The 61,383-nt window shown below is 38.4% G+C and overlaps 1 protein-coding gene across 1 annotated transcript; it reads left to right on the plus strand.

Moving 5' to 3' along the window:
- Positions 1-27,060: 27,060 nt before the first annotated feature.
- On the plus strand, positions 27,061-60,619 carry LOC139132034 (sushi domain-containing protein 2-like). The gene is made up of 21 exons (XM_070698413.1): positions 27,061-27,295; positions 38,800-39,071; positions 39,954-40,170; positions 41,837-41,932; positions 42,600-42,727; positions 43,145-43,444; positions 44,617-44,754; positions 45,174-45,336; positions 45,851-46,102; positions 46,848-47,139; positions 48,626-48,901; positions 50,245-50,519; positions 51,638-51,781; positions 52,252-52,431; positions 53,474-53,740; positions 55,450-55,689; positions 56,119-56,292; positions 56,701-56,874; positions 58,016-58,133; positions 58,519-58,613; positions 59,138-60,619. Exons 1-20 carry the CDS (start codon positions 27,223-27,225, stop codon positions 58,604-58,606), a joined length of 3,867 nt encoding a protein of 1,288 aa, XP_070554514.1. The 5' UTR covers positions 27,061-27,222; the 3' UTR covers positions 58,607-58,613; positions 59,138-60,619.
- The last annotated feature ends 764 nt before the right edge of the window (positions 60,620-61,383 follow it).

Genomic DNA, 61,383 nt, shown 5'->3' on the forward strand with positions numbered 1-61,383 from the left:
CTCCACACACCCTCCAATTTCGCTTCAGTTTCTAGGCGAGACCGTGTCAGAGCATAATTATAAACTGGCAAATACTCGCAATATGTCAACAGGATTAGCAGAGGTGACAGACGGTTGCGATAAATTGTGTAACTACCGTTAGGGCAAATTTAACATTGCAGTTAACCCAGTGTTTGCCTGGGAGGAGAACTCATTAATGCGAGAACCAGGGATTGAAAATTGTCTCTTTAGGAACTGGTCAGTTTCTTCGGTCTGGTTGGAGGGGGCGGTCGATTATTTTTGCCGACGTCAAAAAGTGGCTGACCCCATTCCAACTTCCGAAAACAGGGTGACCCCCATTCCAACTTTCGAAGACAGGGTTGTCCCCCACGTGTAACAAAGTAACACGAGATAGGAACTAATTTTGGATAACTTGATGGTGAAGTAATATCTATTTGATCTGCAGCTGTAAGCTTGTCTGCCTTACTTTTCAAGTTACACACTTGTTTTTCTGAGTAACTTGCAATATCGCAACATTCAGCTATAGGGCACCTAAATTTTTGAGAAATTTGCAGTTAATGTATTCCACACTTTTTATGAATAACCAGATGTCCAGAACTTTTGTAAGAAAAATGTTATTGTGAAATATTAGTGCATGTTGCTTTCAATTACTGAATTCTCATAGATCAGGAACTTGTCATGCTTTTCATATGAAGTGCAGATCTCATAATTATTAGTACACTTTGCAAAACAGACTTTCAATTTACAGACATCAAGATATTTCTGACATATATCTCTGATATATTAAAATACTGCGCCCGGAGGGCGCGCCTAAAACGCTGCACACCAGCTATCATAGGAGGCAGCGAACACTACAGAACGAGGCTAACAAAGGACACAAGGCAACCAATCACAGTGCCGTGAGGTGATAACTACATGATAATGAGACCTAAGAGAAAGGGTCCAGCCAATCAGTGAGCTGTAAGCGGACCTTATAGGACCGCAAACACCAATCACTGTGACCGGTACATATGTCTCGGACCTTACTTATGAAACAGGACGATTGAGATAACCCGGACTGGGAAAAGACCTATAAAGACAATTATATCTGACAACAGATACACCACCCAAATTTATGGTTTGCCGAAAATCCATGAATAGGGATTACATCTGAGACCCATGGTTAGTTGCATTGGTTGCATTACGTATATATAATTGCGCTAAGTATGTGGCGGATGTGTTGGTACCACTAGTTGGTACTTTTATCCGTTACGTGAATAATTGCAAACAGTTTTGTGATATCGTCAGGCCATGTTATGTCGGACTGGGTGACGTGGAGAAATGCGATCGTATGATGTCAGCGCGTTATTTACCTGTGTACTGGTGTACGGGCCTTGTGTATTACAAGTTAACCCCTGCTTGGTGATAAACTTTGCGTGAAAATGCATCTATGACCTCTGCTGAAATTACAATGTACCATACAACTGGATCTGTGTGTAAAAGGTACAAATAGTTTCGCCCGAGAAAAATGTTAAGCAGGTTGGCATAATCTACGGTTTATTTAATGCATACTCTTGGTCGACAAATGGAAAGGGTCGCATGCGATCGCAGTTCAGGCCCTGTTGGTTTAGGTCGAACATAAGGCCGAGAGGATTTGGGGTGGAATTGTTTTACAGCTGAGTTAGTTATTGGCAGAGTGGGCGTTCTTGCTTGAGTGGGGGTTGGGTGGGGGTCAGAGTGAATTAACTTTTAGCCGAGTTGGTTTGCATTTATTATCTTTATGTTTAAACCAAATTTAGGCCGAGTTGACGTGACATTTTGATGGTGCTTAAGGTACCTTTCCACCTTTATCGGGGTATTTTATGTCGGAAACACGAAAATTTTTTTTTTCCATGAAAAGTACTCCTGTAATATTGATCTTCAAGTATGAAGAATATCTTGGTCTCGAAGTTTTCGTTTCTGGCTGACATTTTGCGATGAAAATTTACAAGAGGAACAGGTGCACGTTTGTGTTTTGAGACTACCGTTAAGCCTTGATTGACAAGGGATTAAGCTAAGCTGCAGCATCACAATATTGTAGCATGCACTTGGACAATGTTCGCTATGAAAATCCTACTGACAACTAACGTTCACTGTGTTGAGGAGGGACCATCAAGACCATCTTGTATGCGTAGCGATCAGGTGTAGGTGAATCGTGCCGTTTTCTCATAGGGTTGGCCGCTCGCAAAAGATGGCAACTTACAAGCATTACCGACACATGGCCAGAGACTTGTGAAATTTTGACAATCCAAATTCAGGTTAGTACGAAACACAAAAAGTAGCATGTATCGAGTGCTACAATCTACAGCTTGAGTAACAGCAGGTCCTTTAGTTGTTATCAAATAAAAGTGATAAAAAGCCACGGTCAAGTTCGCTTGTAGAGATCGCCCATTGCTGATCCTCTGGGCAGACAGTAGTTGTGATCAGAACCCGAAGGGTACATTTGACAGCATAATCCGAGTTAGGCGATCCATGTATTTGTAGTTGATTTTGCCACATACCGAATGTTCTATTTCAGACATTTTTGTGCATTCGAAAAAGCACCCGGGGCAGTGGGAGATGTCTTAATGTTCAACATCTTCTGGAGAAGCTCCGGCCGTCCCGCATACATAAATGGTACGTTCCACTAGAGGCCTCCGTGAAAAAGGGGTCCTCGAAAGTCCACAACAACCACATCGATGTCCACAAGTGTAAAAGATAGCCTGTGAATGTAAGACAAAGGATCATACTACAACCAAACTTTAACGCCGATGGTCGATGATTTGTCGTCCGATGAGAGCATTTGTAACGATACCGATGACACGCCATTTTGGGACACCCCTCGACCAGTGTGCGAAATTAACGTCGGTCCGACGGTCCGAGACCGACAGATTTCTCGTCGGGCCGAAAGTTTTTTAGCAACATGTCGGTCCTTATGACCGACTGGAATTTGGAATAGATGATGGAAATTTCTCCGTCAAGACCTGTAATAGATGCAGATAATGACTAACTTTGAATCATATTGATTCAGACTTAAATGTCATGCACCTATCAATGTTTTCCACCGTGGGAGTGCGGGGCAACAGGGGATATTGATCGCACTTCGTGTCCTGGTAGACGCGTTCAAAACATAAACGGTTCATAGAAGAGTTTAATACAAAAACCTTCTACGAGTACGTGCTATTGCCTAAACATATTTGGTTTTGAACATGGAGGTATTTTTTACCTCCATGGTTTTGAACTACGCCCAATACAAGGATAAGATGTTACACGACAGCCCAATAGTGCTACCTGCAGTCGACAGTCAAGTTCACGTTTCGCTACGTTTGTTTCTGGACCACTAGAACATCTTGCTTGCTCGTTGGTCTTCAACCAAAGTTCACAAAACCGACTGTTAGCACGATATATATCGACATGATAACAAGTGTACATTTTATAAAACATAGCGGCCTTATCATAACAGTTTTGTCGAGTTGCACGATCCGTCGTGTATACTCTCAGAGGCCGAGAGTAGGGCTTCAAATTGTTTTAATGTATACCGTTTTACGACAGGCATGCAAAACTCACCGTCATCCTGGGCTGTACGCCTAAATATCGCAAAAAATTACGTCTTTTAAGATTTTACGGTATCATTAACTGATCGTGTCGCGATCGTTTTCAGCAGTATAGAGTGTCTGTCAAACTTTTCAGAATCATTTTAAAAGGCGATGAGACCCAGCAATCGCTCAGTCAAAACTTTTCAATCAGAAAATATGCATTCATTTCCGCGAGTGGCGACGTGTGCCATTCATGTTGTCTAGCATGCAATTTCTATAATCGAGAAAAAAGTTACGATACTTGGCCTTTTAATTAAAAGTATAACTTCACCTGTTTCTTCATGAATGCAACAGAGGCCACATTTAAGCACATTTATTTTTTGAAAGTAAGCCATACGTCATATCAAAATACATACCAAGTATTTTCTTCCTTCTGCTTTACATTATAATTAAAAAAGACGTAGTGATCAATGTTTGCATAAAAAATTATTCATACACTCCCCTTACTCATGACCGTTTTCAGGGTACTAAGTTATTCACTCACTTCTCTACCACTCACGTTGGCTAATTTCAGAAATGATTTTCAGCTCGCCAACCATATTCAAATCACAATATCACATGCCCTGGTGTAGTGTACAATTTTACACAGCCATGTAGAGAACATCATCTCCCATAGACTGTCATGAGAGACAAACTGTCTCGCTTTCATATCCCCCACACGTAGTCAGTGCATGAGCCTGTATTCGCCGGCCCCTGGGTGTTTGACATCATTTTATGGTCCGAAAGTGGGGGATTTGACATGGCTAGAAAAAAAAGTCAAATTCTCTGTTAGTCCCATAGCCACCCCCCCCCCAACCCCGTGGTCGAAAACATTGATAAATGTGTGCGCATGACAGTGAGGAAGATGAGGGCTGTGATCTTTTTCAGATTCCAGATCATGTAGCTGAATGATGCATTCACTTACACTATTCTGCAATCTATGTGAGCAATAGTCCTTTTGTATTGAAAAAAGGACATGAAAAATTAAATATTACAACATTCAAAAGTATAGTATTAGTCGAGAGAGTGTTTACTTTAATGGTCGTTAACAACTGCATTTATTGAGGACCGGCAGTTTTCTGTAAGGACCTGAAGCTTTGCCCTGGTGCAGGCCCTTATGACCTGAAGCCATTTTCTCTTAATTTCGCACACTCCACTCGACGACAACAGCGGCTCAGATGTTATGATGTTCTTGTCCTTGTGTTCAAGTTTCTCAAATTCTCTCCCCTAACTTTGTTGCCGCTGACTGGCTCTTGGCTATGTCAGCCGAAATGACTCCAGAAACGATCTTCACCACGGAAATGTTGTAAAGAGCGAAGGCAAACTTTTGTCTGAGAAACGCTCGTATAGTTGAGCGGTGTTAATCGGTTTTCAAGGTGCGTGGAATTTGAAAAAAAATAGCACCTCACAGAATCACAGCATGGAGGTCTTTTTTTACTTCCATGATCACAGACACTCTCATTCTAGATCTACATACAAATGCAGGGAAGTTTTGTTGTGTTGTCAATCAATATTCTATTCGCTATGTCACTCATTATCGGGATCGCTTGATCAAAACCTTCCGCGGCTATGAACCCTTTCCCAGGTAATGGAGCTACCAAAAGATCGAATGCTGACACAAAATTACATTCTTACGCTTGTGTAGACGGTATCGAGATGCTGTAGTAGTCCCGACAGATAGGTCAAACAGTCTTACAGTTAATCTGTCAACTTATTATGCATAATCCCTTCCCGGGCACTCCCCGAGTTTATTTAGTCATCGGCCACCGTGTACATTGTGCTTTGAAAGGAAACATCGCTCCCGAAAATCGCCCTTTTAGCCTTATTTCAACCGTTGACACTGATTTCAATCAGTGAATATACTGTTTGGGTTGACTATTGATTGTACTACCTTGTTTTGGTTTTATATCTGTGGAGTAAATTGCATATGACCATTTACAGGGAAAAACCGAACTAATTTACTAAATCGCTCTTTTCTCAGTTCGGCATTTTGTCATATTGCAGTATGCTCAAAAGAGAACTCAAGAACGCGTGAACGAAGTTCACCAGATTTCACAGATGTTTGTCGAATAAGTTTCTCTAACAGATCTCTGAGTTTTTTAATAAGATCTTTAGGGTCGAGTTATTTCTGCTTAATTAGACGGCATTGTGAGACTAAGCGGTTGGTGAACTTTGATTCAACACTGTGAAAAACTAAGGGAGCCATCATTATTTGTGGCCTGGGGTTTGGAGGAATTTTATCGGTAACTCCGAAATTTTGAGTAACCCCCTGCTAACCATGATTAATTTGAGTGACCCGCCTCTCTAACCAAGAAGTTTTGACTGACCCCCCCCCCCCCATTAGAAAAGTTAAATTCAATACAATAATTTGTAGTATTTACAAAAGTGCAACAATAGTACAGACCTTTCAAATCCTGGTGTTGACATACGCTGCTAGATTATCATCGGTTATCTCATGGAAGTTTAAAATGGTGAAACCAAAAGGAAGATATAAAAGCTCACGCTTTAACCAGACTCCAACCATAATTTGGATGGGTATCATGACAGGGTTTTCACTAGGATATCTGACAGGGCAGAATTTGAAAGTACAGGGGAGAACACGCGAGAGGCTGGAGGAAAAGTGTCGGAGGGGTTGTGCCCTATCTTGCATGGGAAATTTTGAGAAATTGATGTGTGCAATGGTGCGGCCAGGTGCAATCTGAGAGGTGTTAGGTCACCCTATGGGGAAGAGCACGAGAGGGGGTATCCCCCCTCTCGCATCGAAAATTTTGAGAAATTGATGTATGAAATGGTGGTAGTAGTTACCTTATGAGCTGTTAACGAGTTATTTGGTCAGGGCGATAAGCACCAACGTTGGTAATCGGCAGAACAAATTAATGAAGGGGATTAGGGAGGGCAATTAACAGGTGCAGCCAACGGCTCGGAACAATGCACTTTTAAAGGGGTCCTTACTATGATAAGATATATCGTACATGACAAGTAATGTGAACTGACTAATTTTAAGTCAAGAGGGCAATTGATTAGCTGTTCATAATTTGCCCTCCCACTGAAAATTTTTCGACTTACCCTGCCGCACTCAAACTTCATTTTTACCCGCTCCCCACATATTTTTGCCTGTTTCCCCTCCCCACTGTGAATGTTTGAAGCTCCCCTGCCCTGTGGCGAAAAAAACTTGCCGATTTCCCCTGCCGTGGAAAAAATTGCCCTCAAAATTTTGTCATTCCATTTCCCCTGCAGACATGAAGCTACCCTACCCTGTGATGAAAAAAACTGTCGATTTTCCCCTGCCCTGAGAAAAAATTCCCCTGAAAATTAACATTCCCATGCAGACACATACTGCAGTGGCCTTGTATTTGGTTTCCATCTCGCAGTACATAGAGTGAGATGTGGGGTCAATCGATAGGCTAAGTAGTCTGGGTAACCTGTAAAAGGTATAAGTACTTGCACTGTCCCCATCCCCGGAAACACCATGGCTGAAATTCCCCTGTCCCCGTTTTAAAAGTAGCTTCCCCTCTCCTCGTTTTTCGCCAAGCCCTGTCCCCAGGGTCGGACAATCAACCAATATCTGCCCTGCCCGACAAAAAAAACTAAAATTTGCTCCCCTGCCCTAGCAAAATTAAAATTTCCCCTGCCCTCAAAAACTGCTTCCGGAATAGCTTTTTCGATGAATAGCTCCGTTGGCTGCACCTGAATTAATAGGTATGAACTGTTTTCTTGGAAATACTATAAAGAGATAGCTAGGGTAAGAAGTAATAGGCACACACTAGACACAGGTAAGACTTGTATAATGAAAAAAATTAACTTACACTAGACACAGGTAAGACTTGTATAATGAAAAAAAGTTTACTTGAATACATGACATTTATTAATCATATTTATAACTTCTAGACGAATATTGTTCGCGATACCCTGTGGTTAGGCATAAGGCACAGTCTTGGGTTTCCTAGGAAGCATAAGTTTCGGAACGTTATCATTATACAATGATGTTTCTTAAGTTGTGCAGAAGCTGTTACCATCTCATCTGTTTTTAGATTGGGTATTTCATCAATATATTGTGCTGTTTCATTTTGAGAGAGGCTAGATAGTGTTTTTCCCCGTAAGTTTTGAAGACATGACAAACAAGCTGCAGAATTTGGGAAATTGTCTCCGATGTGCACTTTGCCACAGTGTCAGCATGATTCTTAAGAAGTTTCTCCGGGCTCTCTTCAATATACCCCGACTACTTATGAGGAGACAGCAGACATCACTCACATCACCTAACCTAAGCTACGATGAAAAACACTAGGCTAAAATACCAAGTCTAGAGTTCACTTAATTACATACTCATTAAGTTTTGAGTACACAGTCTGTGTTGACAGGTTGAAACATAATGAGGTAAACGTGATAATATACCAATGACGTAGTGTTTTAATTGCAAATTCATACAAGTTGCCACATGCCACTTTGTTGACCAGCTCATTGTTCATGTGTGACAAAATAGTTAACCACCATATTTATTATTTGCCCAATAATTAACGATGGACAATGAAATCATATTCATGGAAAACTCAAACCTTTATCATTTCAGCGTGACAGCTCTGTGTACATGTTTTGCCAATGAAAATCGCGGGAAAAGTCTAAATCACTGTGAAGATACATAGTGTCATTATTGGGAAGATTGTGAAGGGATATCGAGATAAAATTTCCAAAGAGTCAGATTAAAAAGTGGCTGTTGGCCATAAAAAACCTTGGTAATGCCAAATTTGGTCCATTTTTTAACACTTTTGTTTGAAAAGACTTCTTAAGCTTATAAAAGTATATAGTAATTCAGTATAAAGGAAGTATATAGGATATAAGGATTCAAGCTTTGTTGACTCACAAATCGCAACGTAATAAGACGCCGCGCGTGCTCTATAACATTCACGCAAGTTTTGCTATGGCGTGCATAGCAACCAATGCCGTTCACAGTGATCTGATCACCACCAATCTGGCGACTTAGCAAAGAAACACGATAAGTTTAAATAATCGGTGAAATGCCGGAAAGGTAATTTATTATACATCTACCATCGAGAACAATAGAATTTTGCATGGGCTAAAAAAGCCGTAGGGAACGCCTGTTCCGTAACAAGAACGGCTTCCAGGCACCCCATCCCCTGCAGCTGTATCTGGTCGTTCACTGGTGAACGGTTTCAAGGGACACATCTGACGAATGCCAAAACGTGTCTCGCGCGCGCTCTGTGCGTACGTGTGTAATGCACAGACTCCCTAAGAGGACTCCAGAACTTGCAGAAGCGCGTCCGACATAGTGTTCCACACTGGCGAAATAAAGTGGAAAGAAAAATTGTCGACATTGCACGAAAACGGTCACATCTCTGAAAATTTGATGCCCGGATCAGAAATGTAGGATGTATAATAATAAGGTTATAAGGTTATTACGAAAATACCGCAAAGTATGCACTCGGACATTGGCGCCGCGCATCCCCTTCCGCTTCGCGTCGGACGCAAAAGTTGTGATATTCAGATAGTGAGTATTCCGACTTTGCTGGCTACACCTATGGCTTGTGTAGCCTGGTTCAACGATGTAATGAGCTAGTGCAGCCCAAAGGTGCTTGCAGCGTTGCTTGGATAGTCGATCAAAGGCCCGTGATCGAAATGTGAGGCCGAAGGCCGAACCTCGGCAGAAGTGTTAAGAAGGTAAGATACGACAAAATGGCGAAAAGTCTGAAACCTACACAATAAAAGTCTGTCTTCAAAAAATCTAACAGCGGACGGTTAAAAATACAATCAAAACTCTAAATCTTTACTCTGGTAACAACATTTTACTGATATATGCCAAACTTCTCCGCATTCGCATTGCATGTCTACCATTGCACCGCATTGGGAATCATTCGAGTACAGAGGATTATGGGAGTGAAGGTACACATCTCAATGGTCAACTGGCAACGTGAATGCTGAGAATTGTCCGATAGAGAATTTTCGCCTGAATTTGGCATGTATCAGTAAAATGCAGTTAAGTAAGGACGATTACTCCAAGATCAAATTGATATCACTGGAAAATAGGGAGAGGGGAATTATAAACCGTCATGATTGAAAGAGTTTTTTTTAACTCACAAAATTTCTGTTCGATTCGTTGTTCAGCTAACGCATATTTTAACCGAATGACGCCTCAAAGAACTAAACAAACAGATGACGATGTCCTTCAAGACGGCAGTTTTTATATCTTTCAAACCCCATTGACGGAATGAAAAAGTGCATCTTACGGTATGAACACTAAAACCATGCGTTCTGAGTACCCTAATTGATGAAAAGATTTTATCTTTACCATCAAAATCATTATTCATTAAGTCGTTAATGTAGTAGATGGGTAAATCTTGCAGCATAACATCTTGAACTTTGACAAAAGCTTGTACTGTTCTAATCTACGGGACGCTCATTTTTCATCTCATTTGCCTCCATGTAGAGATAATCAGGACGGGGTCCAATCTAGGGTAGGGTGCTGAGCTGGAGATAACAGTATGCTGAGATAAGGTTTCAAGTAAAATGGACTTCTAAGACCATTTTTCTCATTCAGTTACTGTCGACTGCGTTTCGCGAAGTCTTTTTACATAATTTTAAGAATGCCTCTACCAAAAGTATAAAAGAAAGAAAATTTAACAAAGCATGCTCAAAATGTTGCTATCAAATCTGTAGACATCATGTAACAGAATTGTAAGGAGTATCAGAACGAAAAATGCGGCACGTACAGGGGGCCTTAACATTACAACAGCTTTAGATCACTTTGCATCATATTCAATAAAATTGCTGAAATAAAACATTGAGTTGAACGAAAGTTTTGTTCGTGTGAGATAATGGTCACATTTTATCTGAGCTGTATTTGCTTTAATTGATGGCTTTTGTTCAAACGTATGTGTCCCTTTAGTAAAATAGCCAAAACGAAAATAATATTTCTGATTATATGATCAACCAAATAAGGGTAAGGCCTATTGAACACCATAGACCACAGAAATTTAGCTACGGCGTATTCGTAAACTTACCTGAATTTCAAAATGGAAATGCTCTGTAACCCACGGTCACTAAACCCACTTCAATATGGACCAATGTTATTTTGGAAAGAAAATTCGGAGTTTTAATCAACACGTTATCAATACTTGAAAACTAAAGAGCGTAACCACGCTATTTATTCCAACACACTGACCAATCCCGTGCAATATGGACGAATGTTAATTGAAAAATTGGAGTTTTAATCTTCACATGTTATCGATACTCGGAAACTTATAATGAGCGTAACCAAGCTATCTGTTCCAAAACATCTGACCAATACCGTATGCTGAACAATCATCGTTTGGTTGCCTCAAAAATGTTGATTAATATTAAAGTTAGCTGAGTACTCGTAGATTCTTGGTCTGTATTCTGAAATGTTGGCTGATTGGCCAGAAGCAGTTGTCTTAATAGAGGCTGTCTGAAACGACGCACACTTTGCTTGTTTTACACTCTTTATGAAAGCGTCGTTGTTTCCACGCGTGCGATCGAGTGCATGAGTCTACGTATCGCGGTGACGGATAGGAGAACTATCAGCTGGTGTATTCTGCACACATGTCCGCGAATTTTATGAGAAAATTAATGCACATGAGTAGAAAACATAGGTATCATGACTACGGTAGGCGTCCACTCGTACAGAGTCCATGACCAACATCGCATTAATACAGTCAGTTATTAATCATAGATCCAGACAAGGTGCAAGGGTGAAAGCCCCGGTAATACTAATTTTTAACCATTTTCACCTTCGAAATTACCCATTGTCCCCATACATTCATTACTGAATGTTGTTCAGTGTAGAAAAAGGCCGCGACCTACAAACGCTAAATATTACCTGATGGAGTTGAAATGCTGCACGATTTGGTGATGAACTCTATGATGTTCTGAGAATGTTAATACTGATGACATCATCGAACTCGCTTATGTCCGGTACCACGCCGCCCGAACCCGGGCGATCAAAACATGTCTACGCCTCTTGCTATCGCTGACTGAATGAAATGCGAATGAATGTATTCCCCAACTCAAACGTGTACTGCTATGTTTGAGTGCAGAGGACACAAAACTTTGGCAGTAGATGCTAATATTCTATTTTTTTTAAAAATCTGTGCGTTACATACAGCTCACAAATAGTACTCATCATTGCCAGTTAACCAGGTTGGAGGTAGTGCGAAATTTTGGTAGTGATGTAAAATCAACGGCAAGGTCTAGACTTTCCCCAGTTCAGTAGTAAGTGATGAGGCGATTGCAAAATTGAAGCAGCATACCTTTACAGGCTGTCATCAAGATATAGGAGTGTGAACGCGATGACCTTGGCCAGTCACTGATAAATTTCGTCACTTTTACAAAATCATCACAAAACACATTTGAAGGTTGATATACTTTTTTCACATACTTTTGACCTAAAAATATGGAGGAAAATGAAGCTGTCTGTAACTGCCGTCCACCTGGCATATGCGGAAAATATGCCCTCCCACTGAATTATGATGTCCACTGCCCTCCAGTATATATAGGTGTCCGCTCCCTGCCCCTACAATAAATAAAGCCCCCAACTGCCTCTCCCTACCATTGAAATTCCCCATTGCCCATTAGATGTACATTACCGCATGTAAATTTTATTTACGTAACTATTTAGAGCATCTATCACCCGGTGTGAGTTCGTTCAGAGCATGAATGCAATATACATAACAAGATAAACGCAAAACTATGCAAGAAAAATCTGATAGTTTCAATCATCGGACATTACTTCCCTCTAAGTTAGACGCTAACCATGGCATACCCCTCCCTCTACCTTTTTTCGCCAGAAAATTTCTTCCCCGCCAACTGAAAATGGTGATATTTTCTCCCCGCCCGCCGATGACTTTTTAAATTTGCCGGCGTGTTGAAAAATCGCGTACAACCACCTTTTTGTACGAACAGCTTCGTTGACAGCACCTGATTTATTACAAAAAATATTAATCTAAACATTCAGTACTTATCGGAGTGAATAACGGCCTGTCCACACCCCATGTATTTGAGTCAATAATTGTGATGCTAAGGTACAATGTATACCACGTGCATGTGCTGCTCGGGTTGAATTATTTTCTCCTCGGCATTTGGCGGACACGCTGAACGCGTTCCAAGTGTGCTCGTCAGTGCTCGACGGGCACCACCGATGAAAACGCATTTATTTCGACTTTTGCTGGTGAAATTGGACTAAAACTGTGTATAATAATGAGGTCATTCACGAAATACCGAAGGTTATGTGCTCGTACATTGTACCCTTCGGTATTGTCCTCGACGCTACACTTCTCGGACAATATCGCCGTTGCACTATGTACTCAGACATGAATCCCGGTATTTGTGAATAACCTCATATTATATATTATATATAATATATATATATATATATATATATATATATATATATATTATATATATATATATATATATATATATATATATATATATCATATCATATCATATGAACTGGCCCGAATTCCCACATGTGTGACGTAGAACAGGACGGATAAGAAATCCGAATTACCCTGTTGTACGTCATCAACCGGAACTTTTTTCGTGCATAGTAACATTCATACATGCAGGCTTCGCGCGCGACACAAACAGATTTGTTGTGATCGATGCCGTGCTATTTTTACAAAAAGGTGACCCGATAAATCCAGACATGGAAACATAGAAGGCATATTGGTCCAACGAAATTTCAAGTCGCCAAAACTATAGCTTTTCCCGGGAGTCGAATGGAGATACTGACGATCGTTTTATCTTAATGGCTCAGTAAAGTTGCAACTCCAGTCGAGTCGTGGGGGCTGGACGTCGTACCTGGCGATCCTGGTTGGCGATAAAACCGAAACCTTCACCTCAACGTAAGTTAAACTGAGTAAATGAGTACAGTATGGTCTTCGGGAAAGCGACATAGGAGGCAGAAGCATATACCGTAGTCATTCGACTAACAATGACCAATTTCCTTCATCGCACAAAAAAATCCGTAAATTCTCGCTCGGAATCAAACTTGCAGCGCGGCATAAGGCTGTAGCGAAGACATAAGCTGTCGAGCTGTGTGCAGCGCTGTGGAATCCCATGTACTTCGAAAGTTGACTCAGACAACACTCAAAACAGAGTTTCCGTCAAGTAACAAAATTAGGATGTATTCACGGGCGAGATATGTGTCACTGCAAACATCAAAGTCCGTAAGACGAAAACATTGACGACCGAGATCGGGATTGACGAGTTGACACCGGCAGAGACTGGTGACAGGAACGTTGTGGGCACAAACTAGACTCTCCACAGTCGCTGTGCCTTGTTTTGTGCGCGCCCAAAGTGGGCCTGCATTCGAAGGCTACGCCGCGCTGTGCAGCTGTGAGCACGCGTTGCCGCATGCCAGACACAGCGACTGTCGGTTCTTGCAAGGATATGAATATTCATAAGGATAGTGACGTCAAAAGAAAAACCTATCTAACTAGGCTTAGTGAATATTATACTAGTAGCTAGTAGACCTATATACGCGGTATGTTTTTATTTGTCATTTTACATTTTATTTGGCTATGGTACTTGTTCATTTGTTTTTGATTGACGGATGGTAGAGTTCTATAAAGTACCCGGATCAGGCAGAAATCCGACCGGTCGCTTGCAAGAACGTCCAGACCCTGGAATCCGCGTCGCGTCTCTGAAGGGCGCGCACGTGTTCCAACAGGGAAGAAGGCGAATCGCAGGGTCTCTGCCAGACTAGGCACAAACATGCAATTGGGGAGTGTGTCATCGCACGGAATCTTTCTCGCTCGCAAAGGTCGTAAACTTGTGTGATATTTTGAAAGTTACGGCATCTCTGAGAATGAGAATTACTGTTTCGATCGTGTCGTTGCATTTACTTCATATATCTATTTGTAAATATTCTAAGTAGCTCTGAATACTATGGCTATCCGTCGCCAGCAAGGTGAAAGCTATGTCCGCCGATGGCCAACTTGCCTTAGCATCGGTACAGCGCGAGACAATGATTGACACGTTCACGTGACCGAATCCGTATGTTTGGTTATATATATATATATATATATATATATATATATATATATATATATATATATATATATATATATATATATATATATATATGTGTGTGTGTGTGGTGTGTGTGTGTGTGTGTGTGTGTGTGTGTGTGTGTGTGTGTGTGTCCATCCATTTTGGAAATTACAAAGATGCAGCATCTTTGATAAATACAAAGGTCACTACAACACAGCGTTAAAGTCAAGCGGGTTCACAGATCAAATTGAATATGTCACGACCAACAAATCAGCAAGCAGAAACAATAACAGGAAGCGTCACGTCACGTAGGTTCAACCACTTTCGGCAAGAACGTGGAACTAATATTGGCAGGAAATTTCTTAAACTTGTTGACAAACACTTTCCATAGGGGTCTAAACTCCACAAGATCTTTAATAGGAATACAATAAAAGTGAGTTACTGCTGTATGAAGAATATTGCAAATATAATCAAATCGCATAATAAGAGAGTAATCACCGGAGATCAGGGTAAAGATCAACCAGCTGATAGTAATTGCCGGGACAAATCTACATGCCCCTTGAAGGGTAACTGTCAAGTCAAAGGCGTGGTTTTCAAGGCTAAAGTATCAACGGAGGACAACACGAAGGTTTGCATCGGCCTCACTACCTTCAAGACGCGCTTCATTAACTATATGCAATCGTTCCGCAACGAGAAGTATAAAAATAGTACAGAACTGTCAAAATTTGGAACTTAAAAAGCAAGGACCAAGTCTTTGACATTCATGGTCCATTACTGACAAAGCATCGAGTAACTCTAACATAAGCAAGCGATGCAATATTTGCATATCAGAAAACCTGCACATTATCAATGCTGAGAAATCTACGCTGTTAAACAAATGCTCTGAGTTTGTTTCAAAATGTTGCCACCAAAACAAATATTATTTATCGAATTTTAACACCACCTATATATAGAATGGTACATCCCAAAGATATAAAAGAGAGTGTGGGGCTAAGAAGCCTTTCACTTCATCTGTCTGATGATTGCAGGGTGCATGTAACTTGAGTGACAGATATTATTACTTTTTACTTTAAGTAATTTGTAGTACACACACAGACACACAGACACACACACACACACATATATATATATATATATATATATATATATATATATATATATATATAGTCAGAATATATATATATATATATATATATATAGTCAGAATATCTTCGCATTGCTCGCGCAACACTTCTAATAGAAGATTTTCTTCCAAGAGTTGCCAGCCTGTACAACAGGATGTTGTCTCAAGGAGGACAACAACCTAAAATTATCAGACAGTTTCATAAAGCTATGTCAAGACATCCTCAACTTTTTGAAAAATTCAATGTAACACCGAAAGACATCATATATAACATAAGACTCAGAATAACTTAAGGTGTGGTGGTACTGATCAGTACCGCTTGGGGAGCCTAGGCAGTTGACTGTATTGTTTTCAAATCCTCGAAACTGTCGCCTTGGTAAATACTGATGAACACCTAGGAGATTTTGATGATGTTATTTCTTTGCTGTATATTAATTGTTATAAACTAATCCTGCTGATGTCATATCTTCATCATTCATATGACACAATCATAGAGAACCCATAATGATCTATTGCTTGTACTTGCATGACATTACTTTACATCATTACTGTATTTATTTCCATCCGAGTGAATTTAAACTGTTTAACTATACTACAAACCATCGTCCCTCCATAATTAAACACATTCCCGATACAGTTGAAAGCCAATTCCTCCATATCAAGCGATGAGAGTCTGTTCAACAAGGCATGCAGTGATATTTACAGTGAGGCACTTAAGGCCAGTGGGTACGATGACCAGGTAAATTACACACTTGTTGACAAGCCGGCAAAGAAAACAAGAAGCAGAAAGCGTGGAATTACACGGCTCAGTCCACCCTACAGTAAGAGAGAGAAAGCCAATGTGGAAAAGGAAATCTTCCTTCTCCTTGAGAAACACGTCCCGAAAGATTGTAATACACAAAGTTCTCAACAGATATACAGTTCAAGTAAGCTGTAGCTGAATGCAAAACATAAACATTATTATGGAATCACACGACACACGGGTCACTCAGCGCAATGATTAAAAACTCACTGACGTATGTAAATGCCGCACCAAGACCATTAGCCCACTCCAGGGAGCTTGCCAGTCTAAGTCTATAATCTATAAAGGTACTGTTACAAGCGATGCCAATGAGGCGAAACATTACATCGGTCTAACTGACAACACATTTAAAACACGCTATGCAAATCATGTCCAATCTTTCCGAAATAAGGCATACGCACACAGCACAGAATTATCAAAATATGTCTGTCATTTGAAATCTCAGGACAAACCATTTGATATATCGTGGTCAATCCTAAATGTGTCAAAGAAATGCAACCTTTGTCTTACAGAGAAGCTATTCATAATCAATGCAGATAAGTCCAGCCTTTTAAACAAGCGTTCCGAGTTGGTCTCCAAGTGCCGACACGAAAACAAATTTTACTTGCAAAATTTCAATCCAACCACCACACCAAATGGTTTGACCCCAACCTGATACTTATATATAAGCACCTGAAGCAAATTTTCTACAATAAAATCTACCTATCTGACGATCGCGTGTATGCGTGAAACTCGAGTAATAGGTACCAAACATATTGATGTGTTCTCATATTTATTGTAAATATATAATATTTATACCACTCCAGGTCATGTGACATATTGTTCTTGCCATCCATTTATCCCTGAAAACACGACTGACACCTATTGTTCTATGCAAAATAAGTAATCAGTCATACTTTTACTCATATGTAAATAAGTAATCACCACACTTTAATGAAAGACAATCATTATCATATCAATAAAAGTGTAGTGATTACTTATTTAAATATGAAAAAAGTATGACTAATTACTAATTTGCATGAGAACAATAGGTCCAGTCGAGATGTCTAAAGCATTCACACACATTCAATAACAAAATGAAGACAATTTGTTCAACTGATATGTTATAGGATCACATTTTATAATTCAATTTTAACTTTCTTTCGGCCATGCTCAATGTAAGCAACATCATTTGTTAATGAAGACTGTCCATCTTCAGATTCGGCGTCTTCTTGGGTTGGACCGATCTTGTCTGTTTTGTTATATTGCTTTGTCGTAACTTGAGAAACTGATTTACTTACAGATTCCTCTGATTTAACACTAGATGGAGGTGGTAGTAATATATTCGACACATGCTTTTGTTGTGCAGTAGACATACATTTGAGGCGCGTAAACCGTCATCTGATCTGTGACCTGTTTGTTCTTTGATAAGCTGCTCATCGAATCCCTGATGGTACAGAGATGTTGCCATATTCACCTGAAATTATCAAACACAAGACATATGTGACAAATATCATGGAAATAAGTACAGCCTTTTTGTAACGTTTGTGGAATAGTCGAAAGAAATTCTGTGATACTGCCGCACACACAACAAATTGTTTTGGTCAATGAATTTAATTTTATAACTTTACAGAATTCGTTTTGTGTATAAATATTTTAGAAAAGAATAAATTACCTTGCCAGAATATCCAGTGTGCTGGCAGTCTGGCCAAGCTATCTTGCACATTTTCTTTGTGTAAAGACGTATATTTTCTGGCAGGAGAACTTGATTATCCCTTGGCAAGGGTCATCGATAGTACAATCCCGTCCGGTGTTATCATCGCCAAGTACTTTTTTATAAGTTGAAGTACACATCGTGGATTTTATGCGCTCCGTAGTAGCGGCTGCTCTTATAGGGCAGTTTGCCCGTGTAAAATCCACTTTGGTTGTTTTTACATGGCCGTCCATGGAACTCTAGGAAGTCTCTTGGGTCATCAGATCAGACAAGTTGACAAGGTCCATCTTGACCAGTCGAAAACATGAAAATGGTATTGAAAGCCTGATGCATCCACGAGGCAATCACATGCATCTACAGATTAAATTCTTTTCGCTAGCCAATAGCCAACAAGATAGAGTAAGGCAAGCCATTTTATTTAACCAATCAGACTAAAACAGTTTCCTTCTACACAGGTGCATTATACCACTCTGTAGCCCTTATTCAAATGCAGATTTGCAATTGACCAGAGCCCTTGTCCTACTTGTCTGGGACAGGTCATTCTCCCAAACTCGCATGCCAGGTGCAGAATGACCTCTGTGAACCTTTCGACGTACAATACATACATATATATATATATATATATATATATATATATATATATATATATATATATATATATAATATATATATATATATATATATATATATATATATATATGTGGTGTGTGTGTGTGTATGTATGTGTGTGTGTGTAGGTGTGTGTGTGTGTGTGTGTGTGTGTGTGAGATTTCAAGTATTGTGACCTTGACAGTCATATGCATGCGTGTGCCAGTAAGGAAATAAGCACAATAAGCAGGGTAGGGACGGATGAGAAAACATTTCGTCGATTTTTTTCACACTCACTCCCTCCCCACAACATCAACCAATATATTCAAAGGCCCCACAATTGGCACAACAGTTTTTTTGCCCCACATGTTATGTAGGTAATTCTGCCCACCAATGACCTGAGTTTAACTAGTCTAGAACGTGACATTCTGAAGGTCATGTGTTTAAGGTCATTCTCCTCTGTGACCTTTGATTCAATTAGTCATGTTTAGAACTTTCCAGAATGTCATGTTTACTATAAGTGTAGATATTTTTAAAACAGTAATTAACATATCAATAGAAATTCTAGATTGTTCTGATATATTTTGGATAGAATAATTTTAGTGTAAATACGGGACAGTACATATTTTCAGGCAGACTTTCCGAATCACTTCAGTGTTTCAAGACTATTTTGGACTCACGCTGGACTTGATCTCTGAACTCTGCTCGATTCGATCGAATCAAACTCAAGTCTGCAAGCCAAAGAAGGCCTGTCTACACTCAGTTCTCTGGAGACTAAGAATTTTAGTGCCGTCCCAGCTGAGATAAGTAGCCTGTAAACGTTTACAGTTTGTACTTTATCACTTAACTTAGTTATGTTTTAATAAAATTGTTTTTAACAAAATCGTTGATTTCATCGCTGTCTCATTTCTGCCGTAACATATAAAAATAAAAATAAAAATAAAATGTAGAGCAGATCGGCTTGTATAAGCTCTTACCATCACTATGTGAGCATATCTAATTCTCCATTGCTCTATCAATCTATCAATCAATCTATCCATATGTATGTATGTATGTATGTATGTATGTATGTATGTATGTATGTATGTATGTATGTATGTATGTATGTATGTATGTATGTACGTACGTACGTACGTACGTACGTACGTACGTACGTGGTACGTAATCAGAAGGGCATTTGTATGCAAGAAACCTGTAAAAATTGAAGTATGTTTATTTCGCTATAAATGCGTGTCCGTGGTGCTAATTATAAACAATGCTGTCCCAATACAAAACTAGTATATCCCCGCATTGATATATGTTTGATAATTAATAAGAATGCAATTAATTAGAATATGGTATTTAGAAATGTATTTGTGAACAAGAAAATTGATTTTGGAATTTGAACTTAATTATCATTTCACTAAGATACATGCATGTCCATTTAAATAAGAGATTTCCTCCCAAGTCTTCCAATAAATGTAACTTTAACACACATAGGCTACCGGTGCGGTTTACAGATTTTGTCACAGAATGTCTTGATGCTTGGTCCGAGGAAACTGCTACGCAAAATGAAGAAAAAAATCAGATTGTGTGGAACAACAAAAATATACTCTTAGGGGGTAAATCAGTCTATTTCAGAGAATTTGCTTCGAAAGGAATTTTGAGAATCTCTGATCTCTTCGATATGGACAAAGCAAAACCATGGCCAATAATTGAAGGGGCACATTTCTCCTTGTTACACAAACTTAAGTGGATCGGTCTAATCTCCGCCATTCCAGGCGATCTTAAACAAAAAGAAAATGGAGTAGACGATATTCACATTCTGATAAACGAGACACCAAATGTATTAGAGGGCCTATCAAGACACATTATTAAGAATGAATTGACACGCAGGATCTTTACCGCACCGGCGAGCCAAGCAAAACTGGAAGAAGTTTTGAATTCAGGTACTCTGGATTGGAAAAAAAATGTATAAATTAATGCTGAAGATGACCATCGACAGCAAAATGAGGGAATTCCAATTTAAATTACTACATAATATTCTTTATACCAATGAAAAACTTCACAAACTAAATCCCAATAAATTTCCAACCCCTCTGTGTACATTCTGCATGAACGAAGTTGAAAGCTATGAACATTTATTTTATGCATGCTCATTTTCAGTGTCCCTTTGGAGGAATCTATTACTTTATTGGGGAGACGCTCTAGAGTTGAGCTCACCACCAAGCAAACTCTGCTGGTTATTTCAGATCCAAAAGAATCTCTGTTAGTTAACTTTATAGTTTACTTGTGAGAAAACACACCTATTACTGTAAAATGAACGGTGTTAAGCCAAGTTTTGCAGGATTGGTGTCTTTCATACGACGGATATATCAGATAGAGAACTTCATTGCAAAAAAGAATAACAAGATGACAGTGCACTTGGAAAAGTGGTCTCCTATATTATTATTTGTGCGATAATTGATGTATTTACAGAGAAAAACTAGTACACTAGCATAAAGAATTGTAACATTATAAGGAAAATACCCAATAAAATTCCTTAAATATAATAAAAAAAAAGATACATGCATGTCCATTGTGCAAACTATGAGCATTTTTTCCAATACAAACTTGAAAAACCTATGCATTTATATATCTTTGAAAACTGTTGAATTTTATCTTAAAGTTTCATTTCATTATGCATTGCGCTTTATGGCACAAACTATGAATAATGTGTATCCCTCAGTGCATTTGTGTATTGACAATTGATGTATATAAATCCGCTGGTGAGAATAAGGTGAGAAGAAGTACGTAGATGTCCAACAAACATATCTATTTGTTATGCCAGGCAAACAATGAAAATAAATTTTAATACAACCTAGCTATACCTGTTAAAGCACAGATCCCCGAGAACATGTTCTCGAGAGTCTGTGTGGTTAAATTGATAAACCGTCACCACCATTATCTGCCTAGTCAAGTGGTACTGTCATCTCTCATCCTCCACTTTGATAGTCAACATTATAGTGTTCACAATTAAGTCACAGGCCACCCAGACAGTATTAATGAGCTTATTATTGAGTTTTTCTCACTGTTTTCTCTATCAATTCCTCTCCTTTTCTTCGTACAGTCCCTCTATGGATATAGGGGCTGCGTCTTCATGCTCTGACTGATCGGAGTAAATAAAATAAACGGTTATATAATCTAACCTAGCTTCTTAACGATGCGACTCAGGTTCAAAGGTCAATTTTAGCAATTTTTTTTTATTTCAAATTTCGAACCACTGACACATGGTCTTTCTTTTGGGGAAAGGTGTTGGGTCACATCGTACCGGGAAATTCCTGAAATGTTACTAAAATGGCAAACTATCAGCTACAGCGCGTGCCATTATTTCCCTTTTGTCTTAACGGTCGCGGATTACCGACCACGATATCTTTGATAAACACGCAGAGATTATGTATAGGCTTTGCGGTATAGTGCGCATGCGCTAGCTTCAACGTTAGGCTCAGCGTTTTGAACTCCGCATGTACACGTCGAGCAGACCAAAACCGCGCCGGCGCTCGCGCTCCGTACCGTCGAAAAAGCAAGCGAGATCCACAAGAGCGGACCTGAAAAAGACGGGAACGTGCGCAAAGGTCGATTTAAATGTAAAACAGTCCTACTTTGGCTCATACTCCCTGCAATAACGATCAAGAATGCAGTGAAGAGACGTGCTCAGTTCAACAACTATGAAAGTATTTGACACACTGCTTTTCGAACATATTAGGCTATGCTGATTACATACCCGAGTCCAAAAATTAGCCTGAGCGAGATGAAACTTCAGTTAGTTGCGATAATTTTATCACTCTTGCTGTACATGCTTGGTGTTAGTATCGTGTTCTTTTATTTTTAAACTCGAGTTTTCTATCGTGCAGTCTTTTCGTGTCTGCTGAGAAACCTTGAACAACACCGTACCCGACATCACGCGACATTTATGTCAAGGAGTTTCCCAAGCCAGTGCAGGAGTTCATACACACATAATGTAGATTCACAATAGCAAGTTCACCGATCTGCTAATTTTTCGAAACGAAATGCAAATATTTTTTTATTTCATGCTTTTTCTTTCTTTAAATATAAACCAAAAATTAAATTACGTCAAACGTGAATTGCGAGGGTTCACAGATGATTCTTGTGTGCGTCTTGTCTAAACTTATCAATTACCAGCAGACTCCACAGCAGCTAGCTGGACCTCAACACTGAAACGTAAAACAAACCCGGCTCAACTTCTAGAAGTGCTGAAACTAGCAATTTTTACTATATGAGGTCAGTCATCAAAAGTTTGACTTAAAGTGAAAATCTCCGAAATAATTATGTGTGCGCTGATATTGCGCAAGTCGAGTGACTCAACTGTAGACTAGTCGATACTCTGTCTCTCGGAACACGCTGTCGATGACAGCCTGCACTGTTCTAGGCTACGGCGTGATTATTATTAGTTTGATAAAATCGGTACAAGAACACATATAAATAAAGTTTGAAAAAATAACACGAGTCAATTTCTCCCGTCGTAACGAAGGGCGACAAGTTTGCAGTGCTGTGCAAAAGCTAAGAAAATACGACAGACATTTTATGTTGTCAAGAGTTACGTGTGTTCGTCTCATCTTGAGGTAGGAAAACTAGCAAGTGACGTCCCGTTCGCACAGTGTCGGCGCTAACATGAACTTGACAATCATTTTTCACAAAGAACATGCATAAATTGCCGATCTCGAGACAGGAAGTAGACAACTTGAGTCTTAGTGAATGCCCGACGCAATCGCGCGACGACAGCACATAAGTCTCGATCGGATAGACTTTTTTACGCAAGTTTCGACGTCTTCGTCTTGACTGTGAACTCTGGTAACCAGATTGTAACCGTTGAGACAACAGTATACAGTTAATCTACTAGTTAAACGTTCCAAAATGGATTAAATCGCTAAGTATCCTCTGTGTTTGTTGTGTAAATACCACCCACTGCTGGCACTAAGCATTTGCCAGTTCAGTGTATAATTTCTCTCTATTTTCACACGATCTACAATCCTAAACATATTCAAAATTCCCAAAACTTACTCTAAATATTTCAACTGAGTCCTGGTGTAAGAAAATTCGCAGAAAATAGTGCGCGAGTCGGACTTCTTGGTCACAATGTGTGACGCATAGGTCGTTTACACAAATCGTCGATTTTCTCAGTTCCGTTTTTGGCAGTGCGTACATTATTCAAATAAGTATAAGTCGGCGGCGCCTGGACAGACTAGCCTGATTTTTCACCTGTGGACAGTGAATGAATATATCTGAAAGACCGTGTCTCAGATTTCCGATAAAGGGCCTGGAAGTGAAGATATCCTGACAAACGTGAACAAAGGCCGATAATTTATGCAAAAAACGTCAAGTTGACACTTGAAGGTGCATTGTGCGAAAACAAAAGCGAATTTCAAAAATCGGGACACGGTTTTTTGCCCAGTATGCCCAGCCGTCGATTGCCGTAAACAGATTACCAAGGCCGATTGGAGATTTGTACTTACACTTTTTTGAGTAAAAAAACTAAAAAACACATGTTTTTGAGTAAAACAGCCGTATGCGCACTGTTTTTAAAAAACTAACAAATTTTCTGAACTCTTCGGTGACCGAGCAGATAAAAAAAGTACCACCTGTCGGGTGTGTGACCACGTCTTCTTTGTGAAAATGAGGATTGAAAATAAGTGACAATGAAACTGAGTCGCTACCTTAACTCACCCATTACAAGGACGTTTATCTCTCATATACACATCTTGAAATTAATTAGTCAACACAACTAATTATGCTAATCAAGAGTTGGTCAACATTGCAATTCCTATCTTTCGCGATGTTGACCAACCCGTAAAATCCCTGATAAGTCCACGGATTAGCATAATTAGTTGTGTTGACTAATTAATTACAACATGTGTGTATGAGAGAATATACGTCCTTGTAATGGGGTGTAAAATAAATAAAGAGTCACAGAGGCTAGGTTAGGTTATATAACCATTTATTTTATTTACTCCGATCAGTCAGAGCATGAAGAAAAAAAGAGAAAATGATAGAGAAAACTGTGAGAAAAACTCAGTAATTATTTTTGGGCCGCCTGTGGTTAAGTTTGCATTCTTAACACATTACGCCGATCTTTTGAAACCTAAACGTAAATCATTTGATCGACGTCGCGAGATCAACACTAAAGAGTTAAATTTCTTCAGTACACTTTATACACACTTAGTCTATATAGCTGTTCTTAAAAACCGCATTGTATATGCATTGTTTTCTACAGTTGGAGATCGCAGCCAAAATTTAAGTCATGTTTGACATATCTGTGTGATTCTCACCACATACTTTGACGTCTGTCCCTCTTTTTGATGCATTGTTCCTTGTTATTGAAATACACAAAAAACAATACCAGTGTCTACGTGCAACAGAACGATAGAGGACCTGAGACTACAATGCCATTGTGTGTGTTTGATTTTAAAAACGTCCCCTGTATTGTTGAGATAATGACATTCACATAAAACAGCAGACATTTCAAGAACCATTAAATTTATATCAGCTGTCTGTATCTAAGAACTTTATCCTTGTTACTACCAATTTCAACGGCCCGAAGGTCTTTCAACATATTCTTTAAGTCATGGTTTAAACTGAAAAAATCTCCTTCATTATCATAAAACGAAACATATTTTTAAAACAAGAAAGGCACCGTCTATCTCTGCATCTTTGATGTTTCACCTGCTTATGTATATCTCTGTATGTTAATAATTTCCCATTTGATTCACATTCACCTGTTCAACGTTAACAGATCTGATCATTCCATACGGAGCTGAATTCTGAGATAATGTAAATGAGAAGAACGATGATGGCGATTTAGGAGAATAGTTGGTCTCTATTCAATTTCCCTTCTTTGATAAAAATCACTATTCTATCTGGGTACGTGTCGTTTCACTGTCACATCAAATTATATAGTTGAAATAACCGTGTTTTACATGTAAGATCTATTATGAGAGATTTTTGCGATAGCAGTCATACTTTATCATGTCAATTGACGACGTCTTATCAGGAGAAAATTGAAACGTACTTTGAGATTATAGTTGTTTTATTTTCTGAGTGCTGTCGATCATTCTTCCTGCGTAGTATGTTTATATCACTATTTCGGTGTCCCCTTGAGGTCATATTATCAGCCATGCCAGTTAATTGCAAGTGTTGCAGTGATTAGATTGATCGTAGCATAGATAATTGATTACAGTGACCCCACTCGAACTTTTGTTATCGCACTGCGGCAGTCTACTGACAAATTATTCGCATCCATATTGTCGGCTAAATGCAGAGCTATGATAACGACATAATACGAGGGAAATTGTTATGACGTAGTTACCATTTGTTCCTGATGCCCATGCAGATGATCAAAAATGGCGTGATTTCATTCTAACTAACTTCACGATGTTCAACCCTGACTCGTTTGGCCCTTGGCTGACGATCAACGCTTGGTGGCGCCCTCTTGGGGCAGATGTGGATACCAAAAATGGAGGCGAAGTTTACAACAGCGACTGATATCCAGATGACCATCTGTTGAAGCAGACGAAGTAGTTCGACAGTTTGCAGACAATCAGAATTTTGAAGAAACATGGCTTTTCGTTGCAATATGATGATGGGATGACGTTGCGATTTTACGATTGGTCTGCGACTGGAAATTTTAAGGCATACATAGAGCATACAATTTGGACAGAAATTATTAAAATTGAAAAAAGAAGTGAACAAAATCAATAAATAACGTCTTAGCAATGTCACCAGCGGCTATAATTTTAATGTATTTTATGCGTATCAAAAAATACAACTCGAGAAGTGTACCGACGGTATGTTGCCATGTGTTCAGTGCCTTCGCAAGCCTACGCCACCTATAATTTTCGTCGTTCCTAACGAATGCTTGATGCTGTACGCCAAGCAACACGTCCATTGAAGCAAGCGAAACTTAAACGCATGATGCTTTCGGAATTCCCCGTCTTCATCATGAACCAGTACTAAAAGGTGCACGTGTCAAATATGACATAATTAGATGCATTTATGTCTGCGATCACCTAAATGCGGTCACTACGTCGATGCATTTTTGTTTTTTTAAACTCCTACAGAAGGTGGCTCCTTACAAGACATTACTAAACGGTGTTGGAGGAGAAAATTAACAAGTGGAAATTAAAAAAGTAATAAGGTAATCAAAATTTCAGAAGTTTTTCTACTTTTTTTTAATCACTGCTCAAGTAGCGAATGTTAAGGAGATCACGTGACTACATTCTTGGCATAAGTACATATATTACACTTTGTACACCGACTGCTGACAACAGGACAGCTTACGACGCTCACGCAGCATGTCACGTCCGCACATCACGTGACACTCTCCTGATTCCAGCGAGCACGACGGTACTTCCTACTGGCCCTAAAATATCAAGCTACCGTAACGATGACAACAGACAAAGATGCCGGACTCTACATACTCCTTTTTCTACTAGTTTTTCAGAGATATTCGTGCTTAGGTAAGTTGAACCTTTGTAATCAACTTGGTGGATCCGGTGATGCGTTGTCCCCGTGATCAGGGTTACAATATTCGTATTTCCGCTTACTCTCAACAATGGACTTTCCACAATTTTTAGTCTATTTTTTCGAGAAAGAAAGTAATTACTATACTATTTTCCTCTATCTCCGATAAATCATATGCCAATGGTATTAGGCAAGATACTGTGCTGTAATTCGATGCAAACTGTTCTCAGATCAAAATGAAGCTTTCACACTATCTACTCACTTCCGGCAAAGTTAAGGTCCAAAATGTTTCTAACATGAGTTGTGTAGTGGATGGTATTTGTCAATATATATTGCTAGAATTTAGAAAACGTAATTTTCTGTGTTCTCTTAAGTCTTGTCAAGAAGTATGTGTAAGGTAATGAAGTAACATATTGCAGTAATCTGAACGGTTGAAATGTCCCGGAAGTGAGCTTTGCAGTCATTACAATTTAGTGGTCTTGGTATCTCAGCATATATTTGTGCCTGGGTACGTTAATATCGTTTTGGCCCCAGAGCTTATTTGACGGATAACAATGTCGCGTACATCGGAGAGAGAGAGAGAGAGAGAGAGAGAGAGAGAGAGAGAGAGAGAGAGAGAGAGAGAGAGAGAGAGAGAGAGAGAGAGAGAGAGAGAGAGAGAGAGAGTGTGTGTGGTGGTGTGTGTGTGTGTGTGTGGTGTGTGTGTGTGTAAAATATTTCTGTGTGAAACACGTGGACACACACAATACCATCGTAATTTGATCAAAGCATAAGCGAGAAAAGGCCTGTTCAAGAAATCTTGGTTGAGGAATTTCATTATTTTTATTTCAGAAGTATACATCTTCAGCTATCGTAAGTCATTCTTATTTTCTCCATTCCAATGCATCGTAATGCATGATGAAATGGATACATTTTGATTTGTGAGAGCTCCGAATATTCATAACTTCTGGGAGAGGCTTTCCTCGGGTTTAACGGCACCAAACACTCATGTAATGTAGACATGGTTGCGGTAGTTTCAGCATCTAAATAGTCCAGTTGCCAACACCGTTTCTGCCACTGGTTGCAATTTGTTTATCATGTAACGGTCCATCCGGTATGCGCCGTACTATCCATGGCTGTCATTGGCCAAATTTATATTGGCAAAATTAAGGTTAAAGGTGTAACCAGGTATAGTGTTAACCAGCAGTCGCTTGGTGTTGCTCTTGCAGCACGGAAATAACCTAGTGACATTGAATATACCTCTTTTACAAATAAGTTTTGTGTTTCTCCTTGTGAATAGGACTCAAAGGTATTTAAGAGTCCATTCCACTCGCTACCGAGTTACCAATACAGTCAATAGATATTTAATCTTGCCTCGATGGAAATTTCTTTTTAACTGTTATTGTCCTTTATGGCGTGATTTCTTTTGAAAAATTGCATCCGGGATCAAAGTACGATATAGTTCGCAAACATCACTGAAGAAATTAAACAGAGCAATAAAAACAAATGTGGCGCTGAAAATACCATTCTGCGTCTGTTCTTTCTATATACGCGTTGTTAAGGCGTCTCAATCTGGACGACAGTACTGTAAAGTTCTCACAAATACAGAGCTTCAAAAATGAACGTCCAGAGACATCAACTTTGTCTCGTTAACATCAGAGGAATGTAAATATACATGTCTTTCCAGTAAACAAGAGTTAGTTGGAAAAAACTTAGAGTCAACTAAGTGAAACGCTCCGTGTTGGCAAACCTGTCATGAAATTGTCGCATCTCTGTCCATTCTTCACTCTGGGTTCTACTTGAGAATAGCCTCAAGCTGTCTGGTGCGAACAGTAGCCGTGCGTTGTCCAGTCCTTACCAGATATCTTGTGTAATTTAAGACGAACACGCCGGTAGAATTGAGATTGATGGCTCTTTATGTACAGCAGGGGAACTCAGCCTGAGTTACGACTTAAACTCTCTGATAATCGTCTCTCGGACTGAATTTCATTTCTCATTTATTACAATTTAAAGTTTACTTTCTTACGTATTCTACTTTACTCTAAAGGTAATACACATTGTATTCAAATGACACACCATCTCGTGATACCACAAATTGCTTACTCTTCATAATTTGTTGATTCTGCAAACATATTCATTGTCGGTACTTTTATTGCCACCTGCATGGGCGCGTTGTCACGTTAAACATTACGCGGCATCAACTGAGAAACAACGTGTCGTACGGACCAGGCCTGGTCGTACCAGGCCGTGACAGAATCAACGAAGACACTTCGGCAGTGTTAGGTCAAACTTATTTAAAGGGTAAAAGCTACTCATTCGGAGGGCATCACAAGCATGTGAGAAGAAGGCGACTGTAGCTTTATTTGTGGTATTTTTGAAGACAATAAACGAACATTTATGTGGGACAGACGTCTATGCTTGTGAAATGCTGCACGAATTCTATAACGTTTAAGTTTTCGTCGTGTTTTGGATGACGTAAATGAAAACACGCATTGAATACTGCCTATATTTTGAATAACACTTGAATAGAATCGTCCTCTTCACAATTTTAATTCTATGCAACTCGACATAAGAATGGATCACCAATTTGTTCTACCAGTAAATAAGTGCTCTCAGTTAGAATATCAACTAAATTTGTTGCAAAGTTACGTCGAAAGGAGGTCTGAAAACATTGATTATAGTATTAAACATTATTATAACACACCACATGCTCATTCCATGTCGCGATTCGCCAGAATACGTCACGTGACGAGAAAATAGATACGTCTAGTCCCCATCGGATCGACAAAAGTGACGTCAGAGGGTATTTTTTGAAAAGCTATTTCCCTAGGGAAATAGTTCTGACCAAATTTGGAAAAGTGCCCGGTCACGTGACCGTAGTGTCGTCTGCAGCTTTGCAACAATGGCGGGTGACTAGAACGTGATGTGCGTTCGGGATAGGTGACGACACATTCTCTGAAACAGATTTTCCAACGTTTTCCAACATTCCAACAGCGTAGGAACTTGAACAGCTCATCGACGGAAAAGATTAAAGTGCAACTAAGGATGTCGCTAGGTATGCTTAGAATATTTTTGAAAGATAGTGGTACCACGTACGTACAACTGAAACCGCTGTGGAAACATCGCCCGGTAAAAACTTGTCAAAATGGAAATGGATCGTTGCAGTGCAAAATATCAAAACACATTAAAAACTATATAACAATACAACATGAGGATGTGGTGTGTTATAAAACACCTATAGCCTGGTCTTTATTCGGGCTATAGCGCTCGTCTATTACCCCTCGTGGCCGTGTGTTACCAGAAACATTCTACGGCCTCGGGGAATAGCGATGTGTTTCTGGTAACGCACGGCCCCTCGGGGTAATAGACGGGCGCTATAGCCCTCATGACCAGGCAATAGGTGTTTAATATAAAATTGTTATACATCCGTTACTTCCATTAAGCTCCCCTCGAAATGACAGTCGACATGTTCTGAAAGACCACGTGACGAGAAAATCTGAATAAAGTATTCACGGATTAACCCACTTTCAGCGGCAGTGTTAGCGTCTTTACCTGATTTCAACTACGATTTTTGTGATTACTCTCTGATCAGCTGGCCTTGACATCAATATTCACGCTGATGTAACCATGGGGACCATCAAGGTTACCCTAATTTATACATTTCTTTTTGTACAAGTTTTTCTACCAAGTTCTATTGCAGGTAAGTTTAATTTACCGACTTAAAATGTATGATGGAATATGTATAGTCACAAACCTGTTTTCTTGGCAGGTCTATCCCCTTACTTTTTACACACTGACTTAGAAAATGTCTTTTACATTTTGTCCTAGAAAGATATGAGACTACGTTTTAAAGTTAAGTCTTCGTCCTCTTTCATTTATAGATGACTCTAGCGTTTACAAATTGGAATAATGTCAATTTAACGCGTGTTACTTCCGCCTAACTTCCTGCAACGCTATTTTACAATCACATTCTCTCCCTAGTACAGCTAGAATGTCAAACTCCTTTGAAAGCATAAAACAGTTGACGACGAGAAGAAGTTTAAAAAATCGCTGTAATTTTCGCAAGAAGCAGATTCTGCTTGGTTGAGTGTATGCGTACAGTTTATGTGTTTGTTGTTCAGTTCACTGTTTATAACGTGTACTTTCAAAGTTGTAATCTTTGTGACAGGGAAAGAGTTGACAGACAAAGGACTAAATTCCGAAGGCTGGTCAGATATCGTGATCTTAGCATGACCCTGGATTCCTAGTATCTTTTAGTTATGCAATTTAGTACTTGAAGGCAATATGTAGAGTCTCGTCGATTTTGCCTTCATTTGGAATGATAATGCAATCATATGATTGCATTTCTAGCTGTGAACTGAGTAGAGAATCTAAAATGCTTTTCGACTTTTATCATAATTTAGTTTGTATGATCTGTGCATACTGGAGAAGTTTTCTACAAAGCTGTACGTAATGATAGTTTTTCTTCAATGCATGCATCTAATTTCACCACCGTCGCTGATATGTTCAGATTGTTTCGTACATTTCGGCATTACTTTTTGAGGACACATGGCCATGAGGAATTATTGTTTTCGTCTGGCAGAATACCGAATTGTATGCAATCGACCAATTGAATGCCCACTGCCGTAATCTTACTCCACCAACACACTCTATTTACTCTCTGACAATACGTATTGTTGTTCAATTATGTCGTCCCCATTGGCAATAGCCATAGCTACCATGATTTCAAACGTCCAAAAGGAAGGCGAAAGGTCGACTATTTAGTCGTGGTTAAGTTGCATAAATGTTTGTTAATTTATAGTGTCTTACATTGGTATTTCTCATTGGCCTTCCGTAAACGAAATGCTTGAGATCAACTAATCGGATGGATTTCAAGGTGACCATTACAAAACAAAGCATTGCGATAGGACATAAATCAAATCAAAACTATTGCAGAAATTTAAAAATCTTCTTTTCCATCATAAAAAAGCCTGACCATGAAAGTAACCGATAACATATTTTCTCAGTTTAGATGATAGTGTCCGACATTTTCGAAAGTCAAACTTCTTGGCTGTAGTTACCGTCCGTCAATCCCTCCAGTTCGATTTTAAATGTTTATACCACCACCCCACCACAATCATCAGTATTATAACCTTCGCCATAACAAGCACCACCACCATTATCATGATTATCATCGTCACTACCATATCGCCATAATCAATATCATCGTCATCGGCAGCAACAACATTCCTGATTGGCTCCTTAACTTATGATATTGTAGGAGGTAAAACGTTGCATACGACAATTTAGATATTTCAAATTGAACATATTAGTTTATTTGCTATCGATATAGTGAAGTGGTCTTAATGTCGCTAGCATTTAAATACAGTGACTACAAATGATGAATGTTGCGTACAGTGGCTGCCTTTGGAACTGTAAATGACTGTGGTTTCTATGACGTTCCGTGTCTGCGTAATTTGCTTGCTTTTTCGCGACGTTTCTTTCCGGTTGTTGAACGCCAAATACCCGACACAATGGAAATTCCCATGACGAAAGTATGGAAAGTACCGTTGCTTTTGTAGTCACAACTTACAGTACCATTACTCGTTGCCTTGACAACAACAGTGACCAGTCATTCTATCACGAAATCGACAAACTTTGTTCTACATTTAGACAATAGACATGACCTGGACCTTTGCCAACAGTCGACCACACACTGAACTGACTTCAAATAAAGTACGTATTCAGTCAATCGTATAATAGGTAGACAGGAGATCGGCACAACAAATCTAGCCCAAGGAGATCGTTTTCAAATACAGCATATATTACAAGGTTCGTCGGTGGGTTTTCATAATACAATAACATGACGCCAGCTAGTTACCCTTTTCAAATAAGCCAATCAAATGAGATGACTGGCACTGACTTCATGAAGCGAAAACGACATTTGCAAACTAAAGAATATTGCAGCACGTTTTTTGAATATTTACGTCATGTTTGATTATATTGATCTAATGTACTATTAGCAAGTGAAAAAGAGTTGCAATCCAAATAAATTGCTCCTTTTACAGAAAACTGTAATTTAGGAAATATTTAGGTACTTAAGATAAGACTCTGTTACTGCAGTATTTTGTACAGTATAGAAAACGCCTGTTTATTAAGATCGAAGTGATTTATTCGTGACAAACACTTCCCCGTTTACAGCTCGGCACTTTGAAAATGCTACATATTGCTATCGCACAGTTTTTGGAACTCTGTTTTGTTCGTTTTCCTTGTATTGAATACAGAAGACTAATTAGATGAAAATATATGGTAACTGCGAGTAGTGTAAGGGAAAGGTGGTCTGTAAGGTTTGGTGTTTCATGCCCCACTTATAACTCGGTTGGCTAGGTGGGGCTATATGAGAGCATGATAGAGTAGATCCAGGTTAGAGGTGACTTTGGTCAAACAAAATTGGCAATCCATGTATATGAACACTTCTTTGTTTAGAGTCTTTGACTGTTTTCAATGAACGCCTTTGACAACTATGACAATAGGTAGTCCGGAGTCAAAGGACGCACACACGTTCAGCGTATAGTCGGATCTAATATTCCAGTTTCCACATAGCTATAGTGTGTCTTCATTTGAACACTTTCAATGTAGAAAATCATTCCCACCTATGCTGTTTTTCAGTGGCGTAGGGTGACATCATAAATTCTGAATTAAGTGAGTGTTTTTAAACTGGCTTATTATCATTGCAGATGTATTTTATTGGCGTTAGCAGTCAGATCCGGTCCGCAGACACACTTAATGCGCTGCAGGCCAGTTGATCTTAATATCGATGAGTCACTCGGGAAACCCCTGACGAACCCCGGCAAATTCCCCTTGTGTGTATTTTAGTCCACTCTGTATCGATTATTCTTTATTGCTGCTACGACAATGATATAGCGACAAGTTCTAGTCCCATAATTTAAAGACGTTTGCTCATAAATCGTAATGTAACTGATGAAGTTGCATACACACCTCGCAAACATTTTTCAAACGCTTTGGTAACAACACAACATAACCTGAGCTACAGAGGGCGCAGTTGGAATTCACCCTATCCCACGACCACTTGTAGGATATTTAGCATTGTGATAAAATTAAATCAAAAGATAGATGTCATTAATCGTTTAATAGATCAATAAAAAGTGGCAGTTTTGTATTTACACCAGACACCGACATATACAAAATGTTGATAGCCTTCACTACAATACGCAATGGCCCAATTCCTAATCATTCAGAGATTGCTTCGTCCCCTTGCATTTAATCTCTGTGCGCCCCTTTGGTGTCTAGCTTGGAATTTCAGGATGTTTTCCCTTTCACAGCTACAGTGTAATATAACATATGGTAAAATTTATCAATGACAAAGCTAGCAAGTAGCCACCTACTCTCAGCCTACTCTAGGCCTACCCTCAGCCTACATGCACACACATTGTCGCATCATAGTCTTCCGCAACTACAACCGCCTTAGTAGCCATTGCGCTACAGCGACACCAACGCCGTATTATACATAAGGGCAAAATTTTATCGTATATAGTGTGATACGTGTACTACGTTCTGGTTTAGGTTTAATCACAGTCCCTCAGTGGTGGAGGGACTGAGGTTAAATAGACTTAGCGGCCACGGATTCCTGGGTTTATAAAAACCTGAAAGATTGTTTCAGCATAGTATTATAGACTTCAATAATTTAATGACTAGGCTACCTGTTCTCGAATCTGTTGCAAAGAGTACTCCAAGTGACTATTTCGTTGAATATAGTTACTTACACTTCACGCTGAACCCGAGACACCATATCTACGATGGGCTCTTGATCTGAAGGCCTATGATGCCTCCATACATTAAGGTAGAACGCACCTCGGGGACAGAAATTTGGGCCTTGAAATTTTATCAATTTTCTTCTGACCTACCACTTGTGGGGGCTCATTTTGAAGCTCTTGGCGAAAGAAAAGTTTTCACCGTTTTAGTTTTCAAAAATCAAAAATTTTATTTTTTGCCATAAAGTTAACACAGGGATGGCGGCCATTTTGAATTTCAATATCGAGAAATCGCAAGTTATTTGTCTCTCTGGTACCAAAGTTTGCACGGTGACCCCTGATTTTTATTCTTGCTTTGGTAAGAGAATGGTCGAAAGTTTCATTTAGGAAAGTTTGAGCAAAAGTTTAAGTCTTTCACTTTCGAGGTGCATATTACCTTAAGCGGCTGAAGCGTAGCATCATACTTATTTATTACATGCCTCGTATACCGAATGTCGCGTGCTCCATAGTATTCAATGGTAACTCGTCTAACATGGGAATAAAACATATTATTGTAATTTGCAAATAAAACCAAATATTTGTAGAGAAACCTATGTAAGAGAGGTAATGAAATAATTTTACTCTAAACAAGGGACTATGTACCCTCGAGGCAGGAGACCATTTGCTTTCCAGATGTTGGGTAAATTGTCACCTACCCACAGGCATATAGCTCCTTGTTTGAGCTGTAATATATTGTGTTCTGCTCATTTTATCAATTGTTCGCGACATCAACACGATCAATTCACAGCTGTCTTTTATTTTACTATACCATAGAACCTAATATACAACCATTAAAAATCTGTCATGCGGCTCGACAGTTAACCTTAAGGGAACGAGCACAATTAATGGCAGGGGACAGAAGAGAAAATTGGATGGGTTGGGCAGGAAAAATGTGAGTGTGCCGTGTGCAAATCATATGGATATGAATTGGACAGAAAACAGTTATATGTGTTTTTATATAGGTTTTTTTCAGATACCTGTTTTCTGACGTTATCCATTGGAATGAATGTATTTCAGTGACTGACGAGCACAATTATTCAGTCAAGGAGCATCACCTCATCTTCGCATGAGTCAATGTTCTCATTGACAATAGTTTGTGCTTGTACGCACTACTCCTGACTGTCAAATTGTGGGCACGATAAACAACAGCAGTAGTTGACTACGTCTATCACAGGACCACCAGAAGGGCATTACATAACGGTGGGTTGTGGAAAAATATAATTAAGGCAGATTAAGTTTTGTTTAATGCTCATGTAATATTACTCTTTCATAAATAATGAACAGACCAAGCGCATTTTAATACTGTCTTACATGAAATTTGAAAGTTTCAAAGGAAATTCAGCACAAGCATCATGAATACGGACAGCAAAATTTCAGAGGTAATCGTATCAGCTTAGTCCAGACTCCACAGTTCCTGGGATAGTTCAACATACAGTTAAAATACGGTATTTACCACAAAGCACTAGGCGAACATATTATAATGCATATATACTTCCCCATTTTGACTATTATTGCAGTGAATGGTGTACAAGTGCAGCTATAAACAAGTTATTCAAATTACAGAAACGCGCTATGCGTGTAATGATAGGCACTAAGTATAATTATCCTACGATGAACTTTTTAGATCATTGCATATTATGCCTTTACCTGATAGAATTTATACAAAAATAATGTGTTTAGTGTTTAAATCTTCGAAAGGTATAGGCCTACTGTATATGACGGAAATCTTCCAATATGTCAATCAGTGTCATAGCCGTGTGACCATAGCTCCCAAAATAAGCATAATATCCCTAGAGCCAAACTGAATGTTTTTAAAAACACATGGTCAGTACCGGGAGCTAAGGAATGGAATAAGTTGAAAACAGAAGTTCAATATTCTGAGACACTTGTCTCTTTTAAAAGCAGTTATTATTAAAATAACATTGGACAGAATTTTAAATTTTTCTTGCTGTTCCTGTTAAACGTGGTAGTTATTATATGTGGTTGTTTGTATTAGTACTTTTTAAAATTGTCTTTGTGGTTTTTGTATTTTAAATTTATTGTAATGCCGAGATCCCTGAGGGAGATAAACTCTCTCTAGAGTTTACCAGGCTTCCCTCATTAAATAAAACCAAATAAAATATGAATAAAGAATATCAACTCTTTGCTATATCAAACTTGTGGGAATTCATTTTGAAAACTACTATCAAAAAGCAAAGTAGTCTATTTAACATCTCTCGTATTTCTCATGAGGTTATACAGAATAAAATGGCTTGCTTCACTGCGACCTTACTTCAAAGTCATCTATGTCACAGAAATATTTATGATACCCGATATGTTAGATACCCGATATGTTATTAAATGTTTTTGTTATTCATTTACAGCAACTTTACTGATTATAAAATTTAACATTTTTACAATGTATATATTGCAACTTCATAACTTGTATAGCCTTTTAATGATAGCTTCCACCGAGTGTTCACACAATTTTATGTATACATATGAGTGTCTGTGTGTCTGTGTTTGTGCTTTTGTGAATATACATACATATCAATATATGTGCGTGTGTTTATATATATATATATATATATATATATATATATATATATATATATATATATATATATTATATATATATATATATATATATATTATATATATATACACGTACGCTTTTTGAACTTCCGTTTGATTTCCCTTCAGGGGAATTATTATCATTACTTAATGCCATGTCTTTCAGGCAACGAATATCCCGCAATTGAAACATTTTAATGTTTGAAAGGGTATGGTCCACAGTATTTATCTGATTTGTTAACCGTTCAGAGTGATACACATAGTCATCAACAAGGTCTACTTCTCGCCAGGATTTTATGTACCTAGATGCTCCTCAATATGATCAACGTAACTTTCAATACCGTGTTTCCAAAGTGTGGAATGCGTTACCAATTGAAATCAAACTACTGTTCGTTTCACCTTAAGGTAGAACGCACCTCGGGGACAGACATTCGGACTCTCAAACTTTTACAATTCTCTTCTGATATACCACATGTGGGGGTTCATTTTAAAGCTCTTGGTGAAAGGAACTTTTCACCGGCTTAGTTTTTCGAAAATTTTTATTTTTCTCCATAGAGTTAACACAGGGATGGCGGCCATTTTGAATTTCTAATACCGGTAAATCTTTGGTAATTTGTTCTCTAGTACCAGAATTCGCACGGTGACCCCCAATTTTTATTTTTGATTTTGAAAGAGAATGATTGATAGATTCCTTGAGGAAAGTTAGAGCAAAAGTTTAAGTCTTTCACTTTCGAGGTGCATACTACCTTAAATGTGACTTGTAAGATTATGTGAAAATGAATGTTCTATTGTAGATGCAATTATTGTAATTTGGTTGAATCCCGATGAAAATTACTGTACAAGTATCTCTGCTGCTCAATGTGTGTGTATATACAAACACACACATAATATATATATATATATATATATATATATATATATATATATATATATATATATATATATATCTATAAGATAATTTACAGAGGTTGATGAATATATAGATGAATGTACACATTCTTTATCAGTTGAGGCTTCTAGGTTCAGTGAGCATCTTTAAGTGTTGGCCGATGTTTTGGGGCTACGATAGAAGATTAACAAAATATTCTCTCTTCCAGCCTCCCCTCCTGCCGTTAATTGTGCTCGTTCCCTAATGACGCTTTTCAACGATAGTGGTTTGAACTTTTTTGTTCTTCCAGATTATGCTGGTCTACAACAAAGCGAATTTTCGTTCATCAAAAATTACATCTCGGAGAGAGAAACAAAATACTTTAGATCGGAACAAATACAAACAAACCCAAGGGATGACACAGTCAAAGAGCATGTTGTTGGCATACGTTTTCGTTTCCACAACAGGCAAAATATTAATGCCCGTGACATATTTTCATCGGCACTGCCTGGTGTTGACTTTGAGTTGGTTTTGCGCGGATCAACGGCCTTAGACGAGACACAGGTCGATAGTTTGTTCGAGGTAAGTAGCGATGGTGTGTGAAAACATGACCATTTGAATCTCACACATCGTCTACATTGTATCGTCTACCTGGTTATCTTGTACTCATGGTCGGAGCATTTCTATTTAGGTGACGTAACTTTTATCTTGTAATAAAATTATGGGCGCAGCGTGAAATGCATTCGTCATACATATGAAAGCAAAGTGAAAATCGAAAATTATCAATTATATCGAATGATATGACAGTTTTTGCGATCTTATTGTGCTTAAGACAAATAGTACATCCACCTGCCATTAATGCCCCCCTCGACGTTGTTTGAACCATTAAATAAGCATTTGACTATTAATGCTTTTTATTTACTTGCTTACATACCTACCTACCTCCCTTCCTCCCTCCCTTCCTCTCTCCCTCCCTACCTACCTACACTTTTCCCTCGCTACCTACCTACTTATCTACCGACCTATATATACCAAATACCTACCTACCTCAGTCCCTCCCTCACTACCTCCCTCCCTCCCTCCCTCCCTCCCTATCTACCTACCTACCTATGTTTGTCTGTGTATTATTTCCTTTCGACCTCCGAAGAATGCAACATGTTGTGATGCACGAAACAGACAAAAGTGCAACCATTCTTATCGCTTATCACTGAATTCTTGCACTTGATACATGGCATTGTTTCCTTCCTTTATGTACTTTGGCTCAAAGTCCTCCCTTGCCGATTTGGACGGAAGTTATCTTTTGCCAACGGATAAATAATCAGGAAGACGCAATCAGGACGCCATGATGTAGCAAAATGCCATAGTATGGTTGTTGGTTCATTTTTTTCTGGCGAGGGAAGCAAAGACGATAAAAACGCAGTTTAGTCACCAGCTTCAAGTAAAACATTATTCTCTCTGTTTTAGGAGGATTTGAAATCATACATTGAAGAAACAAGAAACTTGGTCGATAACTTTGACTCTTATTCAGTGGAAATGAAGACTGCATTTGTAGATTCACACTTTCTGATGTACGCAACCCAGACTTTCTGGAATGATATCAACGATGCTGATAAGAATCTGGCACAAGTCTGTGTCAACCACTACACACACGACCCTGTCTTTGCCAAGGCTTCATCTGACGGTAAGGCAAATTGAAATCATACCTTGGACTGTGTTTTTAAAAAAATCGAAAGAATTGCTATTGTAACTTATAAAACATGATCGCAGGGAGATGTTTCTCTGTACCATACTGCATTACGAAGCTTAGTAAGCAATAATCTATACTACAGACATCAATTCTAAATGGTAAGTGTTGATTAATAAATAACGTGTGCATAGTTAGCCACTGTATCATTTTATTTAATTTTATACATCAATGTTTTGTAATGAGCAATGAGCTAAAGAAAGACTTTGGCCACCTGACAAATTTACTGGTTATAAGCCGATACAATACTAATACTTTTCTCCGGCATTTAAATTAGTTATTTCAGTTGATAAAATTATGTCTTATATGCTCTTTATGCTGGATTTGAACAAAATGTGAGATAATTTCTTTAACATTTACATTGAATTTTTTGAACAGTTTCTGCTCCGTTATACACGATTTATAAACCAACCATGCTCCGTCTTTGAAAGGAATAAAAGCTGAAATATTTCAAACAATTTTGAATTTAATGTTACACTCTAAACTACATTATTTTTGTTATTTATCAACCAGTTTATATCTGTCAATTATTGTTTTCATTTTTGTATATATTGACACTTCTCAATTTTTTATAACATGATCATTTGGATAAAATGGGGTAAGATTATCTTCCATACTTTTAGAGGAGAATTACTAATTTTTCATACTATACGCATCATATAACCAGTAAATATTATTCTACAATCTTCTAACTGTGTCTGAAAACTGGTGAACAATTACCTTCAAACTGTTGAAAATTATCCATAATGCATTGCGACATGCACAATATACCGATCAGAAATTCTGCTTAATGTATTGGGGCACACGAACGATGGCGGATGCTTTTTTATTCGCTAGATATTTACATGTACGTCGTACATGCACATGTGTACTTCAAACAATCTCTATTGTTCGCATTATTCTTCTGATGACATATCAAGTGATTCTTTCATTGTTCAGTTCAGAATTCCAGGCATTGAAGGAGAAGTAGATTGACTGATATTTGAACATGTCCAAACATATATAGTATTGTTTTCAACAGTGTATAACAGTGTCGCCATCTTCAGACTTTGTTCATTTTCAGGGATTCGTTTTCACAAAGAACTGTCCTTGTGAAATTGTAGTAACATATCACAGGGTGTTTTGCCATCGGGGTTCAATTTCTCGCGGATAGGCGAAACAATATCAGTTTGTTGAGAGAACGTACGTAGGCTTACATTGAGGAAAGTAATAACATAATGAGAGTCTCCTTCCCTTCTTTGTAAACTCACACAAATTAAACCTTGTATTTCTTTGTAGATAATCAAACAGGGTTCTGATATTTAACCTTCCGTGATAGGGCTTTAATTTTACATCTCGTAATGACGAGAATTTTATTTGTGTATTTTTGCAGGTAACTGCATTTGTATGGGTTCCACTTTCTTAATTTTTTAAATGCAAAGAGAGCTAGCTGAGAAAAAAATATTGATGTAATAATAGAACATTGCTCCTACGAAGAAAATATGTCAGACTTCGAGTGATGTAAATTATTGCTGCGATTGTATACACTCTACGCGAGTGAGCTAGCATTTCTTTCTGGGGGTAAATTTATAGATAAATGGTTTACATACTTTTTAATATACAGAGTTCAAAGTCAGATTACAAGGAGACTGCGGCCTTATCATGGATTACGCCAGGAGTATCAATGATTCAATCTCTACTTATGATCCATGTTATGACGGTGAGTCAATCTCTAAATATCTGTAATTTTATGAATGTATTACACATTTGGGAATTATTTATTTTATGAATTAACCAATATTTTGTACACTCTGGTCAACATAGGTGTTGTAAAACTGCGAATGCTAATTGTTTTCTGAGGTTTGTGATAGCAGCTGAAAGTGAAATAATATTCGATATATTCTCATGGCTTAGCAAAACTTTTGCCCAATATTGAAATATTTTCCTCTCTGTCGGCGATTTGTACCTGTTCATTAATTTCATAGGAAAAACACTAATGTTTACCATATGCAACACTATTTCGACCTGGAAGGGCCCGTGACTATGCCATTGTATTTGGTTAAATGCGAGTCTGGCAGACAAATTATGTGTATTGTTAAGCTAATGCATATGGTTCTGTCGTATCGTCCACGATGCAAAGCAGATTTCTCAGCACAATTTATGTTATAAGCTGTTTTTAGATTCTCTAAGAACTTTTCTTTGAATATCACCAACTTCAAATGATTCATTCTTAAAGATCTTTAAAGTATTCTTCAAGTAATACTTTATTTAGAATCCTTAAGCTGATTTATCATGGCAATCGACTACTAGGAAAAGACTGCCAATGTACTTCTCTATATGTTAATGCTTTCCCATCTAATTCACATTGATCTGTTCAACGTTGACAGATCTGCTGTTTCCATACGGACCTGAATTCGGAGATAATGTAAACGAGAAGAACGATGATGGCGGTTCAGGAGAATACTTCGTCTCTATTCCATTTCCCTTCTTTGATGAAAATCACGATTCTCTCTGGGTACGTGTCATTTCACCCTCACATCAAATTATATAGCTGAAAAACCGTGATGTAACATTTATAAAGAGAACTAATGTGTTTCTGCATTTCTGTCAGAGTTTTGTATTATATTATAATTGCACGAAATCGCCACTCCTTGAAAGAGAAGGTATTTTATTTCCTACGCTACAGCGTTCCCGCGTGCATCAAGAATCTGTCTCTTGAAGATCGTTGTGCTAGCCATACAAATCATAAAAAGTGTTGCGATGATCAGATTGATTGTAGATTTGGAAATGGGTTTTGGTGTAAACTCCTAGTCTCCTGACAAATAATTCATCACTCCGTGTTGTCAGCTGAATGCACGGTTATGATGATAGCATAATGCAAGGAGGGAAGTAGTTCTGACATATTTACTGTTTGTTCCTAATCCCCGTGCAGGTGAACACAAATGGCGTGATTTCATTTCTAACCGAGGTTATGACGTTTACTCCTGACCCGTTTCCCTTGGATGACAACCGACGCTTGGTGGCGCCCTTTTGGGCAGATGTTGATACAAGATTCGGAGGCGATGTCTACTTCAGAGAAGTTATAGATCCAAACGATCATTTGTTGAAGCAGACGAAGGAGTTGATTGTTCAACAGTTTGCAGACCATCAGAATTTTGAAGTGACGTGGCTTTTCATCGCAACATGGGATGACGTTGCTTTCTTCGGTTCGTCTTTAATTGGAAATCTAAAGGTATCACACTATCGAATCTACGAAAACTATTCATTACTGAATTGAAAAAAGGAGAACAACATTATACAAATTCAGTAAGAAATGTAATTAACGCCAACCAGATATCACATTTGATAATTTTTGTCATTGTCTTTTTTTCCTTTTACCCACTTTCTTGGCTTTAGGTCGGACTAGTAGCCACCAATTATTGTGACATGTCAATAGTTGGTAAGGCCGAACAAAAATAATTTTGCTGTTCCGATAACCCGACCTACCCTATGTTTACCTCAAGACCCTAAACTTTTTAGAGCTACGTAAACACGGAAGTAAAAAAGAAAGAAAAAACCCGTAAAATCACGCGTTCGTTATTTGGCATTTGATTTTTGCTTGAACAAGGATGTCTGTTATGTTTTTTCCCCTTTTATACATTTTTCTGGAAATGTTTTGGCCAGTGTTTGACCGTCTTGAACCTCTGAATAATGCATATTTAAAAATAAAAATATATTTGTAAAAACAAATCCTGCCGACCTACCTACCCTATTCTTGAAAACCATGTTATCGGAACAGCACAATTATTGATTTTGGCCTAACGTAGTTACATTTGAAGTACATTTGTGAAATGTGTTCTTGTTTGTTGTGCAATTAATGCCCAGACTGAAATTATATAATAGTCACTCTTTGGCATGTTAAGGATGAACGAGCGGTACGCGCGCGTGGAATTTGTCACTTCCCATAGGATTACATTGAAATTTGCTGGAAAATCAATTTCTACTAATGTCATTTTCATGAAAATTTGCACAAAGCTCAGTCTAGAGAAATAAATAATACTGATCAAATAAAATTATATGGTCACCGCGCTAAATTTTGAGATAAACAGCATTGAATTATTTCGTCCATAGAAAATGCATTGGAGAAAAATGCTGACTCAGCATTTTTTCTCACAAATGGCAAAATTCATGGTCATTTATCTCACAAACGAGCGCGGTGACCCCTATATTTTATCACACATTTTGATAATACTTACAAAGGAGAATCCAAAAATTGGCAATTTAGAGAAATGACAGTGACTTTTAATTTTACCGATCGTACATCCTTAAATCATGTCCTGAGTTTGATACTATGAATATTCAACGAAACTGATGAAACTTCTCTCAATTACATCTTTCAACATTCAACGACTTCCTTTTCAATAGAGGAACACGTTCCAGTGCGTGTTGGCAACTAATGGAAGACACTCGTTTGCTCTCTATCACTATGGTAACGTGACATGGACAACCGGTGCTGCTAGTCAAGGTGATCCTGATACAGGATTGGGTGGAATACCTGCTCAGGTACGCTTTGACACCTATGAACGATTTAAGCTTAAATATTGTTGTGGTTTAATTTTACAGTTGTGCTGTCACGTAGAACAAGTCCTAAAGTCGCTATTCTTTTTGCTGTTTAGTTTTAACGCACCCTGTCTGAAAAGGGTTCGCAAAACCAATCATGCACTAAAATAACGTTGATTTTGCATTCGTAAGGGTTGAATAGACCAAAGGTGTGAAGCGGTGAAGTTTATCTTTGAAAAAGCAAACTTCCTTCAGCACATTTTTTTGATACCAGAAAACGTGACATCTTCTTTATGCGCAGTATAGAAGACATGGTTTGTCGTCAGCTCTTTCAGCTGATCATTCGATCGAGAATGCGATACCAGTAAATTAGTTTTAGGAAAATTAAATAAAGCTAAAACAGATATTCTCTTTAACCAAAGGTCGGTTTCAACGCTGGAGACGGAATTAACTTTGTCCTTGTCAATGGCTCAAGGACTCACGAAGTCGTGAACATTGATACGTCGAGTAACGTCGATGAGGCTGGTAGATTCTTATTCCAAATTGACAATAAACAAATGGCACCAGGGGGATGTAACACAGAGGGTAAGTGTTGCTTTTGTCGATTATTGCAAAGTGAAAATGTAAATCCAGGACACTTGACAAGGTATAACGATAGGAATCTTACCAAATTTCAAACACGATAATTTCTGCTTTTTGTGGTTCTTTTACCTCTGATAATAAAACAAAATTAAGAAACGTGCCCATTGATTCAGAAGCCAAATTATAGATATCGCATATTTGGGATAATTGCGAAGAATATGGAGTTTGTGCAACAGACGTTCTCTATCTCTTTTACTTCCCATGCATGTCAATAGAATCTGATCATTGAATTCATGTCCTCTTGTTGGCGGGGTGCAAACTTTGGTGTTTTCTTATGGCACTTCTTCCGTTTTTCTGAACGTTGACATGACATAAGTTTTACCAATCTTTGCAGCTAACTTTCAAACCCACCCCGTATAATCATCAACTATTCTTAACATTAGTGCAAACTGTGTCTTTCAAATCTTACTGTGACAATACATCATTGTTAATGGATCAACTATGACTTTCTAAACAGGTGTACTGAGTGTCTATCCAAGCTTTGGCTACATGCTGGGAGGACAGCGTATTTATGTCTCAGGACCCTGCTTTGACAATACTGTTGAAATATCCTGTAAATTTGGAGATAATGTTGTCAGGGCAACCATGGAGAGTGCAGTCGTGGCAACATGTACAACGCCAATCTTTTATGAAGTTGGTAGAATTGAATTCCGTCTCTCAGCGGATGGAGGAGTCAGTTTTGATAAATATCGTGGAATTTTCACCGTGGGTATGTCATTTCTGATGAAAAATCTTTTCTATGAAATAATCTTATATGGCCGTTTTCTTGACGAAAAGCGAAACAAACTTCGAGACGCATATAGTCGCATGTAACTAATATGTTGACGATCTTTACACTGTATCATTAACACGATTGGAACTAATTTGAGATAATTGGATCTTCATATTTTTCAAATTTATCAAAAGTGTTAGGTGACCTCTAGCTTACTCATAAAACTAATTACTCATAAAAGCAAGTGTATAACTTAAAAAGAAAAGTGGATGAGGTTACATTTGCGGATTAAATCGACACTACTTCACCATCCAATTATCCAAAATTAGTTCAAATCGTGTTCATTGCACTTTGACTCAGCATCAGTTAGTTCCCACATCTACCACACTCCAAAACAGCGCCAATCTGTGAAAGGATCCATGGGAATACTGAATAAAATCGTCTTATTCCCAGGATTAATTAAGAATATGGAAAAATATTAAATGAATGAATCAGCTCACCGAACGACAAACATTCTATGACGCAATGAACAAGCGCGTCTGAATGTTGATAGACCAACAAAAGGACTAACAATCAAAAAATAAATAAAATAAATAACAGAGGAAAAGAAAGAAACGAATGATAAGATAATGTGATTTACTAAGCCTTACATCTTGCGCACCTAACATTCCGGAATACGTTATAAGTATGAAACTATTTCGGTACATTTATCTTTATTTCCCTTTCCATATTTCTGATTTAGTGAGTGAAGAGTATAGAACATCAATCGTGAAGAGAGTTGACTCAGCAAATTGGCACACTCTGAACGATCTCACGATCGAGTGGGACACTTCAGAGTTCTTAACCAATCGATTACTTGTCTCCCTCTACGGCTACGTAGAAGACGTACATGCTGGTTTGAATTTCATTACACATTTGAGCCTAGACCCTATAGACAATAGCGGGCGTTACACCTTTACGAGACAACCCGAGAACGGAGCTTCATTTCACGCTGGGCTCATTCGTCTCTCGGATCATGAAGTCAACTTCGATGAGTAAGTATCGTTCTACAAAACAAACGTGGTACATTCGTTTACCCTTCTCAGAGGAAATCGAAAATATATTGCATGGTAAAAAAAATACAACTACGAATCTGTAAAGCCTGTCTTTTCCGTATAGTCCTTACTTTGAACCATGGAGGTAGTAGAGAGGAGTCACAACTGAGATAATTACGTTTATTACTATTGTTCACCATTGGTTTAATCCCTTTATGTCCATTGTTTAAAACCCCTTTCCCGCCATCTGCGTTGCCGACGGTACCTTCGCAACCGAACCGAGTGAAATTAACCTGGGTTTGCTAATGCCACTCAGTTTCTCCACAGTGTCATAACACATGCGCAAAGACTGTTTTGCGTAGCTTGGGTAAAGTGCGTCATGATAGTGTAAGAACCGACACGTTCCGTCCTCGAAAAGTGAAGTTACAAGGAATTTAAGTTTTTCATCCTCAAAATCTTGGTAATTTTAACGTCGTTTTTTATATACTTTACATTCGATCGCAGGAACCTTTCCTTGTTAGAATGAAAGTTCTGATCACGAACTTTTCAATCATGTACTGAGTATGGTGCAGCGGACTGCAGCACTGCCGTGAGCGTGGGTTAAACTTGTAGCGTTTCCCGGGTGTTTATGACGCGACGCCATAGGCGACGCTGCGACGCTTTGTTTCAATGCATCAATGCAATGTACGTGTTGTTTTTATATCGCGACCATTCATTAAAGTCATGGATGTAGCAGTTAAAAGCTATGCTTTCTTATTTAACCTTATCATTAATGCCAGTACAACATGATAAAACACGGCAAGAACCAAGAACTGGATTTGGAAAAAGTTGGCGTGTTAACAATGCTGCTCTACGATGTTTGGCATTTTTTGTGATCGCAAGCTATCATCAACTCAGTCTCCGCGCCTTTGCAGATACAAAAGCTCCCTTCCTCAATTATCTGTTCCTCGACCTCTTTAACATCGTGTACATCAAAATCAGTGGAACGACTCGAACTTCCCGACGCGACGCTGGACACGTGACGCCATGTTTGAAGATCTGTCAACTGCCGAGGGACGGCCGAAACACCCGAACGACCCCGAACGAACTTAATCTTGTTTACTAAATCCGAGAAAACGCGTTCGCAAGTCCCGTTGGTGCTAATGGAGTAGTTTGTAAGGCAAACAGCGGCAAAACACATGGTCCCTTTGATCTCCGCCTAGTTGTGACTCCTTCTCTACTACCTCCATGGTTGAACAGAGACACTGTTCAAAGAGTCTGTCGTTTCGCCCTGATAAACTTTGTTTGACACTGGTGTTTCCCCACTTAAGTTACATTCTGTTGTAATCCAAGGAGTACATTGTCACCCTACAGATAAGTCGAACTGTTGAATGAACTGTGAACATACTTTGTATGTTTTTTAAGAAGTTTGACACCGTTGCAACGGATTGCACGTGGATAATGGAATGCCTTTTACCAAACCAATTTAAAATTTCCTTGTATGCAGTCACCCACAGTCTCTCTGGAGCGATATTCACCCCCTGAAATGGAAATACAACGTCGATTCGTACACTTTCTGCAAAGACACTCTATATTCTGACTCCGAGCGGAACCTGGAGTTTCTCGATGACCTCGAGCCATGTCCCTGCACTCTACAACAAGCTAGGCTTGACACCGGAAGATACACGGCACACCCAAGGTGTAACGAGGCCTGGTCACATAACGATGACAACTGTCACAGAAAACTGTTGGCTCATCATTGCGTCAGGGTCAATGAACCAAGGTAAATATATCACCAGGCACACAATGGCATGTAAGGGAGCCGTCATTATTTACGACCTGGGGATCGGAGGAATGTGAGGAGGTCACTCAAAAAATTGAAAACTACATGGGGTTGCTCGAAATGTGGAGAGAAATTAAAGAAGGGGGGTTACTCAATTTTGGTGCAAAATGAATTGAAACCCCTCTCAGATTGCACCATTGCACACATCAATTTAATTTTCGATGCGAGAGGGGACACACCCCCTTTCGCGCTCTCCCCCTTGGCATACGTGTTCTCAAAGTTTTACGTAGTGAAAATAAAATATTGCAAAAATCATTCAAATTCCACCAGACTGCACCATTGCATACATCAATTTCTCATTTTTTCACACAAGAGAGTACAACCTCCTCTGACACTTATCCCTCAGCCTCCCACGTGTTCTCCCCGCTGTACTTTCAAATTCTGTCGCATCAAACCTTGTCATGATACCCATCCAAATTAGACGATACTATGGTTTGGTACTCGTGATAGCAAGAGCTTTTATATCTACATTTTACTGTGACTTTGAATTTCATTTTGTTGGTTTCATCTTTTTCAACTATCATGAAATAGCTGATGATAATCTAACAGGGTACGCCAGGATGTGAAAGGTCTTTACTATTGCTATATTTTTGTAAATTTCACTAATACGTGGCTTGATATTAAACTTTTCTAAGTTGGGGGGTGGGGATCAGTTACAACTTCTGTGTTAGAGAGGGGAGGGGCTTACTCAAATTCATCAGGGTTGGTAGGGGGTTACTTGAAATTTCAGAGTTTCCGATGAAATTCCTCCGACCCTCCCCTAAGGCCGTAAATAATGACGGCTCCCTAAGGAAATATAATACATTACTGCTCATAACATCTTTAAATGACCGGAGACTGCAACTTTTGATGATTGGTTTCCACTACAATGTTTTGTTTAAAGATAACAGTTTGTTGTACCACTCAATCCACGCAGAGATACATTAAGTCACGTTGTTAACTCAAACTGTAAATATGAAGACTGCATTGTTATTATTGACAGTTGAATTCAGGTCCGGGCTACAGAATTCAAATGTAGACTACAATTGTGCATTTACATGAGGAGATGCTATGTTTACGAGCTTCATAAAAGTGATTATTTCAACATATTATGTTGAGTTGAAAACCTTGCCGTCGTCACCAAAACCAAATATTGTGAATCAAATCAATTATTTATCAGTTTTCTTTTCCGTTTGCCATTTTGTTAGAAGGATCCTTTTTTTACACCATCAACTGTGCCTTCCCGACGACCTATATATCTCATAATAGAGACCTGGTTCTATATTTGTTACATTGCATTCCAGTACAAAGGGCGCAGGACAGCAGTGTTGCTACGACGAAAACGGAAACTTACTTGATGGAGCCAATCAGAATAGCGGAGGTACAGCACATCGACGTCATCACGGTGGCATTCATCCGTACAAAGAGCCGGGAAAGGTACCCTACCTGTCACACTACCTAACCGATATACTGCTGTGGGAACACTGTTGTATATTTGGTTCACACTCTCAGCTGTGCGATGACTTCTACATGAAAAGGCCGTCAGATGGTTGTACTGATTATGTACCTCCTCAGCTAGGTAAAGAAGGGGTGACATTTTCTATAATCTGCGCAGCCTTTGATGACACAAACACATGTCAATTTGTAAGACAACTTAGATACTGGGGTAGGAATTATCTGTTTCCTTTGAGCTTTGATGTCACCAGGAAAGTGGGAAAATGCGCTTATTTCAAAATATGTAATTGGGTGTCATTTACGTAAAACGGTCCTTTCGAAACGAAACCAACATCAACTTTCAACAATTCTCAAAAAAAGTAATTCAAATCAAGTATGTATTTACATAAACATGTGTTTTCTTTACTTTTCATTCACGATTCCTTGAGTCGTCTGTTTCACATTCATTCTAATGACGCCGTTCTCAACGTGTTTCCCCAAACGCTAAAATCAAAGCAGAGTTTGATCCTCTGTCTTTGTTTCCGTAACTTGACACCTGCAACATGTGTTCTGCACGCTTCCAAAATAGAGATTTCGCAAGTACTTCTTGCTTTACCTTGCTGACATACGTTTGTATTTCACCTCGATAGTAGTATTTGACTCTGAAAAATAGTATATAGTTCTTTTCACAAATTTCAAAGAACATAAATCTATAAAAAAAATTAAAACAGCTGATCCGATTGCTTTGAAAATAACGTGACGAGTTTATAGGGATGCTGTCATTCAGGTTCGCCTGAATTATACTAAAAGCATTAATTCAATCATTCACTCATCAATTACTTTCATATGAATATTAAACTATCTTTAGTAGTTCAGTAGTATGACAGCAACTATCTTAGACTTGTTTAAAGTCGGTGAATAAATAAAAAAATCATTTACAACAGTTTCTCTGTGCAGCCCAACATGCAGGTCAGGTTTTCCTGACGATCGAACGCATTACCTATGAGTCTGCGCAGTAGTCAATTAGTTTCTGTGGCATTCACCAGTGAAACATCCCTGTATAGCGTTCACCTATTCACCGTGTACACCCCATTCACACGATTCATTTGAAAACAGAACACAAATAATTGCATTCATCCTACTCACACGTTCACAAATCACAGACTTGAACCAAGTCTACAAATGTCCATGACAGCGTTTGTTACACATGCCTTATCATCTTGGATTGAATAGGAATACTTTACCATTTACTCGATTTTTAAGGCGGAGGTATCGGAGACCCACACATTGACACCCTCGATGGATTTCAGTATACCTTCAACGGTCTTGGTGAATATTGCCTGATGAGAACAACTGACGATTGGTTTACTTTGCAGGGAAGAATGGAACAGCTCGAAATGACTACCGGTGAGCCTATCTGTCAATTTTTAATTCACAGACAACACAGATATTGCTTTAAATTCTTCAGCGTTTGACCTTGGGTCATTTCATTTTTGTAGTGTAAGGCTTTGAGAGACATTATATAATGTTAATTTTCGTGTTATTTATGAATATATTTTGATTTATCAGAATCAATAATGACATGTTACTCTGTTTGGTTTAGATTATATCTATTCGATATGTTTTGAGTAGCTACCTTCTGTGGGGCTCTGGGTCTAACTAACTATGGAATGTTGAATTTGATTTTTTTTTTTTTTGCCTTTTTATGTAATATGTGAGTTATTCGAAGAACATGTAAAGTTAGTGTACTCAGAGCTAGAACATTCTAGATGAGATTTAAAATAACGCAAACAACAAATATATATAGTTGGTTGGCTCTTTAAGTTTTCTCAGAAACGCCTAACACAATTCACTGATTCAATGAAAATTAAATTTAGGTGAGACAATCACTGGTGGTACTGTGTTCACTGCATTGGCAATGAAGGGTCATGGCACTGACGCCGTTCAGATCCAGGTTAGTGAACGGCGAATTCTGGACGTGTGGATTAAGTCTGCTGACTTGAACGACGATTGGCAAGGGGTGGATTTCGACCAGACCGATAGATGGACTTTTAATGGTAAGTCGATTATAATTTCAATGTCAGCTACGTGAACTTGAAATGTTGTTCATAGTTGAGTTTGACAGGCTATCTTAAATCTATTGATGGAATCGATGTCATAAAAGATGCAGAAGTGTAAATTCTGAAATTAGAATTATTAATTCTACATTTTCGCATGACATTTCTCGCGCCCGAAATTGTCCAAATTACTGTAAAGAATTCTCTCAGTCCATGATCGTCTGTTTATTTACCTCCTAGAACAATGCCATGCACCTATATCCTTTCGAATCGATGTCAGCAGAAATTTCATGCAGGAAAATGTTTGTTAAAGAAATTAATGCTATCATGGTAGTCAGTAAAGCTGAATTTCTGACTTTAAATCATATCTGAGCAGATTAGATTCTCGATGAATGAACCTCTTCCTAATTAACTGGCTGTAATCTTTATCTCAAGAATAAATATGTCTGTCCTGGAGATGTATTATGGTTCATGCGTCATGTTATTTCTCAAATATCTGCCTCACGTAACACTTTTCAACCAAATGAATAAACCTACGCTGTACTGTACTGGAACGGCTTGGCTAAAAGCGACAGGGATCTGGAACAATATGTTATCAATATCTTTCTATCCATAAAATCTGAATATATAGAATATACTGATCACGAACTGCTGTTAAAAAATTCACTCTTCAACTAGTACTTCTCAAGAAAATATGGAAAGTAAGCGCCTTAGATTAGAGGAATTCTGTAAGATTAATCATAGACAGTAGTCTCGCTTCTACTGTCTATGGATTAATTGAGATCAGCATTAATCCAACACTTTTTTCGTCCTCTGTTTATTTTTTTTTCAGTTACTGGGAAGGTTACCATTTTCCATGCTCTAGTAATAGCGAGGAACAGCAGATTTAATATAATCTCCGGGGGGTGGAGGGTAAATCAATATTTTCCACGCCTTTTAGTATCCCGAAATGCAATGGCAATACTGCCCTGTAATTTTTTCTTTATATCCTGTGCTCAGTTTTGAGAATCATCGAGTTTACATTTGAATAATTTCTCTCTAGGATTGTATGTTGTAAAGGAAATTCAGGGAAATACCGCAGTCATCACTGTAAGCTTTTCTCTGGGTGTCTCAGTGCAAGTCACCGCTACAGAGGGCACGCTTATGATGTCATACGCGTTCTTTGGACCACCATCTATGAAGGGTACGACGCAAGGACTCATGGGAACGTGGAATGATAACCCGGACGATGACCTATTGACCCCCGAGGGCATCACCATTTCACCAACTACCACAATGCAGGAACTTCACCATTCCTTTGGAATTAAGTGTAAGTTTTGAAACACTCTTCGGTCGCATGCCATCGACTGTGAGATGTGTTCATTGCATAATATCTGACAGTCAACGATATTTGTTCACAGCAAATATGAAAGGCACATTGCAGGCAATATGCCATTTTGATAAATTCTTCATGTTCTTGTACTCGGGTGTCTTACTTAGAGGATATTTCAATATCAACTTTTCACTGCAAAATACGCAACTTATTCATTTGGAGACAACGCAAAGTACTTTGAGAGTATTTACAGTTCTGTCGGTATATTTTCTTGATGAACAAGCGTAAATGCTGATATTCAGCCAAGTTAGATTGATTTGGTAGTTCCTTTGACAAACTTTCCAAATAAAAAAGATAGATTGATCCTTGCGGTAACCTAATAGGGGGCCTTCAGTAATTGCAGGGGGTGGGCTGGGGGAATTCCGTGCGCACCTGTACTGTAAAACGTGACCCTCCCCCTTGTCCGGCATTCTAAACTTGACCCTTCCCCAAATCACCACAGTATTCTCCCCAGGAATAACTGAAACAGTATCAGCTAATTACATAACAATATAGGTTAATTGTTGTGTTGGTTATGGACAGAAATTACGGGGGAGTGCTGGCGTTTTGGGAGGGCCCTGGTCGCAATTTATCACGTTAAAGCATTTTTGAAGGGTCATGCATTTGCTGGAGGGTCTCCATATTTTGCGCAACTATAAGGTGGCAAGATCTGGCTAATATAGTGCTTCACCAAAAATATCGAATCATAATATATGGGAATCTTACAGGCAAACTATTGACAATTTGACCACACATAACGAGCTATATCTGTACATTTATATATGTTTGATGATATATGTAATGCATTTTGCTAGAATTGGGAATTAAGACATGCATGTGTGTACAAGAAATTAGATTTTTAGATTACTATACGTGGTAGTCTATTAGGAAACTACTTATAATTTTTTTTTCCAATACAAAAATAGGTACACCTTAGTATTTATGTCTGCTTGATTATATATACATTAATTAACTAGACTAGGTGGGTTACAAATTGATGTGTGTGCAAAAAGTGGATTTTGGAATTTCACCGAAATGTTGATTCACTATACATGGTAGTCTAACTATGGTGATTTTTTTCCAATAAAACTAACTTATAGATATTTGACATACACTTTGCCATCTGTTCCAGATGTTTTTGTCTCTTGTCTTTCATCAGTTGCAACTGTTCAGGGTACCACTGCATCTTCTTTGCTTGTGAAGATTGTCGATAATATGTATGTATTTAAAATAATAAATGTGTTTCGTAGGAAATTTCCTATTCAGGATATAGTAAATGGACATTCAAAGGTTTGGCCGTAAAATCATCTACTGTAATATGTTAAAAGTGACCTTACCAAGATAGGTTTATAAAAAGTGACCCTCGCCTTTGACAATTTTCTAAAACGTGACTCTCCTCCTGCCCACCCCCTCTGTAATTAATGAAGGCTCCCTTAATACGCCTGGTGTCGGAGGCAAGAAACAATGGACTGGGAGACAGACAGGCACAAAGATATGGGTAGACAGACAGACAATCAGAGGATGTGCTTATGATCATACGCAGTCAATTCAAGCCTATATTCTGTTGACGAAAAAGATACGCCCAACAATATAGAGATGGAAAAAGTACGGTTCATATAATAAGCTTTATGATTAATAATTTTATAAGAATAATTTGTTTTTTTCAGGGAATGTTACAGAGGAGGAATCACTATTTCGGTACGATATCGGACAAAGCCATGCTTCGCTAAATGATTACAACTATGTGCCGACGTTCGAAATTACACCCAGCGATGAGGCGATGGCTCTGTGTGGCGACGACAAGCTTTGTCTGTTCGACTATCAGATTACAGGCAGTGAAAACTTTGCCCGACAAACGAAGCAAGCCGTTGAGAAACATAGATCAATCATAGAAGATACAACTGCCGGTAAAGTAGTGTCCATGTTTTAATAACAATAACATAAATAATTTTTATCCGTTACCTGCGCTGATGCTTTCAGCAGGTTGTGGTTAGTCTAAAAGTCGTGCATTACATCGAACTCATACAGAGTTGTGTCTCACATTGTCAAATTTTGGAACGTATTTTTGAATGAATTTATATCCAGAGTCATCATTGTGGGCGCTGAATAGAGATGCACGATCTTTGAAATTATAAACGATCAAGAATCTTAAGTGTAGTTCTAGATTCGGTGCAGTCGCACCGTATCGAAGACGTATCCTAGGAACAACCATCACTTGGACGATGTCTTTGGATAACTCGTAAAATTCACTTGTCTGCAAGAATGGCAATGTCCATTTTGTGTTTATACTTGTTTCACGGAAGAGTTTTGATATATTAATGTGGCACCCCTTTCAGTTGTCAGCTGTGGCTTTCTGGAAGCACCGGTGAACGGCAGTACAGCGGTTGAAAAGATCATAGAGGGAGGCACCGCTTTCTATTACTGTAACGAAGGATTCACTCTGGTCGGTTCAGATATAAGAACGTGTTTGAGAAATGGGAGTTGGACAGGTCACCAGCCTCTCTGTAAAGGTATATGTAAACGGTTTCAATGAAACTGTTGCGTTATGTAGATTAGTTAGAGGATATTGGATGCTTTCGTGATAAATTAAAATTCAGCTTTTTTAATTAACGTGTTTTACAGGATTTTTTTCCTTTTTCCAACAATGCTATTTATATTAAACAATTGGCAAACGTAGCTGTAGCCATGAAGATTCATTTTGGTAACTTAATGTGCGACTGAAAGAGGAATCGAAACTGGATTTGTTGGACTGATTTAATCTATCACATTTTATGTACATCAGATAAACTATCAAAAAGGAAAAAAAGTTATTTTGTTCGTGTAACGCATACACGATAATCTCCTTCCAACTGTGGTTTTAACAAAAACGTAACAAAATGAGTTTTAAAGATTCCTGTTCGGTGCGAATTTTATTTCAGTCATTGACTGCGGACTTCCTGAGGAAATTGACAATGCCAATATTTACCTGACGTGCACTGAATATAATTGCACGGTGGAATATAAATGTTTATCAGGATACACCAGCAAAGGGTCAAAGGTCAGAATATGTCAAGGTGATGGTGAATGGAGCGGGGAAAGGCCTTCCTGTGCAAGTAAGACTCTCATAGGCAAAAATTTAAATTTATCATAATTTATCATACTTTTTTTCAAAGCAGCTCTTTCTGTCCCTTTCAACAGTAAATTAGATTAAGGTTATTTTTCGTCGTTAATTTGTTTGCGTATGATAACGTTGCATTCAAAATTGGCTCTACTAGAGTATATCTGTCTGTACACAATACAAGTAATTCTTAGATTTAAGGTTTATCACATGGCACTGTAGCGACACTTAAACAATTCATCGGTTGCCTATCCGGTATCTTGAACTGTCGTTGCTCGAAGAGAGATAGCATCAAGACCCACTTTACAACCAAAGCGATGACGTAACACGCGAGAGCAACAGTAAAACCACAGAGTAACATTGACAGAGTGGCAACACTTGCATGCCTTTTGTTCCATGGTCGTCTCGGTAGACTATTGGCTTTTCATATTAAAATGAGCTTAAAAGGTGTTAAACTTTTGGAGGCTTGGTTTGTGGTTGATAATTAACACGAGATTATGCGAAACATACGACGATGATGCATCGTACTGCCAGTCGCGTAGCAACCATAGTTACTTTGTGAGCTCTCTGGCCAGAACAATTGCCTCACGCCAATCAAAACATAACACGCCAGCAGTTTCATAAACATGTCCTTTCTTGGCGCACGTGTAGAAGACGGTATGACTGACCGTAAACCATTGAGTAAAACCAGACAGTATCGATAAAAGACTTTCAAATTTGGTTCAAACACACTCATTATATATTCATAAAAATATGAGAGGAATTTTTAAAACGGTAAAACCCACTTTCCTGAAGCTCAAAACACTCCCGTTTTCGCCAGCACATCAATTCCGATCAGCACCACACGACAACGACAACACAAGCTTTGTCGAACATACTTTCGCTTAACAATTGGTAAAAATCCGAAAATTACCGAAGGGTGCATGGTCGGCACTCTTCGGAAAAGAGAGCCAAGAGCTTCGTGAGGCGAGGCAAACATGGATTGCTTACGTAACCGCTTCACGCCTTAAACAATAGCTGTTGCCACTCTGTGTATGATATTACTCTGTGGTAAAACATACAGCGTTTTTCAAAAGACTGTGAACATCGCAATGAAAATCGAGTTCTTCAGTATTTATGGTATTTGTCATTTACAGAGAACACGTGGTTTGTCTGGTTGATAGTCAGCGTTGTCTTGGTAACGGTGGTGGCCATTGCCTTTGTTCTGTATTGTGTCCAACGATATCACGCCAAGAAATCAAAGACCAACGAGAAGTAAGTTGAAGACTTTTATCTTCTTGCTTGAAGTCACACAGGAAAGTTATTCTGAACAGTTGAACATTTATGGATATTAAAGTGAACATTATCAATTTAATTATAGTGAGAATATAAACGAATATACGGAATCACAAATAAGTACATTAATATCCAACCTGATGGAACATTCATCGTAAATTTATGAAGGTCCTGATAGTGAGCAAACGAATAATGGTGGCAAATAAATTAACTTTTGTCAGAGTGTTTCTTGATATCGCTTCAAACTTGCTCGTTGACTTTTACATCTTCATTTCCTAACAGTCCATCGAAGTTGTTGATGTAATTGTATACTCTGAGTGTTTTGATCGTCAATCGCTTCATGTCACTCTTTGATCTTTTACAGGTCGAAAAACAGCGTTTCACCTGTAAACACCCCAGAGACTTTTGTAAATCCGACCTATGAAGATGTGAAAATTGAGAATCTTGACTAAGACCAATGTGAGTCATAACAACACATAAACATTAGGATTATGTACCAGCATGGCATTATTATATGCTGCTGCTGTTATAGAGCATTTGGTAGCTAGTCTTGCCTCTGAACCTGTCAGACGGGCCTTCATAGCTCAACCATTCAGTAGACTTGACAACACATCACTGCTGCTTCCTAAATCTGCCGAAAAGCAAGAATGTAACTGTGATACTCATCGATAATTTGCATCGTCAAATCGAAAAGACAGAAGTACGCTATCATTACAGTTCAACAGCAAAATGTTAAGTTGATGTGTTTTATAAACAAAAGGGATAGTAGCGATATCGCCAAGATAATTAACAACTATATGCCAGAAAATCTGAAAGTATCATCATGACATTAAAAGAGTATAAATAATATAATCGTCGTCTGAATCTCTATTTTATTATATGCTAAGATCATTAAATTGAACTAAAATGAGAAGGGAAGGTCAATGACTCAAAAACCATTTTACAGTACTGGACTTCTATGTCTGTTCAAATCATTTTTGCAGGTGACCATTAGGAAATACCGTGAAAGGCGTATTTTCACAACGCACGACGATATCATTGATTGTCGGAAGCAGCTCAGCTGAATTATGCATTACGAAGCTCATTGTGTGACTCAGAATGGAAGATGATGGTCCGTCGCGGTCATTTGTCTCGTGAGCTTCCATGTCTATATCAACACAACACGAACTAATCGCCATACCATTGACAACATTAATTACATGTCGATCACTATGTTCCTCAAACAACTAGCCGAAAGCAGAACTCGTATGAAATGACAGATATGGAAGCCCTATGATGCCTTTCTGTTGTTCTTTACCGTGAATAAAAACACGTTATCGGTTTTTGTTATTGTTGTTGTTGTTGTTGTTGTTGTTGTTGTTGTTGTTGTTGTTGTTGTTGTTTGAAGACAAGACAACACTGATCCGTCCATTATCCAGACTCCCGCTCAGCCTATATTTACGGAACTTACATAATTTTGGTTTACTCGGAACATTTTACAACATGTATAGCCAATGTAACTCAATATTTATAGGAGAATTATGTTTTTACGAATACAAAATGGTAAGAAAATGAAAACTTGAAATTAAGAAAACTAAAAGAGTAGTGTCTTTGATTTGAAGGAAAGTGTAAAAGGGGATTATTTGAAATATGGTGCCACAGCCGACTCCCTTTGCGGGTTGTACCTTGTTTCTGTCAAGCGTTGATGAAATGTTAGTATATAATGATCAAAGTAATATTTAGAGTATTATTTAGCACGGCTCTGAATTCAAGCGAAAGGTACGACAGATTACGTGTTATTTACAAAATTTCACCAGACATGCCTGAGTACGACAGTATTAGCAAAGTTGAATACCACACTGTGACGTTTATGAAAGAAATTGCAAATGCCAATATGTTTTGAAGTTCTGCTATTGTATTTCGTCTTACTTTCAAATAACCAATAAAGTGTTCTCAGGCTATGGTGAAAGGGAAAGACATGCTGTGGGTGCATATTTTTTGGCGTTGCGACAGTGCCAGCGATGTCAGAGATCCTGCGTCTCAGAGTATGCTTGTTTCTTTTACCAAGTTGATAGAAATGTACAGATAACTACACAGATGTCAATATTTTTCATTTTTGGTGGCTAATGTTTGAAGGCAAGCGTCAGTTTTGACCTTGTAAAACTCCTTGTCTCAAGTCCAAAAGTTTTCTGAAACGTTTGATTATCAGAAAATGCAACATCATGACAAGTACCATGATTTTGACTTTGTTTTTATGACCTTTCATACGGAAGAAATGGATTTTGATATTTTCAAACATCTTATACAATCAATTTTTAAAAAACAATGTTTAGTATTTGTTATTGGAAACAGAACCTACCATCAATTTGAAAGCAGAATTGATGATTTTAGCAGCGTTGAGACTCAATGACACTTTACTCCAGATTGTATTGCTTGATACTATACCAAAGAGTAAAATAAATTGTGTTATGATAATTGCGAATGAACTTCAACTCGAGTTGGTTTGCATTTATTATCCCTATACTTAAACCGAATTTAGGCAGCGTGGCCTTTTGATGGTATTTAATAACTAAACCTTTTCACAATAATACATCGTGCTCCAACATTACCTTTCTAGAGAAAGTATATATATATATATATATATATATATATATATATATATATATATATATATATATATATATATATATATATATATATATTATTTATTTTATTATCGAAGTACACACTTGTCATCGTCGGTAATTACAGTGCTGGATGCCAAAGCAGAACGTTATAAATAATAACACAAATTACTTCAAGTAATATATATATATATATATATATATATATATATATATATATATATATATATATATATATATATATATATACCCATGGGAAAGCTTCATAGATTCTTAAAACGTGTCTGCACGTCACATGACGATAATATGACTCCAGAAACCGCGGTAACGTACCAACGTAACGATGGCAACAGACAAAGTTATCGGACTCTACGTACTTCTTCTTCTGCAAGTTATCCAGCAATGTTCGTGTTCGGCTAAGCTGGACCTGTATGTCAACTAGGAACTGGACGTGTTTTCCCATGATAAGGTTTACAGTAAACTGTACTTCCTAGAAGACTCTTCACAATTTCTATGTGTGGAATGCCGTACACAAAATACTTTGTCGAGTAAGAAATTTAATTACAAGGCAAAAAAAAAGAAATGTTTCTGGTCAGCGCTTGCGTCACTTGAACAACAGCGCGTCA

This window comes from Ptychodera flava, chromosome 4 (assembly GCF_041260155.1).
Source record: "Ptychodera flava strain L36383 chromosome 4, AS_Pfla_20210202, whole genome shotgun sequence".
Lineage (NCBI taxonomy): Eukaryota > Metazoa > Hemichordata > Enteropneusta > Ptychoderidae > Ptychodera > Ptychodera flava.

Excerpts from the sequence above, each read along its gene's own strand:
- LOC139132034 (XM_070698413.1), top strand. The coding sequence starts at position 27,223 with ATGACAACAGACAAAGATGCCGGACTCTACATACTCCTTTTTCTACTA. Across the intron at positions 42,728-43,144 it reads AAAATCACGATTCTCTCTGG|GTGAACACAAATGGCGTGAT; the intron begins GTACGTGTCATT and ends ATCCCCGTGCAG. Across the intron at positions 45,337-45,850 it reads AGGGGGATGTAACACAGAGG|GTGTACTGAGTGTCTATCCA; the intron begins GTAAGTGTTGCT and ends CTTTCTAAACAG.